At 36.4% G+C, this 71,943-nt stretch overlaps 6 protein-coding genes across 6 annotated transcripts in view; 5 read left to right on the forward strand and 1 right to left on the reverse strand.

Moving 5' to 3' along the window:
• The first annotated feature begins 2,281 nt into the window (after positions 1-2,281).
• Positions 2,282-16,701, forward strand: LOC135686100 (uncharacterized). The gene is made up of 7 exons (XM_065202268.2): positions 2,282-2,479; positions 5,712-6,022; positions 9,633-10,084; positions 11,732-11,962; positions 12,481-12,531; positions 12,900-13,139; positions 14,608-16,701. Exons 1-7 carry the CDS (start codon positions 2,432-2,434, stop codon positions 14,967-14,969), a joined length of 1,695 nt encoding a protein of 564 aa, XP_065058340.2. The 5' UTR covers positions 2,282-2,431; the 3' UTR covers positions 14,970-16,701.
• Positions 16,702-18,214: 1,513 nt separating this feature from the next.
• On the forward strand, positions 18,215-27,262 carry LOC135686101 (cyclin-G1). Its single transcript, XM_065202269.2, has 7 exons — positions 18,215-18,420; positions 19,925-20,059; positions 20,834-20,908; positions 21,630-21,770; positions 24,000-24,131; positions 25,239-25,334; positions 26,520-27,262. Exons 1-7 carry the CDS (start codon positions 18,328-18,330, stop codon positions 26,919-26,921), a joined length of 1,074 nt encoding a protein of 357 aa, XP_065058341.1. The 5' UTR covers positions 18,215-18,327; the 3' UTR covers positions 26,922-27,262.
• Positions 27,263-31,735: 4,473 nt separating this feature from the next.
• On the forward strand, positions 31,736-34,731 carry LOC135686509 (ras-related protein Rab-9A). The gene has a single exon (XM_065202755.2). It carries the CDS (start codon positions 31,784-31,786, stop codon positions 32,414-32,416), a length of 633 nt encoding a protein of 210 aa, XP_065058827.1. The 5' UTR covers positions 31,736-31,783; the 3' UTR covers positions 32,417-34,731.
• Positions 34,732-43,664: 8,933 nt separating this feature from the next.
• LOC135686808 (uncharacterized) lies at positions 43,665-53,290 on the forward strand. Its single transcript, XM_065203153.2, has 2 exons — positions 43,665-45,835; positions 48,720-53,290. The coding sequence occupies exons 1-2, from the start codon at positions 45,533-45,535 to the stop codon at positions 51,087-51,089; spliced, it is 2,673 nt and encodes an 890-aa protein (XP_065059225.1). The 5' UTR covers positions 43,665-45,532; the 3' UTR covers positions 51,090-53,290.
• Positions 53,291-61,445: 8,155 nt separating this feature from the next.
• On the forward strand, positions 61,446-70,640 carry LOC135686811 (G2/mitotic-specific cyclin-A). The gene is made up of 9 exons (XM_065203157.2): positions 61,446-61,909; positions 64,451-64,673; positions 65,037-65,203; positions 65,792-66,015; positions 66,652-66,727; positions 67,192-67,329; positions 67,688-67,801; positions 68,405-68,538; positions 69,847-70,640. The coding sequence occupies exons 1-9, from the start codon at positions 61,718-61,720 to the stop codon at positions 69,893-69,895; spliced, it is 1,317 nt and encodes a 438-aa protein (XP_065059229.2). The 5' UTR covers positions 61,446-61,717; the 3' UTR covers positions 69,896-70,640.
• Positions 70,641-71,747: 1,107 nt separating this feature from the next.
• LOC135686814 (uncharacterized) overlaps positions 71,748-71,943 on the reverse strand; it is a 2,697-nt gene continuing 2,501 nt past the window's right edge. Inside the window, exon 3 of the mRNA XM_065203160.2 lies at positions 71,748-71,943. This exon is cut by the window's right edge and continues 534 nt beyond it. The gene's annotated coding sequence lies outside the window, so the exon portion shown is untranslated.

Consider the following 71,943-nt stretch of genomic DNA (forward strand, 5'->3'; position numbering starts at 1 on the left):
GTATTGTGTCTGTTCAGATTTTGACAAGATATGATATACTGTATAAGGAGATTTTCAAGAACAATAATTGTAGCAAAAATAATTTCATGCTTGGTGAAATACTTTTATGATATGCAGCCAAAGACGGTCAGTTGAGACTCATTTGCGTTTAGAATCAATGAAGAATAGAACCAGGAGACAGCCATAAGCGCATTCTCATTTGATGTGGTGACAGATTACATAGTTACCGTCGAGGGGCAAATCACTCCAAGAAAATCCCGTACCCTTTTTGTGAAAATCCTATTGTTTTATCTGAAAATCCCTGGAAATCCTTTTGTTTTAGGGAAAATCTCGTACGCTATTTGCAAGAGTAAATTGCCTCTCGGTTACCATGGTCGACTGAGATCAAAAACTGCAGAAAGGCATGATAAACTGGCAGAGAAGCTGAGAGGATAAAGAATGAAAGTTAATGTACACTGAAAGCATAAGTGATTGCGCGTGATAAAGGAAGCGTCGTTTAGATGAATAGAAATGCAATAAGTCAAGTGAAGTGCGATAAAGACCTGGGGTCAATTATGGAAACGTAAGGGGGCTGGAGTGACAGGGAAAGTCCAAGCGGCATAGAGAAAGCAGATACATATTATATGCAAAGGTAGAATGCCAAGCCAACAAAGGCCAACAAATAATATTATCAGATGCAGAAAGTATGTTTTGGGGGTAACTAAGTTGAAAACATTGCAGAAATTAGAGAAGCATTGTTACAGATGGCTCATTTGTCACCCTGTGAGTCCAGCTCCTCTTACTTCAACAGCTGGGCTGGTCGTCATTTGAGAACGAGAAACATGTACAATGTAATTGAATTCAATTTTTTAATGACGGTTCGTTGAACGGACCCATGTAGCAATATGATTCGGAAATGAAATTAGTTCCACTGACTCAGTCATTAAAAGCAGAACTCGCGGCTTACAACTAACAAGCCACCCAGGGGGGTCGGTGTTTCCTGAAAATTTTCCTAAAAATTCTTTTAATGTTCCCCAAAAGACTCTCAACATCTTTTCAAATGTTTCCCTTGATCCCAATTAAAAGTACGAAATGTTCCCATGGTTCCTTGAAAAAAGACAGGTTTCCTTGTCTACCCCAATAACCCCAATAACTTAGGAAAGCTGACCTCCATATTTCCTTTTTAACTTTCGAATTTTTCGTTATAAAATTTGAAAATGAATGGATATCTCGTAATGTCTTAGCATAAAAAGCTGTGACAGTAAGAAGGCAGTTGACAATATTTTCTTTTTATAACTGAAACGTAAATATTACACTGCTCGGTAAATATTTTTTGGCATTACCTGATGATAACATGGGTGCTCCTTCTAGATAAAATGATGCCTTCTCGTAGAAAAAGTGTGTGGCCTAAAAATTTTAATTTTGTCATTCCAAACCCCTACCCTCCTCCACCTTCATGTCTGACGCCCCTACTGGTGTCAGTCAAAAGTACTCAGAATTTTGGGGTTTTTTATATTTTTAATATTTTCCCGAATATCACAACTTCCACTCCCCTTCCCCAGACAAAACCACTGAGAAAGGGGGCACAGGGGCAATTGCCCTTGGGCTCGTAAGCAAAGAAGACCCAACTGTCTTTTTTTCAAATATGACCCTTAATAACATGGTAATAATATCATCTATACTTGGCAATGCTTTACGAATCTCGACAATTATATGCATTTTGAATCTATTTTGAGCGCCGCTTTTGTTTATTGCTTTTGGTAGTAAAGGGCACAAACCTTGGGCCTGCCCCTGGACCCGGGGTGGCTTTCAGCGCCTCTGCCCACCAGAGCAATGTTGATGATCGAGAAAAATATCACACAAATCATGGGAAAAAGGCGAGGGGCAAATCACTCTAAGAAAATATCGTACACCTTTTGTGAAAATCCTATTGTTTCATCTGAAAATCCCCGTAATCCTTTTGTTTAGGCAAAATCTCGTACGCTATTTTCAAGAGTGAATCGCCCCTCAGAAAAAGGCACCCTCTAGTTTATTTTGTTGTGAACCATCATTGGTCTAAAGCCCAGTTTCTACTGAAACGAAAGCGGTCGAATCGATCGAAAAAGGGAAAGAGGGGGTTGGCCGAAATAAGTCTTCCAAGACAGGCACTGATGATTTTGATTCCTAGGAAAGCCGCCCTTTCTCTGCCCAGATTATCACTTCATTTTTTTGCTTTGTTGCGGTCCGATGCGATTAGCAAACTTTATTTTGGGTTTATTAAACTTATCCATCTAACAATCGGTTCAGGAGCTTCAGACGTATCTTCGGAAAACAATGCCTTTTGATTGTGTAAGATAGTTCTAAGAAGGACGTTCGGCCTCGTGACCAGAAATCATTCTGCCGTATAACAACCAAAATGAAACTGGGAAAACACTTGTAATGATAGTTGGAAGCACGTCAAGTACATGCTAACATGCATGCTACGGCGAGAATTTTCATCTTTTTGCTTACTTTTTTGCAGGTAACAATCTTTAACATTTTACTCTTTTACAACAAAGATGTTTCTGTTATTTGTTATTATCTTCAACATTCCAATGACTTTCGTTTTCATTACTATATAGTCTATTAGCCCTTTAAAGGTTTCTTTTCTCAACAAATTCTGCTTTAATGATCATTCTGGTTCGTAGTCAGAAAAAGTCATCGCAAGTTCGTAGTCATCACAAATTGTCACTGAAATGCAAACCAAACGACGTTCGATAATGCTTGGTTTGTTTTCAATTAATTAGACCTTTAGTTGATTACTCTCTACGCCAGACATCTTTTGTGTAAGCCTAACTTTTCGCTATGGTTAATGTCACATCCACAGTTTCCAACGCGCAAGACAAAAAGAGATACAAAAATCACTAGGATCAGGAAGGACCAATTGTAACCTGTTCCCAGAACCGACGGAGGAAAGGGAGGGGGGTAAATTCCCTCAAGTGGGGGCAACGCTTGTTGTTTGACACAGGCTAATTTGCCAACTGCATCTAAGAAGCCTGATTACATTCACGCACCACGATTCGTAAAATTATGCATAGAAGTTCTACTTAAAGTTGGGGCTGATGCCCCCTGCCTTCAACTGTGAGAAATCCTGTGTTATTTTCTTATGAGTTACTAGCACACTGCTGAAAATATTTATAATCACTGACATGACCTATAAACAGCTCATATATCGGCTAGAAACCCTAACTAGGACAACGAGCATAACTCAAAATTTCTTCAAGCAAGATGTTCACCAATTCAAGTTACCCTATTCTTGCTTCCCCGATTTCTACAAACTGTTCTCCTTCAAAACCAAAATAAAATAAATGTTCCCTCCCTCTCTCCTTAGCTTCTTCCTTCTTTCCCTTATTTGGGCTTTTTATGATCCTTATGGCCCAACGACTGCCAAGCATATTACACATTCAGTGGACAAAATGTTTAGCGCGCTAAACCTGCTAAAACTAAGAGTAAGGCAATTTTTGTATGGGTTTTAAGTACACTTTAAGTACATTCAAGCTCACACCCTTGCCCCCCCCCCAAAAAAAAAAAAAGTTTAACTAAGATGTTATCAGAATTTTGCCCATTCATCCCGTTTGTTCTTAATAAGATTTCTGAAGACCCCTTGCCCTATATTCCAGCCTCTTTGTTCAATCGACGAAAACGTTCAACCAAAATTTCGAAATTTTTTAACGACCTTAATTTCATTTTCAACAATACTTTCTCTTCAGAAAAATTATCTATAAACAAACCCCCCCGCCCCACCGAATACTTCATTTTATATTTGGCCATTGCCCCTCCTTTTATTTCAACCTTCCATTGATTACCGACCTCATATCTTATTCGCTGCCCCCAGTTTGGTACCTTTGGTCAGCTTGCCGAAGTCCTGGATTTTATAACTAATGGACATTGATCAAAACCATCTTTTCCGTTGTGTTATCTACCCTTCCCCCTTTTTCTTTGGTCAGTATATTCGTAGCAATATCTAAATGCTTTTCACAGTTGGGACTAGATGTCCAACTGGTCATGTCTTTTCACGCTTCAAAAGACATAAGTAGTTGCGCTATTCATTGGGTTTTTTTCTTTCTCTTTAAAGTCCACTATCGCAAGATTTTACGCAAGAACCGCGGGGTATATTACAGATTGAGGGCAGGGGCGCAGTGGGAGTTAACTTTTTGGGGGGGCAAAGCTGAAAATTTTCCGATAAAACTATGATTTTTCCGACAAATTTTTTCTCAATACATTCCTTGAAGATTACCCTTGCTGCATATACTGCAACACTTGATATTACAATATCACGAATGGATCTGGAAATCGTTAACGAATGGATCGTTCGTTATACACCTTCAAGTTCAACAATAGCCTTCATTCTAACAAAACTTACCAAATATAAATCGCTATAAACAAAACTGCAACTAGTTATAAATTTACACCCTACAAGTCTTCTCGCTATACCAGACAATAAACTGTCAAGTTATTGTTTAGAGCTGTGTATAGCAAAAAGTTTTTTTGGCAATTTTTAAATCGCATCATAATTACTTTGCATTTATTTATGCTAAACCTTAAATAGATATAACGCGTCCAAAAGAATAGTTTTCTTTTAACTGAAATTTATATAAACTGTTACTCAAGCAGCATCTCACTCAAAAGAGGTGTGGCAGCATACAAATTGATGATGTCATCATAGTCTATCGACTGTAAAATATCACTTTCGACGTTGATTGTTATCAGAGAGGAAAGGCGGTCTTGTCCCATCGTTGACCGTAGCCGATTTTTTTACAATCCTCAGCTTTGAAAAAGCTCTTTCATACTTTGTTGAACCTATTAGCAAAGTGACGAGAACCTTATAAAGAAGGACCAGCTGTGGATAGGCACTTTGCAGGTTATACTTATCATCAACTGAAGAACTGAATGCAACTGAAAAGTTTTCTCTTTCTCCTGCAGCCGGGAGAGGGTTGCAACTTTCCAAAATTTACGGTAATTATTGACGAAAGAGCTGTACTCATCTCTTAATTTTTCGTCATCCAGGCTGTAATTCTTCGCAACCTTTTTGAATTACACTGCACACAACTGCCTTTCAATTGTTTTTGAAAACATTCAGGGTTGAGCAAAGCAAAATCTGTCAAAATCGCCTTTTGAGACGTGAATCTTGTATTCATTGAGCTGATAGATGTATCTACTATCACGATAATATACGGATTCCCTATTTCCCTCTAATTCATATATGCAATTTTCCCCTGGCATCTTTTTCTTTCTGCGTATTCGTCGCTCGACAAAATTTTCCTCTGCTAAGTCATTGCGAAAATATTAACTTTTTGCGTCTTCTACAACACCAGCGAATCCATTTCGAAATGAACTGAGTTGAATTTTAACTGTCGGAAATGGGAGTTTATAAAAAACTGAGACCAGAGCGTTAATTTCCTTTACAAATTTTAACAATGCGATGATTCCGATAAATACTCTAATAAAAATAAGTAAGAAGGGTTGAGCATGCCCTATTTTACGGCGGCTGCCCCCCCCTGCCCCCCCAGCCACTGCGCCCCTGATTGAGGGAGCTGTGAGGTTTTTTGGGGGGCCAACATGCTAGAAACCAAGAACAGGGCGATTTTTGTATAGTTTTGAGTAGATTTTAGAAATTTTTAGGGAGGCTAAAGCCCCCTTGCCCCCACTCCCGCTTCCGCAGTTCCTGTTTCACAGTATGTATGGCTATAATCTATTCTACCTTAATCTTGTAGGTTTCACCTTATTTTACTCGGAGACATTGCCAATACTTGTACCATTATTCTATAAAGATCAATAACTGTGAGCGATGTAAACCATGCAGGCTTGGGCAAAAGATGACCAAAAATTGTGGATATGACGATAAAGGGAACAAAGTTGACCCTCCTTGTGTATGGTGTCCCACTAGAACCTATGGCAAATATATCGACCAAGATGGCGGATTCTATGCTTGCGAGAATTGTGAAGTTTGCAGCATTCAAAACAGGGAGACAAGAACGCCGTGTACCCCTGAAAGCAATGCCATTTGTGGGAAGTGCTTAGAAGGGTGAGTTCATTTAGTTTTCTTTTCTAAATGATTTTTTGAAACGATTGCTATGGTTTCAATCAGTAGATGCATCTCAGCAGAGTGATTATAGCGGTTATAGCAACGCTACGAACATTTGATACAAAGTTAAATACATAATTTGATAGCTTGCTCTGAGTAGTATTCAATGTTCAGCAATGTTCATGGAAAATGAGCAACATTGCAGCAACATCCCAGCAACGTTGCAGCAACGTTGCAGCAACGTTGCAGCAACGTTGTGTGACGTCATTATGAAAATAACTAGACAAAATATATGAAATGACCCCGAGAAATTTCTGGACAACTAGACATTTTTAACTTGAGGGAGCGGGTTGTCAAATTGCGCTGTTTGCTGTAAATCGACTGGAGACATTTGGTTTGATTTAGTTTGATTTTGTTTGATTTGTTTTGATTTGGTTTGATTAAGTTTAATTTGAATTGATTTGGTTTGATTTGTTTTGAGTTGGTTTGATTTATTTAAGGAGGGTGATATTTCGAGTAATGCTGACTGTCAAGGCCCTCCGTCTAGAATAAAATACACTTTTAATGAAAACATAAGGAACAAATATAGCAATAAGTTGGTGAGAAAAAACTAAAGTTAGCTAATTAAAGCCTAAAGAAACATTTCCTAAGATATATGGACAGAGCAATTTTAAAGGTAAGTGCCAAAGAAAGCTTTGGTTTTAGAAATCTTTAGAAACTAATTATTCATCTTTTGACGTTTCGATTTTATATGCAGCCGATAAATTGCCATGAAAATCTGCATACCCTCCTCCACAGTTTTCTGTCAAACCGTAAGCAGTGAACAGTTTTGAATGGCAAGTCTTCTAGTTGGGGTAATATTTCTGGTGGCGTTTCACAAGGCTCAATCTTGGGACCATTACTGTTCCTTATATAAATATAAATGATTTGACTGAGGGACTGAAATGTACTGTTAAATTATTTGCTGATGATATTTCTCTTTTTCCACTGTAAACAATCCTAAACTGGCAGCTGAGTCTTTCAACCCTGATCCTAGAAAGCAAGCTGTGGAGATAAATTTCTCAACATTGAGCGACAAAATTGATCATCCCCCGATATTTTTTAATAATATCCAAGTAATGAAAGTGGACGAGCATAAGCATCTTGGGCTTACACTGGAATCTAGGCTTTCTTTTCTAAGTCACATAAATGCAGCTATTGCAAAATCAAGAAAAGCAATAGGAATGTTGAAGTTTCTTTCAAAATACCTTCCACGGGAAACCTTGAATATACTTCACAAACTTTATTCAGAACTTACTTAGACTATAGAGATGTGATTTACCACATTCCATGCAAGAAAATCAGTCCAAATAGCAGCAGAAATACCCTGAAGCGAAAACTCGAATCGGTACAATATTCTGCAGCATTAGCAGCAACAGGAACATGGAAGGTCCCCTCGTGAAAAGCTGTATCAAGGGTTAGGGTGGGAATCCCTGTACTCGTGAAGATAGAGTAGATGACCTTTTATGATCTACATAATCATTAACAATCTGATGCCAGATAATACAAGAGATCCTATCCCACTGATGAATCAACCATATTATGCTTTTCGCAACCATCCCGTTGTTGGACAAATTAGAGCAAGAACTGAAAAATACAAGTTAAGCTTTTCCCCAACAGCATGAATGGAGTAAACTCGACCCAGAAATAAGAGAATCGCCATCTATTGATATATTCCAAAATAGATTGCTATCGATCATTATGCCACTTCCTGACTCTGTTTTCAGTATCTATGACCCACGAGGCCTTTCTTTATTAACTCAACTTAGAGTATGGTTGAGCAAACTAAATTTCCACAATCATTCTGTCATTCTGTTTTTCTGTCATTCTGTCAATCGAAATCATTCTGGCATCTACTATCCTGTATATTTCAAGAACGGAACGCTTTGATATGATAATTTTCATTAAATATCCCTAAATCTTATGCCTGGTTCAAAACCCTGTTCTTTTACAGATTCTTTTTTCCGGTGACAAATATTACCATTTAAAGTAAATAAATTCATTCTGGAATCTACTATCCTGTATATTTTAAGAACGGAACGCTTTGATATGATCATTTTCATTAAATATCCCTAAATCTTGTGCCTCACCCACTTATTTGCTATTTAAGTTTTTAAAACGTATTATCATGTACCTGTAATTTTCTTTATATCTATATATATTCTTTTTCTTTTCTGTAACATTTATTCTGTGTACGTGTAGCGTGCAGTATTTGTTGGTCTAGTTGCTTGTAATGGCCATGGGATTTTCATTGTCCTTTGCTCCCTATGGTATCATACCTGTAGTATCGTAGAGTAGTAATTAGCAAGTATATAGAATGTAGTTTGCATTGTAATATTTTTATGAATATCAGGAAAAATTGCCTATTCTTCGAATTCAAGCATTGTTTAAAGGGGGTTCGTCTGGGTCCTCCATCTAAATTGCAGATTCTCGTCACTTCCATTGGTTGTTTAGTTAACAAACTACCTTTCCTGCCACATTTTTATGGATCCACCAGCAATTTACATTTTGCTTTCTCTTTTCTTGGTGCTTTTGCTTTCAGCTCCCTGCCCCCTTCTTACCTCAAGAGAAATGTTGATAGATTTGGCAAATACCAAACAAGTAGCGCAAAACTAAACTTCCTAGTCTTACACTAAGTTTCCCATCAAACTAACGGTTGTGGCTGAATGCCCTTGAAAACTAACGTGTTCCACCTTTCTTGTCAGGAAATCTAGCTCTATCAGCATTTGTTTTTAAGATTATGTTTTAAATTCTTCAAGAAGGTCATAGACCGTGGTCATTTGTAAGTCTAAAATATTGCAACTTTTTAGACCCCGTTTACACTGTCCCGTGCAAGTTTGGAACCGTGACAAAACTGTCTTTGTTCGCCCTTGCGTTTACACTAGCACTGTGGAACCGTGACGATTTTGCTCTGCTATCCGGAACAGTTTTGACCCTGCTTTGAAAGCGAACGAATTTTGTACCGTCACGGTTCCGTTTTTGAACGGGACAGTGTAAACACCTATCCGAGACGATTTTGTCACGGATTCACAAAGAGGCCTTTTGTATGGCTGTTTCAGGTAATCGAGGCTTTGATTGTGGCGTAACTACGTTCTCAAATTCTGAAGAAAAGGAAATTCTGAAGAAAAGACGACCACAGAAAAGGCTTGTAGTGTTTCCCAGTCCAAGCCTTGATTGGACTTTGCAGTTTTGTAGTCTAAAATAACACTGAAAATTAAAGCCACCTTGTCTTTCGTCCAAGTAAAGTTTTAATCGGCCTTCCGCTCCATTTTAACTCACAATAAAAATTCGATTGTTGACTTCAGCGGCAAAATAAAAGCCTTGGTTGACTAAATACAGCTTCTTCTAAACAATGTTCTACCATTAAATTAAGGTCGTACCGGTACAGTGTAAACGGAACGGCTAAACGGAACAATTTGGAACCGCGAAAGTGTAAACACTTGCGAACCGTAACGGTACAAAATTGTCCCGGGACAGTGTAAACGGGGTCTTAGCCATCAGTTTATCGTCCAATGCCGTCTGAAAATTCATACAACTTTGATGTCTAAATGAAAATCTATTTACAATCAAGGTATCGAGAAGCAAAGGACGGTTGCGAGAGGATTGTGTCAACATCCCAGAAGATCCAGACGCCAAACGCTGGACCAGCAATTCGGACTAAACTGCCAACAACTTTTACTAGATTAACAGGCGTGTTGACTGCGAAAGCAAGTGGCATTCTACCACTTTCAAAGGCAACAAAAATAGATACTGCAGTCACAAAAGCAAAAACAACTAGCACAACAGTGCCAGTAACATACAGAAAAGGGACAACAACTTTGAAGAAAGCTCTTACTTCTGCAAAAGCAGTCATCTCTACCCAAAGAGCCTCAACAAAAGCGCAAAACAAAACCAGCGTTTCACAACCTACTCAGAGGTCGACAACACCCTTCCATGTATCCGTTTCTACTTCGTTTCGCCAATCGCACCAGACGGATTCCCGGGTTCATGAGAATTCTCCTCAGCTTGATCATAAAGACAAAAGTAAGTATGCTTTAAGCTACAAGAAATGAATTCATCAAACCTACCAATATAAATACATACAATCAACAACGTTATAAATGCAAAAGCAACAGCAACAGCAGCAACAACGACAACAACAACAACAACAATATACTGCATTTTGCAAATTACTGTTATTCATTCCATCATGTATTTCATACGCCCATGCTGAGCAGGGGGGGGCATTTGAGGGGTAACGCGGTACAACGCCGTTAAGCTCCTTAAACCTGCAAGGTTTCTACGTTATGCTACCTACTCGAACGAACAGTGCATTTTAGCTTCTTAGGTATTAGCATACACGTATTTTTATAAGAAACTAAGGTCCGGTGCTGGTAGGTAGTTTCTTAAATTGTTTGACCATTTCGCTATCAAAAGTTTCTTACATGTTTTTTTGGTAATAAATTTTCCGTAAACATGCTTTCAAGGTAAAGTAAATAGTTCACTCACATTCAGAGATAAACTAGCAAAGTGATCAAGGAATTTTGTTTTCCTAGAACGACTAACTCTGTTGAGATCTGTAAACAGTTAAGCTTATTGAACTTTATCAATGTCAAGTTGAAGTCAAAAAAAAATTTAAAGGAAAGCTTCTTGAGTGTGAAATTTACTGAGAATGATTGCAAACTCCGAGTGTCAACTCAGAAAATTAAAACTGCAAGTTATAAAAGTTTCTTAGCTTTTTTCGATTTGGGAAGGGTTGTTTCTTTACTTTCGAAAAATTGAGCCTACCGTTTCTTATCATCTGTTACTCATAAAAAAATGCGTATAATTCTATAGATATTGCTACTTAGCTTCATTAGACTTCTAATACTTGTCTCACCCAAAGTTTGAATGTGGTCTAGAACGGATATTCCTACCCTTACTCCTACGAAATTTCTTGCTTTTTGGAATATATTAGAGGTCATTATTTTCAGTGTAAAGTTATTTTCAGGTCAGTATAAAGTGGGATCCGGTCCCCTATTCTCCCAATTCCATACAACTTTGATGAGAATCAATTTCCTTAATGAAAAGAAAAACCCTAGCTGATAAAATTTTTATTGAAAATGAATACAGTTTCATTGTATTTTACCAATTTCCATATAGTACCAGGAGCAGCCCTACCCTGCCCATTCTCAGTTTCTAAAACGTCACCTCCTTTTGCATGCTGGTTGACTGACTAAACCATGGAACGATCTACCCCTAGATATCTGAGAAGGATGCCCGAGAGGTTTTAGAGGCCTTGGGGCAAAACTAAAGGACGAGGCCCCCTGCGAGCCAATAGTAAATATGTGCAACCACCCTTTTCACATTAGCTATGCATTTCAGACTATTCATCGCTGTTATTTCTTGCAATCCATTTTCAGGCATAATTTGCTACGCTTTACCGTTCGATAAACTTAGCAACAATTCATAACATTAAACTAACAAAAACTAGCATTGCTTTTTAGTTTATGGTTCTGACAAACGGCAGGGGTGGGGGATGGGGGCTCTCGTCTCGTTGTTTTGCCTACTTTGAGAGCTGCTTCTTAGGAATTATATTACATCTAGGTTTATTGCGTTGTTTTCTTTATGCTAATAATAATTGTTGTAGTAGAACTTGAATATTAATTCACAGTCAAACTAAAAACCATTTAACATCATTCATCTTTGTAGAGCGAGAAATGAGAGAACATTTTCTGCTGGTAGCTGTCATTGGATTTTCGCTTATCGTCTTTTTTATTGTACTGATTGTCATATACATTAAGTTGAGATATTCAAAGAAGAAAAAACAGAACACTGAGGTTGAAAGTAGAAAGAGCCAAGAACTCACAGCGTTCAAAAGTGACATTGGAGCACCAGAGCTGGAACAATTTTGTGAAGGACAATCCGAGTATTTTCCTCGAGGTACAAATCTGGTTTCTACTGATATATTTTGCCTAAAAATTTAATGATGAAACTTTGCAAAAAGTACCCAAGATATAAAAGCTAAAATCGTGAATGGATTTTAAGGCATAAACCTTTAAGGAGCCTGGAAAAGATTGAAGTGCGATTCTTTTCAATTCAATTTTTGACTTTAAGAAGAAGAAAATAAGAAGATAAATAAAGCAAAATCTTGGCATCATTCAATTACTAATGACTACTAAAAAGTCTATTTACCAATTCAATGCGAAATTCACCAAAAGACAAAAAGTATTTGGGGATGACAAACTCCCATAACTTTCCGGTGAGTCCATCCCTGGGCAAGAGTCAAAGTTTTGCTCGGATAAACAGCTCCATTTCAATCGAAACACTATTCGTTTTTCAATTTTTTTTGCATTTCTATATTTATGCCCATGCATAGACCGAACTAGACAAGTAAATGTGAAATAATGTACTTTCACTCGGTGATACCTATTAACATCGTTCTTCTCTTACAAATGCAGAGCCATGTAACAAAGCTGTGCCAATGGACCAAGACGATGGCTGTACAATGGGTGAGAAGTTGTCTTTACTAATTTGTTTAAAACTTTAGAAAAAGAAAGCTTAGAAGATTTTTCTATATAACATTTTTCGTGATTGTACAATCATTCTCTGCCAAAGGCCTCTATATAATTCCAAGAAAAAGAAAGGGAAATGTGATGATATGCCTTTGCGCAGCTCTTTTCAATGTTCCAAGTATCAACTGAACTAGAGATATGGTTCTAGAGCGGTATAATTTTCGATATTCTGTGTCTTATAGAGAGGACGTGATGAATGGGCTGCAAACTGAATGATGTCTGTTATTTTAAACTAGTTTGCAATTTAAATAAAGCGTATTTGACATTGTATATATAATTACAAAAAGAACTAATTTTTTTACTAGGGCTAATTGATGGTAAAAAAAGCGAACATTCTACCAGTCAAGTCAAAGTGTTCCAACAAAATGCAACAGAAAATAGTTGGAACGGGTCGATGGTAAAAAAATTGTCTTCCGATGCGATGAGAGTGGAACATACAAAAGCAGATTCGTCAAAGTTTAAGCTGAATGCGGAAGGACCTAAAAGAAAATGTTTTATATGCAGGCAAACATCAACCAAGCTGCCCATAGATAGAAGAGAATGCGGTGAGTTAGTTAGTGTTACATATATTAGAATTATAATGCCATGCAATGCAAGATGTTTTACATTTTAAGCAATAAGCAAGCAGTCATAAGAAATTTGTTAATGCCAACAATAGAACCAGAGAGGATGAAAAAGAATCCAATATACGGGCGAATGATTTTTGACAAAGAAATATTAAATTGGATAATAAATAAACTAATATTTAGTTACCAGAGCTTGCTCGTATTTATTCTGTAATAACATGTTCTGACAACGTAGCAAAGATAAATCATTTTAAAACAGTTAACACTTGCATACCCTACAAAACTAACTGCCATGTTTTGGGAGTGCCATTCACCGGTCCATAAAAAACGACTGGATCAAGCTTTTATTGTGACCAGAGTGTCGCCATCCGAGAAGAGGGCCCTAGAACAACTTATGCGGGGAAAGGGCCTTCACTTCTAGTAATGTTTTCAACTGCTCTGGCCTTGTTCTTTTTCAGCACCCATACACACAGCATTGCAGCTCTCGAAATCCATATCATTCAATTATTGGTTTTTAGGAATGGCTTCCAGCATTTGTTTGGGGCCCTCTTTGTTTGAAATGGAGTGGGTTTCAAAATTTGGTGTTTCAAGACAACAGGAAGCTCGGTCCAGTCTTTTTTATAGATCACGGGGGTTATTACAAAACTTGATGCTAGAGAGAGGCTTTATCAAAAGGGGGGCTTAGGGAGGGAAAGGGAGGCGCATTTGAAATGCAAAAAACAACAGATTCGTGAACTGAAAACTGATAAATAAATAAAATGGGTGAAAAATTTTTTCAATTGAATTATACATTGCTACATATTTGTGCTCTAATACAAGATTGTAAAGAAGTTGTAATCAATTGGCTGTTAATTTTCAAAACTTGACAGTACCATAAGTGGACTTATTCAAAGGTGTGCGTATTCGAGAAGGGGCTCGTTAAGGGGGTCTATTCGAAACATTACAGCATTTAAGTTTTGTGATTGCATTATAGAAGCCAGACAGAAGTAGCCTTTAGAACAGAAACAATAAATCCAGTTTAGAGCCATTGTATATACTAGCATTGATACCTGAAGGAAATGTATTTCAAAAAGTTAGTGGCTCGCGAATATTTTTCATGACTTAATGCTAGATAGGGAGGCCGTCGCCTTTCTTTTTACGAAAAATATAGTTGATGATGGCGTGAGATGGCGAATCATGCAAGGGTGGCGGATACGGGCGGGGGTGATGACGGGGCTTAGCTCCTCCAAATGATTTCCAAAGTGTACTTAAACCAGTTCAAGAGATCACATTGTTCTTTGTTTTTAGCATGTTTAGCCCATCCCCGGATCGTAGACCCCCCCCCCCAACCCGTAATTTGCTCCACGTTCTTCGAATCAAGAGGCTGAGAAACCTTGCTTTATTAAAGCTATTTTGATAAGAACACTATCGTGCTTTACATTATATATAAAAAATTTGACTTTCTTAGATATTATTGAGTCAGGCCTGCTGTTCGTCGAAAAGAAAATTGAGGAGCTTGGTGAGTGTCAGAGGACTTTATTGCGAGAAAAACTTGATATGCAGCGCAGTGGAATTCGAAACTGGAAAGAGGCTGCCCAATACTTTTATGTGCCTAGAAACTATGTTGATGATTGGAAAAGCAAGATTAAAGCTGGTGAAAGTCCTTCCGAGTCTTTGATTGTCTATTTGGTAACAAAAAATACTACCGTTCTTGATATGCTGTTATGCCTTCGGACTTTAGGTAGAGACGATGCCTATGTGGCACTCTGTGAACACTTGAAATATAAGTGTAAGCTTTGTGAAAGAGAAGAGAGAATAACAACAATCTGATTGACTTCAAAGATATCATCAATGAGACGTCAATTGAAAATGTGTACATAGGTATTATATGTATTTGTATTTGTAATTGTATTATTAATTGTATCTCTATTTTGTACAACTGTCGTTACGTGTAATAATATAATTTTCCAGTGGATTGCCTCGATATCAGCATCCAGCCTCGATATCAGCTACCTTCGGTAACGCCGCCTAGAACATTTGAAGGGAGGAGGGGATACACTGCCCTTATATTCCTTTTCTAATTTCTTGGCTCAGGTACCTATAGGTAGGCATAGGTAAGTAGGCTGCCTAATTAAACTTTTGATAATACACCATTCCTCAAATGCAGTAAACTGGAAGATGTCAATTTCTATGGAATACGACGCGTAAAAGAGCCATACAAACTATACACAAGATAGAGCTAAAAGATACACAACAAATTCACGCTTCTTCAAGTTCATGGAATGTTCGTGGAAGTGGAAGACGGAGCTTCATATTCCTGAACAATATGTTTATTGTAACAACGATTAGTGTTTAACCCTTATCGTTAAGTAATTTGTTAGTCTTACTTTTTACGTTTATCATTTTATTTATCTGTTGTGAAGTTTTATCAATTTTACCCATCATTAGAAGGTTATATTACGGTTTAGATGCTTAATCGAGCCTAGATAATTAAATAGTTTTTGGAACCTTTACAATCATGTGCTCGCGTTTCTGATTGGCCCATTTTCGACCCACAATTTGGTTTAGATATTTCCCAACTTTGTGTTTTGGTTGCTTTGGTCTATATTCTGGTGCTTTATACCCTGAAGACTGTCAGACGAAAATCTTCAGTAAGTTTGAAATTTAGCTTAAATTAAAGTCATTTATCATCATTAATTTTTTTCATCATAAAATTTTCTATTATTAACTTCATTATCATCAAAAAATTCTTTTAGACAGTTTTCACGTACGAGCTGGTATAGATTCGGGTTAATAGGAATTTCTGGGTTAATGCTTTTATAATTTCACATTCGTTAATATTTCGATTTTGCTAGCTGCCAGATTGACCCTTCCAGAAGATCTTTCTCATTTTACCCTGCTAAATAAAACAAGATATAGCCAAATTAGCCTTGGTTACTTGTTTTTGACCAATCAATCTATCACTCATCATCTCACGCGTTACATTCAATCCATAAATTTCTCCTTTTTTTTATCTATTGTCAGACGTTTACACTCTGGTATGTGAGAAACAACAGCCGTAATTTTGTGGGTGGAGGGCTAGTCTGGAGGCAAAAATTTTGCGATGAAAATTGTCCAAAAACGGACTTTCAGCCAATCCACTGTTACTTTCATTAAATATTCTCCGGCAAAAAGACAGCCATTTTGCTGGGTCAAGTACCATGTAGAAAACAATGAGGCCTTATAGCAAATTTCTTATAAAACAATAGCAAAAGTAGAAAGAATGTACAATACGCCTCAGTTTATCTTTGCCCCCTTGCTCTAAAAGTGCGCCTGACATTTGCCTTATGTATTATTATTCTCTAATAAAAATAGCATTGTAATTATAATCTGGATTTTCCGATAACTCTCATATTTTCAGACTAATTCCACAAAATTCCAAAGATTGGGGTGTGATACCCCTCCCCACATACCCCTTGTATTTACGTGCCTGAAATCAGCACTCGGAGCTGGATTTATTTTGTACTTTGCAGGTCATCGTTACAACAGATGTAGCCTTATAAATAACATTTTGCTGTGTTTTTGTGAATTCTCTTTATCATCTTCCTTACAAAACTGAAGGCGGCGTGATCAAGATCCGTAGGTACTTTATATTAAACAACTTACAGCAAATTAGCAATCATGAGACCCTTATATATTGTAATCAACATCATATACTGAATTATACTTTGAGTCTGAGGCCCCGTCTACAAGAACATGTTTTCAAAAATTGCGTTTCAATTTTGATATAAACGGATAAAAGGTTTTCCGTCTACACACACGTCTACACACATGTTTTTGCTGAGTTTTGTGGAATTATTTCAAAAACTTGCGTTTTTGACCGTCTTTACGGAAACGATGCGTTTTCAAAAAGTTGCGTTTTCAAATATTTCCACTCTGGAAAGCGTTTCGAAAAGTTGCGCTTTCATTCACAGATTTTCCGTTTTCATGAGACACTAAGCTAAAACACAAGAATAAAGTTGCGTTTTCATTTGAGAACGTACTCGTGTAGACGGGGCCTGAGCTTATTCAAGGGTTCCTCACAGAGTCCTTTCCTGTCAATCAAATGATTGAGCTTTTAACAGAGAGTAGTTAAGGAACGTTTATAGAGTTTGCTTGGGCGTACACAGATGAAATTAGAGCAGAGGTGCTGGGACAGCTACGCCGGTGCCGCGAGCCGTGATTTTTCTCTTGTATGACTACTACATCAGCTCCACAAAATTTTGTCAGATAAATCTTCGGCGGATAAACTTCCTTAAGAAAACTTAGGACAACTTTTCCAGATTTCATCGTGACGAAATTTCGTCGGGGATTTTCAACACTGCAGAAATAGCAACATACTACCAACATTGTTAGAACCAATACCAAACAGTTTGCTTAGCATTTAGACTCTGAAGAGACTTTATGACTTGAGCACCCACTGGGTAGCCCCCTAAACCCCTCCCCTTAAGTAGCTTTTTCACACAGAACAGTAGATTTCATGAGAAGCAAAAACAAGACGGCATGTTTACTCAATTTATTTGAAGGCAAATCAACATAGATGTTTTTAGTACTTTAAGTGTCTCTTAGTCTATAAACAGAGTAAAATCAAAAGTATAAGGATTAATATAGGTATAAAACTCAGAAACTACCTATAGATTGCAGAATTTATTTTAAAAAGCTATAATATCTAAAGGAAATAGTACAGTTGAATTATAACAAGACAGTGGCGGAATCTTTTGAAATCAGTGACAAATTACAGCGAGGCCTAGAAACATTTTCTTAGAAATTAAGCTTTTGAAGAACCGACAATGATGATTATGACGAAATTTACGATGACGATTGCATTAACCATCGACTTGATCTTTTGACACCACGCAATAGTTTTTATTTGCGAATTCTCAAGATTTTTTAATACATTCTTTAATACTTTTGATACAACGTCTCATTCAAAATCTAGTCGAAGAAAATTTCGTCAAAAAAATTTGTCCGAAATTTTTTGGGGCATTTAGATTTCGCGGATTTTTCTGGAAGATATGGTAACGAGGCTGTTGCCATTTCGAGTCCTGACGCAAACACTGAAATATCCTTTTCAAACTCGACAACTGTACGTACCGAACACCGAGAATTGAGTGGGGTGAAAAATTCCTCCCAACTCGGTATTAACAAGGGATGAATCGAACCAAACACCATGCTATCTCAACCTTCAACATGTGGTAGGCTCTTGTCTAGCTTGAACGGACTTTTGGAAAGGGAAGACGCTGTATTTGAAGAGAAAATTAAGGTAGGTTTCTGTTCACGTTTGACCGAACAGCACCATTGCGAAATCGATCTTATAAACACCTGCCTCAACCTGATGAGGAAACTTAAACGATTAAATTCTATTTTGAGTTTTTAATAATTATTCATCTATTTTCCTTGTTTATTTAATATGTTATATTTTGGAAGAGCCACAAACTAAAGCCAAAAGCATACATGGATAGACCTACAAGGAATTTATATAACCAGTGATACCTGGACTTTCAAGGTGTTTGAATAGCAAATGAGCTGCACAATAAAAAATGATCATTTCACCATCGTTTACTCTAGAATTTAAATAACTGTCTGGATGTTTAAAGATAAAGGTTTTTTAAAAAGGAGATACAATTTTTATTCTAGCAATATTGAAAATTGGGAAATAAGACCAAGTAAACATTTGGCAGACAAAAATTGTCATTTAAGATTGGTAGTCAGTAGAAGCAGTTTCTTTTGCTTTGTATGGTTTCTACAATGTCAGGGCTACAATTATCAAAGCTTTGTTAATTGAGACTAACAAGAAAATTGATGTTACAAGTTATTTTCAACAAAGACATAGACTGCTGTTATTAATTTACTACAATATCTGATACATTGAGATTTCGGAAAATGCAGCTAATGGGACTTGTTGTAATGGAATTGCCTAAATTAGAACTGTCTTAATGAAATGGTCTTAATTGATTTATCTTAATTGGAATTGTCTACGAAGTAGCAAGAAGTTGATGAATACATGATGTCTTTTTTCTTTGTCGTTGTACTGGTTATTATTATCTGATACATACAAATCTCAAGCACTGACAGTTCTCAAAACACACATGTACCTATACCTCATACTGCAATACATGAATTGCCTAAAAACAGCAAGACAAATGCTTTCAAAAGCCAATTGCTAATATATTATACTTAAATAACAAAACCTATGCTTAAAAATAAACACTATTAAGCCCCATCCGTGCCAATCTTGCAAACTCTATCCCACAACTCATTGTGCCTCCCAATTACTTGTAAATTGTGGAATGCTCCTGCTTTCAGATTCTTAACCTATCTTAACCAAAATTTGTCATGATGAAATTTGTTGTATATATTGAAGAATCTTGAGAATTCTTAAAGAAAAACTATTGCGTGGTGTCAGAAATCAAGTTGATGCTCCCTTTAAATCTAATCTTTCAAGGATGAAAATCAACAAACTCGATCTCACCTATCTCTTGTCTTAGCCTTAATTCCCTTGCTAGGGTTTTCTCAATAGCCAGCCATTCATCCCCTTTAAATTACCACTTCAAAAAATCATGAAAGGAGCAATGTTATTTTATCAATGAAAATAAATGCAGACTGCAAAAAGCATGTTTCTTTGGCACTTATTTTGTCTTTTGCTTATGTTCACTTTTTGTATTCATGCTTACTTGTCACCAATGAGCACCCTCTTCTTTATATCCTATATCAATTTTCAGCCATCCTAAAACATTATCTTTAACTACAAACTTTATCTTTAAAAGAATGCTTGTAATGGATGGAAAGAGCGTTGCCAAGCTGTATCCTGGTTATGGTGGATTAGCAAAAAACTTGACCATGATGTACAAGTACTTGCCCAAGCTGTTGAAGTGATTGATAGATTTCTAGGAATTGTGAAGGTAAAACATTTTGCTTTTTATTCATCAAATCTATATTTTTAAATGATTATTAAATAACTACAATTACATTATCACAAATAACAACAAAGATATCAACAACATAATCACAATTTCCTTGGTATGTATTCTTGGAAGAATTTTTCTTTGTATGTATTCTTGGAAGAACTTTGTCACAAGATAAAGCCATTTTCTAAATTTAAAGCTTGTCCCCATAAAGTATAAAAAATTTCTAGCTTGCTGGTATTTTCTGCAGCCCTACCCATTTGTGTACACTTTGGCTTTGTCTAGTGCTTTTTAAGGAATAGCAAAATAGAAACTTGTCTCCTGTTTTTGATCAAAAATAATTTATTTTCTTGCCTTTACTGATGATTTATCTTTGCTATTAAAAATCTTTACCTTGTTGCAAAGAGGCATGATGAATGGACTTCACATCTGCCAGTTTTGAGATGAAAAGAGACTTTGCATCTGTCACCCTTTAGATCTATTATGACAACTCCTGTTGAAATCAAGGATCTTTTTTGTTATTATATCATTTTGACTTTCTCAAACATACATATTTGTTGGGAGACAAGCTAGTGTCCTGGTCAATTAGTCTTCCCCAGTTTTTGGATTATAGAGCATCTGCAATGAATTATTAAGCTCAATCCACTTTCCTTTTAATCATTCCAAGAAGATGGGCTACATCACTCATGAGAAGACTTTCCTAGCCAGCAATTTTTTATATATGTGTTAGGAACTTTCAGTTGCTTATGACTTTACTTCTCCATCAAACAGGTACAATGGAGGTACATGAAATGTGTTGCTGTTGCTTCATACCATGTGGCATTGAAATTGCTCATGCCAGACAAGGTATATGTTCAAATTGTATTATGCCTTTTTGATATGTTAGAAAATGTCTCATAGCAGTTTTATCATTTTGAAATTTGACAGTATTTTCGAAGCTGTTTTGCTGATTAAAATTTAGACCTGTTGTTTTTTCATTGTCAACCACCTGTATGGTAGTTCGATTGTAATGACTAAGAGTTCATATTCATCATTTTTGGTCAAAAATTTCCTGTCTTCTAAATTAAGTCAAAGGGGTAATGCACACTCTTGAGTTTTAAAAAACATCCTTCCATAGCTTACTAATTTTTTGAAAAAATTTATTGATGACTCCCTTTTTCCGATTCCCTGTTGGTTATTGTTTAGCCTTGTTACTTTCACAATGAAGTGTATAGAAGTGCATCAAAATAAAAAACAGAGTGAAAAAAATATTAGGAGTAGAAATTTTTTATACCTTTGTGTAATGAATAGATATTATCTAAGGTAAGAAACCAGGGTCTTCCTTCTGCCTCTCCCATTTCCAATTTAAAGTGACTGCTAGCCATTCACCCCATTTATTATTATTTGGGAAATTTTCTACTCAGCCCATTTATCCTAGAACATGTTTTATTAGAAGGTTGGGATTTTTTACCCACCCCATTTATTATAGACCCCACATCTAATCTGGACTCAAGTTTATATTAATTTTTGGACCTAAGGACTCTCCGAATTTTGTTTGTCAAACTTTGCTATGCTTGCTCATTTTTAGGATGTGCCAAGCATTGAGCTTCTGATTGAGAGAGGAAACTGTAGTTTCAGCAGTAAAGATGCAAATAGAATGGAGAACATAATACTGACAAAACTTGGATCTGACAACAAATCACCAACTACATATGACTTCCTGGATATTGTAAGTACTGTCTTATATAGACCCTTGCGACAAAGTCACTTCATCTTGTGCACTTACTTTTCATTTTAACTTTTTAGTCTATGATGATCCACCCATTGCTTGTATGCTGGATTATTCACAGTGACAAATGCTGAAATGAAATATATAAATATATAAAGGATCCTAACCATAATATAATTATAAAGCACATTTAGCAAAATATTTTTCAGTTTGGATTAACAATTTGCAGATAGGCAGCAGCTCCACTTGAGTTTAATGAGCTGTCACAAAACTAGAAAGGGCATGATTGATGACAAGCAGCCAATTAGTTATAAATTTTCTTGCTAATTTGTTGTAATCTTCACAAAAAACGAAATAACTTTTCAGTATCACAAAATTTGAAGATGGCATAAAATAGTAGAAGCATTGCATACTGATGCTTTTGTCTGACACTCTTCAGAGTATAAATATCAAATAATGGCCAAAAATAAGCAGGGAATTTATATCCAAGTGTGGATCAAACAAAATGTGAAAAAAGAAAGAACCTTTTGGTTTTGTTTTTGTTTTTTCCAATCAGCAGCTGCTAGTCCAAGAGAGAAAACAACTCTTTCTGTCTACACAAAGTTGGGTCCCTTTGTTTTGATGTAAACTGATTCCAAAACTCCTAAATGAAAAAGCGACCTTGCTTGCCCGATAATTTTGAAATTGTTGTCACTATACATGTTGGCACACTTTAATGTATGATTGAGATGAATTCACATTTGTGCTTTAAATTTTTTTCAAAATGTGTAAAAGTATGAAGAAGGTTTGACACCACTATCTAGGTCACTCCAGGCCCTAGCCCCTCCGTAAGCAAAAATATTTCCAGTTGCTCTCACTAGTAGTATTCTTGGGTCTTTTACAATTTCCAAAGAGTTGACATGTAGTAGCTTTCAGATAAACTTTGAAAAATGTGTCTTTTTGGCACAATGGTACTAATGTTGCTGGTAATTTTTATCCCAAGATTTCATAGTATCCCACCTAACATAGAGCCTCTTAAAATATGTTCTAGGAGCAAATGAAGGTCTAAGTATCCTTGGGATGAAATCAAATCAATTTGATTTCATCTAAGCTAGATTTGAGTGATACAGACAAAAACACCTACTACATATTGAAATTTTTATAGTAAGAAACTCTTGAACTGTGCTAATGATTTCTTTTTTAAAAAATCTACCAGGTATATATATTTCAAACTAGCATTTGAATATTTTAACTCAGTGTTTCTCATTGAACCTTCAGAATGTTTGTTTGTTTCAAAACCCTTGGCATTAGTTAACAGTTACTGGCAAAATGAAATTGGGTCACTTAATGATTTATTGGCACAGAAAGCGTCTCTCTTACAGAAAAGTGGGGCTGGCTAAAAAGTATCCAATACTACAAGCCTGTACCTTTCAGTGAGCCCCGTCCCCCTCAAAAAAGTATCCTTCAAAAATTTTATTTTGAAAAAAGCCCTATCCTTAAAAACCCTTCACCCTTGAATTAGCCCCCACCCTTTTTGAAAAAGCCCTGATGTGGGTTCAATCAAATTTAACAATGAGGCTTATTATCAGTATTTTAAACCATGCACAAGCTTTTCCATCAAATATGATGCATCCCAATTTATTTTTTGTTTAACAATACCTAAGCATACTTAAGTTTAAAAAACAAAACTCGTCTAGGACATATTCTTTGTTTTTCTCAAAATACCCCCCCCCCCTCTGAAATGTCTTTTGCAAAATTATTCCACTCCCTCCCTGGAATAGGCTCCTGTACTTTGCAGTAATACAGCGTAAGTTACTCTAAAAAAAGGCTAGCCCAAAATTATTTCAAAAACACATTATCCCTTTCCCTTCTGTGGTTGGAAATAAAAAAACCCAGTCCACCTTAGCAGAATTTCTGTAGCATAACTGGGCCTTAACTGCATTTTGCATTTCTAGTACTGCATTTTAGATTTAATATACATAGCTCACAAAATCTAGTTATTTCTATCCAGAGCTAATTGTTGAAAACTCCGAGTTTCATGCTTTAGAGCTAATTGAGAATAGGGATTTTTGCTTTTTATCCGTTTATATTCTGAAGAGTGTCAGACGACGGAAAGTGCTCAAGTATGCGATGTTTCCGCTATTTCGTGCCATCTTCTAATTTATGTTTTTTCTTCGTTAATTTTTCAGGTCAGTTAAGTATGAGTATTGGTGCCAATCAATTTCATTTTTTTATTTTCTTCCTCATTAGGTCATTGATATCTTCTCCCTGGAACACAAAGGAATGCCATATCTTAAGGAAGTTCAATCTGATGCCTTTTTTGAAGAACTCTGCAATCTGTTGCAGCTTTGTATTTGTGCTGGCAAATTCTCAAGATATAAGGTATGCTCATATTGAGCTCATATTTGTAAACTTTCTTAGGTTGGTCAAAATTCTTCATTGCTTATATTACTCTCCCAAACAGTGTCTATTTTCTGTGGTCTTATTATCGAGAGTGGTTATATAACTCACGCTCCTATCCATGAATAAGCTCCTTTTTAGATAAGCTTCGCCCTTTTTGCCATCGACTTTTGAATAAGCCCCCCTCTCTAATGACCACTCTTTCTTAAAAATGGCAGCCAATTGTTTGGAACTTTTATTCAAAGGACGCAGTGTAAGTTCCTGTAAGTTAATCGAAAAGTTATGGTTTTTGAATGCTATTCTGCATGCCAAATAAGCCTCCTCTTAAGAAATTTAAGCTTTGAAAAACGGTGTGTCTCAAATAAGCCCCCCCCCTCCCCCCTATTGATTCCACTCGCCTCTCTAACAACTATTTTTGAATGGTAAATAGTTATTCGAACGGTTTTTTGAATTATCGCGATATGTTTGGCATCATAACCTGTTAAGTAAATTATTTTTTAGACTTCATTCAAAAAGCAAAATTTTTTTGCCATATCTTTGTTGAATTCTACCACACGTTTGCCTTTAAATCACACTCACAGAAATACCTATATTTGAACTTTTGTCTTTTACCAAAGCAATCTAAACTGTTTTTCGTCTAAAGAAATACGAATTAAATTTCAATTTGTCAGTTAGTCCACTAAGCGTTTTATTATCAAAACTGTACCTATTAACAAAACCGTAGAAAAGCTAAATTGTACCAGAAAGTATCGGAAATGCAACAATGCTAGGAAGTGTCAGGGGCTGTCAGGGACTGCCAGGGACTGCCAGGGCTGTCAGGGCTATAGATCAGAAGATCAGATCAGAACTATAATTTTTTCTTGAAAGAAGAATAATCCGATCACAAATTACATACTACAAGGAGGGCTACATTTGTATTGTGAGGATTTACAATGAAAGACGTTTAAAAACTTGGCAAAATCATTGTTTTTTTCAGCTTGACTTTGTAGTGACTTCTGCAACCATTGAACAAATCGGGTATCGTTAGCAAGGAAGACATATTTTTATCATTTTTATTTGATTTATGTGTTTAATTTTTAACCATTGTAGAACTCAACTTTGGCTGTCTCGGTATTGAGTGTGGTCGTGGCACGCATCGTTCCTGATTGGTTCACTGTCAATGCACCGATCATACAGATTGTAAAGGTATGTTTCTTAAATTAAAACCGATGCATATTTGAGCTTTTTATAAAGCGATCTCAGACATTTTAGTCAATGCAGTCAAAAACTGGCTATTATCCTGTTGTATTCAGCTTTTCATTTTAATTTATGCCGCGACCAGAAAACATGGTAGGTAGTCCAACGATTATCGACAGTGCAAGAGGGCAGGGATGATAAAAAAATTAAGTGCCACACTTAAAGCTTTCAGAGCGCAAGGTTATTTTTCAGAGGGAAGACTAGCAATTTTTCTGAGATCTGAGTTACTGTTCTGATTACGTTTAATTATGTAGCGATATCCACAATCAAAATAATTTATCACAACTCCCATTGCTGTTAGTACAATTGTGACAAATGCCAGTGCACTTGTATCGTTAAAAGAAACCCGTAATAAGGAATGCTGGGCGATTGTTGAAAATTAAGAAATTCGTGAGAAGCCTACCAGTAAGATTGGCATGAAGATTTATTGATCTTCTCATCCCCCATCTAGAACACTGGGGTATCAAAAGTATTGCACCACCTTGTTCAAAGTGGCGGCTTTTTTGCAAACTTTTTGGCAGTACAAAACATTTTAATGCAAGAACTGGGTGAAATAGGCGTATTTTGTAGCAAATTTCGGCGGGAAAAATTTGAAACTGTTAAAGGACGTTTGCTACTGTCATTTTTCAAATAAATGCTCTAAATAGATTGAAGTTTTGATTGGTGGTTTGTTTTGCTTTTGACCAATTGCCATTGGCCCTCTAAAAACAGAATTAATTTGCAAAACAATAGCTTTCGATCATTCATGCGCCATTTCTCCTCATTCATGCGCAATACTTTTGATACCCTAGTGTATATTCAGCATTAGAAAGGGTGCGAATCTCTTGAAAACAGTAGAATCATCGACAATTGTCTTTGTTTGCAGTTGCAAAAACCCTACCCAACAAGTGCTGTTGGAAATTTTCCTAGCTATGATGAAATATAGGACCCCCGACGTTAAGAATGGTTGCATCAAAATTGAGAAGCTCTTAAAAAACTGTAAGTGTTGGAATTTCTGAAAGAAACTGGAGTATGCAACGTCTTCAAAATAAATGAGTTTTCCTTCTGATTTTTGCGTGTCATTTTAAGTCTATTCAATCTTAATTATTATAGATTTTGATAATTGTGAATTTTATCTATTAAATTTGTTTTTAGACAACGACTATCGACTTCCTACAATGCCGAGAGCTTGTTAAGAATGCTGCACTTATAAAGAAACATCCTAGATCAAGAAGGCGACAAAATGTTTCAAAATGTCCAACGTTGTCACCTATCATAGAAAACCCATTTGAGCGTGAGTACTCGCAGTATTGTGAAAGAGAAGCACTGCGAAGTGTGAAAAATACCATCAACAACCAGTCTGTTTTATTGACCCCTTCAAAAGACGTCCGGAACAAGTCCAAAAGCGACATCCATACTCCACGTTGCTATGACGATGCTGATGACATCTTACCAGCTGCAAAGCGACCTCGTGTCCGTGACAGTGGTGCTTCGCAGTGCTTGGAAGATGGAAAAAGTATGGTGCGCAGTAAAATAGTCAAAAGTTTACGCATTTGAAGAAATTCACGGCCAGTTTTGCGAAATTTACCCGCGTGATTGGACACATCTGATTTGCACACATTAGGTTGTATGCAGATACCACTGATCTTGTTGTTGTTGTTGTTCGTTTGATTCAAGCAAAGAAGAAAACACAAAAAAATGGACGTGTCGTAAATAAACATAAAAAATTCAAAAGAATAAAATTTTTGAAAAAAAAACTTCTATGTCATAGATAATGCAAAAAAGAATATTATCATTTTAATTTAAGTTGGTGTAGCTAAAATAAAACCGCTAATAGGGGTTTGGGGTTTATTTCGCACTATTTCTTTCGTGAATTTGAAAAAATGTCGAAGAAGGAATTCTCTGTGTATTATTCTTTTACTCCTGAAATGCTGTTTTGTCCGAGGTTTGGTACTTAGCTATCTTAAGTCCTCGTAAACTTCCGCAATTAATACCCATTTTAAGCTGTAATCAATTTCCGATCTACTATCCTTGCTTTAGAAAATTTTCAGTAGTTAAGATATTGCCCAGTGCGCTTTCCAACCAATGCTGAGGGAAAGGTGTGTTTGTGTCCCATAATTGCTACTTGAAAAGGCTTCATTGTCAAATAAAATGTAGCTTTGGAATCCACCATGCTTGGCGTTGATAATAAGAGTCATTGGTAAACTTAGTAATTGCACAATCGGTTCTCAAACTTAACTTTTGCGAAGGGTGAGGATAAGGATAATTTGACGTCATATTGACGTCATAGTGTTAAATTTGACAGGTTTTCAAAATTCATTTCTGCAAACTGTGTTGCAGATGGCAAGATATTAAATGATTAGGTATAGTAGTGTTTTTTATGTGGTTTTTAAGTAATTTAGAGTAAAATACCGTGGAACATTAGGCAAAATGTCACTGCAAAAGGTTACGCAGGTTAATATACCCATGTTTGTATTGGTGTGAGGATGGCTCAGTGGTTAGCAAAGCGGGCTGCAGGTCAAAGGAATTGGGGCTTCGAGTCCCTTACATTATCAAAATTTAACTCAGTTGTCAGCAGTTCCAGGGGTAGGGAATCGCGAGTGGTGGTCAGATCGAGAGGAAGAACAATGGTGCTGCTCGCGGAGCATAGTTCTTCAGTGTCTTAAAATCTACATTCAGATCCTAGGTAGCAGATACAAATACCAAGGCACAACTCAGTTGGCGTTGATGAGTACTGTTCATTATTTTGAGATATTTGCTTGCAACTTTAACAAATCTGCTTTTACGCGTAGACCTTCCTTGCCTGACAAGATTCAGAAATTAAAATGTTAGAGGAATTGTGAGGAATAGCCAGCAGTAGAATGGAAAGAGCAAGTCACAAAAAGCTACATCTGCCTGTCACTTTATTAGATTAACCAATCATTGCCACGTACAAACGATATATTATTTTTCAAAGACATTTACAAGATGGGGTGTTTTCCCAAAGTCCCAAGGGTGTAGTCTGCAAAAATTTCCCCGATTTTAACCCCTGAACCCCCTGCTATCAGACTCGCAATTGCCCCTCCTATCTCACCACCATTGCTACGAGACGATTCAGAAGGTAGATAGAAACAGAAATGCTACCAGAGCAGGACTTGAATGACATTTGCCTGTTCCATTTTTTCGAATTTGGTTTTTTAGATCAGAATTTCCTTTCGGCTTTATTGAATCTAAAGCGAGTGTCGATACGTTAGTCAACTTTGATTGGCAGCCTCTAACTGAGGTTTTGTTCATTTTCATTTTGCAGCAAAATACTTTTTAAAGATGTAATTTTCCGGTATTTCACATTAATATATGCTCAACAGCTGTAAAAATCGCATTTCAAATACACCAATTCGACTTTCGGCCTCATTTTGAAAAATTCTTCAGATTCTTTTGTACAAAATTTTTGACCTCAGATTCGGATTGACAGCAATGATTTTAGTTTACTTGTAAGTTTTCATTATGATATTGCTCACGATATTGATTTTATGACGACATGAAGATAAAAACTTTATAAGGGATTTGACTGTGATTGGCGACTAGGGGGGTAAAGTTTCCCCTGGAATGATTTTTGCGGTCAAATCCCTTACAAGTTTTCAAACTTCTGTCTCGGTAAAATCTAAAATACAAGCTCAAACAATATGAAAAATGGTATCCCGCCTAAAATTATGACGATAAAACCAAATCTGAGCTTAAAAAAGTCGTATAATTAAGTTTGGAGAAATTTCCAAAACGAGGTCGTAAGTCGAATTGGTGTATTGAGGCAATTTAGGTTCAACCACTGGCTAGCAGCCACTGGCTAGCAGCTGCAAGGTGTTGCAATCCGTCATAACCAAACCTCCAAAATTGGTCAGCTATTTCATTTTCAAAATGATGAATATGCTATATGCTATATGAATATGCTATAAAAAGGTCCTCTAGTTACACAACCCTCTTTGATCTGAAACTTCAAAGGCTTGATATTTGAGAATTGACAAAGCACGTTCAAAAGAGGGCGGCGCTTTTCCAAATGATTGGCTGCAGGTAGGCGTTCAATAGAGGGCGGCATTCATTAGAGGAAATATGGTTTGGGTAAGAACAAGAACAGTATTTATAATTCCTGTGTCAGGTTGATTGTAGCACACAAAGTGAGAGCAAAAATTGGCTATCCCTTCCCTGAGTTGCAGGTTAGAATACCGAAAGAGTTCTAAATGCAGGGGCGGACTGGCTGGTCGGGCTATTCGGGCGATCGCCCGAAGGGCCGGTCGGTTTGAGGGCCGGCTGATAAAAGTGCAAAAAAAATAAACTAGCTTAAAAAGTGAATGCGAGGCAAAAAAGTATACCCACGCGTTGATCTATTTGCCTTGAATTTTCAGAGACTTTGTGGGAAAGAATAAATATACACGCGAGTACTCGAGAACCATTAAAATTACGAATTCATTATGTCCAGACACACTTCTTCAGGAAACATGTTATTGTTATATTTCTCTTGACGGTATTTCCTTTTTGACGACATTCTATACTGTAACACCCCTGTTTCAATGCGATACATAGGATTTTAACCTGCCCTGATGTCTTTTTACTTATCTTTTGCTTAAAGCTGGTCATGTTTTTGCCTAAGCACAAGCTATTGCTTAATGTAATAAATTTGAAAGTCCAAAAATTAGAGTTCACTAAGCGATTTGCTCTGTGATTTGAAGCAATGAAAAAGACATACGTAGAACGAGGGAAGAGCAAGAAGACTTCAATCAAAGGTGATGCACAGAAATTTCGTGAGGATTCAGCTACGATACAAAGCTTTTTATCAAGCAAAAGCCACAAACATCACAAAAAAGCATGGTATTGCTCTTGCTTCTTTCAATAACTCATACAAGTTATGGAAAGTTTATTAGGCCTACACTATCATAAGTCAAATGCACCCCCTGCCCAACAGGGGTATGGTGCTACACGATAAAATTCCAACAGGGGTGCCCATGTTTTCCTTTTTGGGGTCAGAAATTGACAAATTGATATTTTTGGGTTGCTGAAAATCATTGTGGTTTTCCGGAGGGTTAGAAAATTATTTGTCACAAGTGGAGTGTGATAGAAGCTTTTCCACTTTAAATATATAAAGAACAGGTTACGTAGTAATTTTTCGCAGCCACATCTGGAGTCTTTCATGTTAATGTTCTTAGAAAAACACCTGTTAGATGACATCCAGAACCGAGGGGCAAATCGCTTCATTAAAATCTCGTACAACTTTTGGTGGAAATTCTATTGTTTTATGAGAAAATTCCTGGAAATCATTTTGATTTTGTGAAAATCTCGGACACTTTTTGCAAGAGTGAGCTACCCCTCGTCCAGAACGATCACATTATCAACATATAAGTTACTGTATTAAGAAACAGAGTCAAACCAATGAGTGAGATGACCAGCATTATTTACTGTTTAGTCAGCAAATGACATATTTAACATGTTCTGTTAACCATATTCTGTTGACCAGCATTCATCCATGCACTAAATTACTAAATTCAAAAACTTGTTTTCCTTACAGACTAACATTCACTTGTATTTTCCGAGGAGTTTTTTATTTGCTATTATTATGGGCCGGTTTGATCAAAATTTGCCCGGGCCTAAAAAATTAGCCAGTCCGCCCCTGTAAATGAATAAAAGACTCAATGTTCAATGTCTGCTGAAAGCTAACATGAAGTAGTCAAGTCGAATAAGACAAGAGGACTGTAGAAAGATCAAAGGGTATGAATTTAATACCGAGTTAATACGTAGCGTAATGCGTAACGACGAGGGCTCGAATGGATTCTTAAAACAAGGTCACTTGAGTGCCACCAGAGCTGTATTTCCTAAGCTATTATTGAGTATTTTTCCCAGCGTAGAGATTTTTATTCCAGATCCAATTTTTAAGCCTTAATAATTGAATATCATAAGAATATTCCTCAGATTGCATATTTGTGTCTCATTTTTCAATAGCTGCCTGTTTTGGGTTGTGCGTAACAGGGAATTGCAGAACTATCATATCTCGATCTTCAGAAAAACGTGTTTTTAATTCAACAGCGGGTACTGTACCCTAAAACCATATCAAATTAAAAAAATAAGAATGCTTCAGGCTCAAAAAGGAAATTTTCTTAAAAATATGTTGAAGTTTTTACTTTTTTTCATTTCTTTATAGGTTAAATTTAGGTTATTTTTTACTTTTGATTTCTGAACAAAACCAAAAGCAATTTTTCAAACTTGGCTTGTAATTCACGTTAAATATTATAATGCATGCATTTTAATTTCTATCGTCAATGTTGCGCTTCTTGAATTCAAGAAGTAACCTTTGTTTTCAAGGGGGAGGTGTCACCACCCCCTTACTTTTGAGAAGGAGGCTAGTTTACTTCGTCACGAGCATTTTCAAAGAACTTCGGGCCTAGAAAGAAGGTGCGATGGCTGGTAAACCAAACTTCTTAAAAGTCGTCATTCTTGGAGATGGCGCAGTTGGGAAAAGTGCTCTTATGAATAGGTTTGTTAACAACAAATTTGACAGTCAGTCGTTCCATACCATTGGCGTAGAGTTTCTGAACAAGGACGTTAAAGTCGGAGGTGAAATTTTCACTTTGCAAATCTGGGATACGGCAGGGCAAGAACGTTTCAAGAGCTTGAGAACTCCTTTTTACCGAGGATCAGATATTTGCATTCTTGTTTATTCTGTAGATGACTCCCAAAGCTTCATTAATTTGGAAACTTGGAAGAATGAGTTCCTGTACTATGCTGATGTTAAAGATGCAGATAATTTTCCTTTCATAGTTCTGGGAAACAAAATCGACTTGCCAAATAGGGCATTAGAACGAGGGGAGGCAGAGAAATGGTGCGGTTCGAACTCTTTTCCTTACTACGAAACGAGCGCGAAAGATGCAACTAATGTCGATTTAGCTTTTGTTGCATCTGTAGAGAGACTTATGAAAATTGAGCAACAATTAGACAAGCAAATGAAAGGGAACGGTTTCAGCAGTGTGAATTTGAATAAACATCGCAGAGACGAGCCCCCAGTGGAAGGGAAACGCTCTGGATGCTGCTAATGCTTAGCGTCCAATCAACACCATAACGACTTTGGTAATTATCGAGTTATCTTAAAATGATATTCATTAAATTGTAAATTTTAATGTCGAATAGTCCAGGGTTATATGCTACTCAATTGTTAATTTAACCCTTGATCAAATTTTTTCAATATTTTTCTTGAAGTTCGTAGTGTTGGTTCCAAGTGTCAAGGTTTAGGGCCACAATTTAATCTTTCACGCAACACACTTTTTTCTATCAAAGCAAGGCATTTTACCAATTCATGAGTAATTCACCAAAATAGAAAAATTACAAAATTGATCCTACCAAAAAGTGGAAGGCATTGATGCACTAGCATGCCTCTAATACCAGGCCCATCAATAGGCACTGCATTCAAAGGGGGTTTCCACATCCCATTTATGACAAAGTGGATGAGCCATTTTTTGTTTGGCAAAAAGTCTGAAAATTTGCCAACTTAGCACTCTTGAATGGCAGGAAACTCCTTGTTTTTGCAATGTAATGTTTTGTCTGAGGGTTTGTCATTTAGCACTTTGCAACGGCCATGTCTAGTAAACTGATCCTGACCCAAACCCTACAACATGAATGGTATGGAAGGGGGACACCCTGCAGAGAGTTATGCTACTGCATTTGTGCCAAGCTGGGGGATGTGTCCCCAGCCTCCTATGATATTTGCATTAATATTTCATGAATATACTCTGTTTTGACTAAGCCATGAGCTGTAACAAAACAGCAGCTTCATTTTTGTCAATTTCTTTTTAAAGATCATTTTTTTCAAAAATTTCTGGTAGACACTACACATCAAATGATTACAAATAATAACACATGTTGCAGAGAAAATAAAGGACAGTTACAAAATTCTAAGATATTTTTTTTTAAATATGTAGTGGAACCATTTAGGCTCATTCCAAAACAAATGCAGGTAGGCATTCTATCTCAATGGACTTTCTTGATCCAATATGGATCTGCTATCCATACCATTTTGGGATCGCTCTTTCTGGTGTAGTTGTTGGGATCTGTCTCATTTGAGGTACAATGTAAACATCTGGTACAAATGGGAACAGATCAGAAACAAGAAAATTATGGTCATTGGCTAGTTACAGTGTTTTGTAACCTTTATTACCTGGGAAAAGCAAACAATATGCATAAACATTGTATCCTTAAAACATTTTTATCTAACTATGAAAAACAATTCATCAAACAGGGTGAGCACAAATCCCCAGGCCTATAATTTCGATTATGGCTTTGCTTCAAGCTATCCAGCAATGTTCCACTGTAAACATGGAGTACTTGGACCCATTCTAACTAAAAACACCAATAATAATTGGATTGGATCAAAAGTAGATCTGTAGCCATTGGGGTCTGTTAGTATAAATGTGGTTTAAGTTTGAGGCTGACTAAATTACAGGGTAGGATAATTCTAGTACTGTGGCACATGGCTGTGCATTTAATGTGGATTTTCCTAAATGGTATACTTTGTTCAGACTGCTGTACTGTTTGCACAGGAAAATGTGCATTGACACATATAGTAAAAGCCCATTTTTCTTCAATTTTAGTGGATACTCCACTCACCTTAACCAGGCCAAATTTGAAAAGGCCTTTTCAACATTAAAAAGGTGTGTGTACTCTAAACATATACAAAGGCCAACAGTCTGAGCTAGACCTGTACATTTTCATCCTGAATTTATTTATCATGGTTGTTCTTTTTAAGAAACCTCTCAATCATTGGAATGTTGTTTTGACAAAAAATTAAAATTTTTTGATTGAATTTTTGAATTCAAAGTGCCATTTAACTCTCTTTTTCACTGGTCTTATTTTTGTGTTTTTTAATTATATATGTTTTCAACTTTTTCTATGCCATCCACATATCGGCTCTACCATGGTATTTTGAATAGCACAACCATGTTCCAAACAGTATTAGGATCATCACTGCACTCTCTGTTGAAATAATATTGATTTTTCACACTAAATGAAATTTTCTTGTTTAAAATATTATCCATTATCTTATTTTTTAATTCAACTGTGTGGCGTTTTTGTTGGTTTTTGCATTAGATTTCCTATAATTTAGTTCTTGTAGTTTTTAGCTTGGTTTCAATGTTTTTTATTTGCCAAATTTTCCTATCCAATCAAATTTATTTAAAAATTGTTTTAATACTCATATGTAATCAAGAACACAAGCTTTTATTGTGACTTTGAGATGATAAACCTCCATGCGGCCCTCTTCCTGCCCCACCTTTGATAGGGGTCCCCCAAAAAAGTTAAATTTCAGAGCTATTGAGCATGACCCAGAAATTAACTCATGCAAAGCAAAGATCATTGCTTACACTGCAAAAATATCTATGCCCCCAAATCCCGGGCTTAAGCAAAATTCTTGAGGCAGAAATACTAAGAAGGAAGTTCACAACCAGACATCACAAAGTTTTTCAGTACATCTACATAACTTTTACCCTATCACAGATAATTTTTTAATATATTCCATGGCAAGTTAATGATATTTTCATTTATAATCATTTGAGATATCATATAGCACACATTAACTAAACTGGTCTCTGTTTTGCTTAACAAAATCATCATTTTGTGAAATCAATCAACCTTTCTTCTGTATACACACACCTCTGTTTCTTCATTTTCGTTTGTTAATAATACATCTGCTGATTTTCAAACGCTGGATGTTCTCTTGATTTCCCATGCTGTTTCTCTTGAATTTGATTTTTCTTTTGAATCGGATGTTTCACTTGATTTTTGTATTTTTAAATTCTTGTCAAGTTGAAAAATATATATATCTTAAAAGTGATAAAAATGTTTCCTCAGAATAACTTAATGAACTTCATTTGTGTTAGTACCACCATATTGTCTTTAGATTTTTAATTAAAATATCATAGAATTGTTTTTTTAGTGCACGAAATTGACCATATATATAAATTTTGGGAATTTATAGAAATTCCTGACCAAATTTTTAATGTGTTCCCTTCTTCTCTGATAACACTGAATGTTTTGTGATGTTGAAATATGCAATCTTTGTCATGTGATTGTGGCATTTGAATGCAGTTTTATTTAGCCTTTCGTGCATGCATTGTGAGGAAGTTTTGTGAAATCTATTTTGTGCTTATGTCCTTTAAAACAAATCTTAATTCATCAGATTAATAACTAGTTTGATTTCAAAAATCTTTTGCGAACTTTTGGACTAACTTGAAATGTGTATATGCCGTGATTTGGTGATATCTATAATGTTACCGTCAAATACATGCAAAATGTTTTAGTATGCATATTTCTTGTCCTGTTCGTAGAACAATTGACCAGGTTCGAGTAGAAGGATTTTTGTTTTATCAGGGTTTTCCACGTGTAATAGAAGGTTTATGTGGGCTAGTAATCTAGTCCCTCTCATTTGAAGAGCTTCGCTAGTTAGTCTCCACAGCAAATTCTGTATTCTGTCAAGTAAAGGAGCACTTAGACTGACTTGGACGTCATTTATATGAACACGACTTGCAGACAAGGGTCATTCTCCTCCTTGGTCTGCATCTCTGGAACAGCCCTGAACCCAACATTGTGCTAGCACCCAACATTTTGCTAGCACCCTCTTGATAATCCACAATAGAATTGTCATTGTAAATCAATTTTGTAAGACAGCCTTAACGAACAGGGTTACCGTGCCTAAAAATTTAAAATGATTTTTAAATGGAAACTTATCGAAGGGGCGATAGATGGGGCTTAGGGGCGAATTCTCCAGAAAATTTGTTTGCAGACCTTCCTCTCTGAACGGTGTCCGAATGCTTCACTTTACAGTGATTTTTAAATGTTTTCATATATTATCTCTTAAAATAGTATCCATATTATCTATATTGTTTGGAAAATATACATTACAAGTTAGTTGTCACGGCTGCGGCCCTAAGCCCCCAATCCGCAGCGCCCCTGAAGGCCAAGTGCTTTTTGACACAAGTCACTTCAGGTCCTGTTTACCGCTTATGAAGTCATGTAACCAATTGTAGTTTGGCATCAAATGGCAATTTTGAATAAACTATTTCCACTATAACCAATGTAACCGGGAACATTTTGCTAACTTTTGTGAACATTTTTAATTCGGACACACTTTTGGAGAATGAAATGTCGGTAAATAATACAGGGGTGTTGGGCTTGGGGCACGCGGGTGTTATTGGCCACAAATAGTTATATGCGGTTTTATTTTGTCAGTCGATATGCCTAGGATGGCCTTGCGATATCCACTATGCCAAAAACAATAGGAAATTTTCCAAAGAAGACAGATTCCATCACGGGACCTACTTATGATAGATTCTGTGGGTTCTTTAGTTAACATTACAAAATTACAACTGGCACCCAAAATGAAAAAATTGGTAGTACTGTTTGGAACAATATTCATAAAGAAAGGGAAGGGCAGGTCGAGAGAAGAGCGGACGATCGAAGATTCCTCCATTCAATACTATGTAATGAAGGTAGTAAAAACTGATCGAAGATATTTTTGGGAGAGGGGCTACAGTTTCATTTGTAGCAGCAGTACTTGAAATTTTGTGGTGTGTTTGCTTGGCCTTAGCGCCTTTTTGGTAGAATGATTGGCAATGTGTTACGTATGGCAAATTTTGAGGGGGGGGGGGGGAGGGTTGGCTGAGGGCCTTAACATAGCTCCCCAGTATAGCAAGAAACTAATGTGAACCAAAATGTGCGCTGAACCTTAGTGAATAGTTCGATGCATAATGATTTGTTGAAATTTGTCTGTTTGGTACGCAAATGTTTTAACTTCGACATCCAATCTTGAGACAAGCCGTGAATTTTTAATTCAACTAAACACGAAGGTAGAAAGTAGGGAAAACTTGACCCTCATTTTATGGATGATCTGCAAACATGAATTTCATTTTGCATATTATATTTTTCGAGTCATTTCCCCATTTTTTTACTTCTTCTTGCACTCTTACTGTCTAAAAGATTGTAGATGAGGGAAAACTTTGGATTTATTCAAGACATTAATTAGAATTCAAGTTTAAAAGATAAAAACAATAAAAAGTTGAAAATGTACACAGTTTATTTCAATTTACCGACCTAAAAATCATCGCAGATACTATAGGGAAAGTACAGAGAACATATGACATCAGATCAGAAGGCATTACCAAATAAGATTAGGTTTTGACGAAGTATATTCAAAGTTTACTTTTTCGCAAGCAATTTCGAAAGCATTTTCTAATTCCATGATCTTTGGGACTGCGGCCTATTTTGCTTTCCAGGCTGAAGAATTCAAGCACAATGTAACTATTTTAAGAATACAGATACTTATAAAGCAGAGTGTAAAATACCAAAAGATATTTATTCAGGGATGTAGGAGCAGTTGAATAAACAATTTAGTTACTCAAGACTCTTGTCTTGTTCTACTTTTGTTCCTTGGAATGAGAGACATTTAAAGACAGAGACATGTATGCAAATTCTGACTGGATACATGCAACAGAAACTTATAGTAAACTGAACTAAAAGTTGCGAAGAGCAAGAGAAAGTCTTTCTCTTCGCAACATCTCAGTACCATTGAGAAAATTCTCCAGATTCGCCGAATATACTCTGATGATGACATAATGGCAAGAATCTGATGGAACAGCAAACATCTAACATATTGGAGAAAATGTTGATATCGTTCATTTACTTCTAGGATCGAGGTGATTATCTATTCTTGATTCCAGCCAATCTTATTTCAAAATTAGGTGCTTCACAAGGCTGTGCTTCAACCCCTATTCTACTAACCTATAACCCCCGTCAAACGTCCTCCGAACACCCTATTGCTTAAGTGTTGTTTCGAAATATTTCACTGATTTCGGCAGAAATGAGAGTTTAACTCCTCCTTTCAAGCGGAACGGCCAAAAGGAAAGATTGCACAAAAAAGGGGTCCAATGGCACAAATCGTACAGACATTTTGAACATATTGGCAACAATACCAGATCACCTTGTTATACTATTTCCAATCAAAACTGAGACGGCTAAATGTGTTTTGTTGATCACCCTGTGGAAATATTTGCACCTTTGTGGAGATTGACTCGGATGTTTTTTACAGAGCCTGCTTAGTTGTGACTTGCCGATGTCACGGACAAACGATCAACATGTGACTTATTTCACTGTTTCATACCCTTGGTCCCAGAGCATCAAGTTGGGGATAGGGAAATGAGGCGTAGGTTAATGGGGCCTTGCGGGAGAGTGTGGAGAAGGAGAGAAAGAGAAAAGAGATCAAAAACAATTGCTACTGGAAAACTAAGATTGTGCCGACATTTGCTGAAAAATCCCGATTGTGTTGAAAACTATAATTGATACGTGTTTTGGATTATTGGTAGTGCTTGGTCATCGTCTAATCCAACGGTTTTAGAATGCATAAAAAATAATTGTGTAGATAGAAGAAATTCGTTCTCATTTTAGAACTTTATTGGTAATCTTTTCAATAGGCAAGCCGCACTGATTGGGCAGCCTTTACAGTTATTTGCTTGTATTTCTGATTGGCCTGTTTAGATGCACAGGTTGATATGTATACATACTTTCAAGCCAAGATTTTTTGATTCATGTTCTGACGATTTGTATTGTGAAGAGTGTCAAACGAAAGCTTTTGCATTTTTCAAAATGTTTGCTGAAGGGTCTTGCCTGAGACATATGTTGTTTGAGGTTTGTTGATTCGAAATTCATTAGCATCAACGTTGGTGTGCTTGAAAATGTCTGATGCTGAACTATTGAAAGTTGACGTCGATTTACCCCAAGGATCTTATCTTGGCTCTTTGCTGCTGGTCAACTCTAATCTTTTAAAAGTTGATGCTGGTAACCTGGGCTTCTTGGTGCTTGTCAATTTTGATAGTTGACGTCCGTGTGCTAAATTCTGTTTGTCGATTTCATAAAGTTTTGAGCATTAGCGTTGGCTTGCTTGAAGGAGCTTGCCTTAAATTTTTACCGATGGTCGACTCTCAACTTTTTAAAGTTGATATCGATGTATCTCAAAGATGGTTTCTGAGACCTTTGATGCTTGGCTAGGGGCCTTGCTGTTGATCGATTTGCAAGTTGATGTTGATGCACTCCAAGGATCGTCTCTGGGCCCTCTGATGTTAATTGATCCCAAACTTTTATACGCTCAAACCAAGAATCTTGCCTGGATCCTTTGCCGTTTCTGAGTTATATCAATGATCTATGGTAAAGCATTCTAAATTTACTGTGTATCCTGAGGACACATTCAGTTACACAAGTTTCAATCTAATGCTATATTTCAGCTGTTTAAGGTTCCAAATAAGGATCTTGAATACGTTTCAAATGATGTACCGAAGAATAAGGTATCGTTGAATGTGGCGAGAACAAAGGATATTTCAATTGTTACCAATATTGGAAAAATCATGAAATGGTTTTGACTCCTGAGCCAAAAATCAAAATTTGTAACTATTTCATCGATAACATATGAAGTACCATCACGAATGAAGGCTTATTTCTTCTGAACCGAGCAGCAAATTTTTAAAAAATTATCGATTGAAGAAGGAACCCTACTTTGCTTTGCGTAAATGGGATTTTATTTCTCTGACCTGATGCCATCCTTTGATAACGTTCAAAATACTAAATATCTGGGGACTAAGCCAGATCAAGAAGAGCAAATGAAAATACTTTTTCTCGCAAATTTAGCTTCTTGATGTATGTCAATTGCCAAATGTCCAAACCCCCACCCTAAATTGAAACGTTAAGGGTATTTTATAATTAGAAATAGATACAGAATTATATATAAATCTAGATCTATCAAAATATGAACTTGACAGTTTTTTGACTAAACAAGTATCATAATTGACTTTGTCATCTACCTTTGCTAAATTAAGGCAGTAACTAAGAAACATAAATTCCAAAACCCTTACCATATTAAAAAAAGTATTGAACCTTTTGGATATTGAAATAGCAGTATATTATCATCAATCTCACAATCAAACGTGCAAAAGCTAAACGTTTATTTACAATTATAATGTCCCATCAAATGAAATGTTGAATTTGCTTCGGTGGATTGCGCCCAGCCCCTTCACTAAAATTGCCACTTGAATATGAAGACACTGATTTTCTTAATTTGAAGTACGAATTACTTTGCCGGTTTTTAAGCAACTTGTGCTGTGTTGGGATAAAGCCATTTATCTAAAACAATAGGTTGATCAAAGCTTATCCTCAGTAGCCTGTGTTCCAGACCCCTAACTTGAACCAGACCTCTACTTTCAAGTTAGGGGTCTGGAACACAGGCTAATCCTCAGAGCCCGTGCCACAGGGGGCCAGGAGTCCATGGTCTCCCCATTTTTTCGCTAAACGAAAGGACTAAATCATACACAGTAGATATCAACCAGATCAGCTCAAATTATTTATATTCACAAGCATTTAGATTACAAAAAATACATCGAATCAAAGTCCTCGAGTAAACCAGTGTCCACAAAATGTTTGCCGCAATTGTGGCTCAAGGGGGGGAAGGAAACTTCCTTTACATTGCTTGCCAGCTTTCTTTACAAAGCAGGTCCCCATAAATTGAAGATGAGTTAACTCTCTAGTTCAAACGTAGAAAAGACTTTTTTTGCAAAATTGAAGTACAAGTACACTCATCTTTTATAAGTCTCAACGATCGCATTGAGTTGTTGAGCACTCAAGCCGGCGTGTCCACTCTCATTCTGAGGAGTACCCAAGCTCGGAAGACCTCTTAACTGAGGACTGGGTTGTTTTTTCTCTCAAACCTAGGACAGTGAAACTTAGAAAAAGGGTTACCTTTTGGAATTTGGAAATGATCACTGAATTAGGGTGTTTTTTAAAGTCAGTCTAGGCCAATATTCCTCTTGTTGACAATATCACAGAATCTTATACAAAAATACAAATATGTGCATTGCAACTTGCCCAGTCATCTAATTATGAAATCCAAAGATTCTTTAGAAGAGAACCACCACACATTTTTTTCGATACAACATTTCGAATTTAACAAGAGTTTTGAATGTATAAAGGTTATTTTCAGCTTGCAATAGAAATGTTGGCAGTTTTGATTTACAATGTGTTACTGTGAAGGGGAGAGGGCCTTAGGTGGGCTCAGCCTTCTTGTTCAAATTAAGAGGGATTTTTCAAGGAGGGCTCAGCGCTTCCCTTTAACAAGCCAGTATATGTTTGGTTAGGCGAAATTCTTTGCTACATTTATGTGAAGTAACCCTTTATTTTAAGCACTTTCAATGGACCATTAAGATTGGGTGAGTATTTTGAATGATTTCATATGCATAAAAGAGAATTTTTAACAAAGATGCAAGTATAGGGGAGAGGGTGTGGATGTGACCTTTAGACGTTCCTTACTGCACAGCCTTCTTCCTATTTTTTCATGACGACACGTCACTATAAACCCATATAAAAAAACCACATATACACTCTTCTTTTTTTAGAAGAACAATCTTATGAGAACACGAGCCTCAAAACTGGTCAAAAGTTAAGAACAAATTAAGAACAAGCTGAGGCTGAGCTTCTGCGAAATGCAATTTTGAACAACGTTTTTTCTCAAAATCGAGGATTTTTAGCGATGTGTGGGTGCTTTTTCGGTGAATGTTCAAATTTGTCAGCAAATTAAGGCTGTCTCACTCACTTTGTTGGCAAATGAGGCCTGAACACCTCTTTAGAGCGAAAAAGCTAGCAATAGCACGCTTACACCCTCTTAATTTAAGAACAAATTAAGAACAATCCAGCCTCAGATTTTTGAAAAAATTAAGAATAGTCAGCCTGAACTTAAAGTTACTGGTTCTTATAAAAAAAGAGTGTAACTGGCATTTCAGCATTTTCCAATACAGTGCAGGTCTGGACAAAAAAGTGTGACAGAATCATTGTGTAGCAGAGAAGAGCAGCAACTTCTGTTCACTTTGTCTTCATTTAGAAATTACTTTTATTTGGTACTTTATATCAGTGAAAAGGACAGGGGTGGATTTGGCAGGGATGGGGTGTAAGGGGTATGACACTCCTCAATATTTCAGAGTTCTTCGGTAAATATTACCTCCATTAGGTAAAAGTCATTTTTGGTAGTCAGTAGGAACAAATTGACGCCAAGATTTTACATTATTTATCTTCTTATCTTCTTTACAGTACAGTTAAAAACTGAATTTTGAGAATGGGCGTTGCCATCATTCTCCATCAAGGGTGTGGTATCAAAATCCAATTGGCATCTACACTTTTTTTATAAGAACCAGCAAATTTCAGTTCAGGCTGACTGTTATTAATTTTTTCGAAAATCTGAGGCTGGATTGTTCTTAATTTGTTCTTAAATTTAGAGGGCATAAGCAGTGCTATTGCTAGCTTTTCGCTCCAAGGAGGTGTTCAGGCCTCATTTGCCAACAAAGTGAATGAGACAGCCTTAATTTGCTGACAAATTTGAATATTCACCGAAAAAGCACCCACACATCGCTAAAATCCTCGATTTTTAGAAAAAACGTTGTTCAAAATTGCATTTTGCAGAAGCTCAGCCTCAGCTTGTTCTTAATTTATTCTTAACTTTTGACCAGTTTTGAGGCTCGTGTTCTTATAAAATTGTTCTAATAAAAAAAGAGTGTAACACCCCCCCCCCCCACCTCCCGAATCATTGTTGCTTTAAATCTATCCCTGGAAATAGGTTTCATGTAAGTCAGAGGAAAGGGGTCTCTCTCGGATGAGCTGGGGCAGAGAACACGCCGGACACTCAACTTTTTGAACGGTTTAAAAAGTTTGGTAGCTGCAAACAATAACCATTGTCGGATGTTTCTTTTGTTTTCAAATGCTCGTGACATTTCTGTCAAGAAATTAGCTTCCGCTCTAAGCATATATATATTTTTATGCCAACCACCCAAACTAAATTTCTAAGTTCTTGAAAATTTCAAAATTCAATTGAGTTTAAAATTTTTTTGCTTCGACTATTTAATGTACTCGTTCCTTAAAGCGAGATTCTTATAAAAAATGTTCATTGTTGATTTGATTCAAACGGCGTGTAAATTTGAGGAATTAGAAATGGTTTATAAACGGTGAAGATATATAAGAAATTTCTTTCCATCGTACGAAAATTTTAACATATCCTTCTACCGCATGCTACCCTTCCGTTCCCACCCCCGCGTCTCTTGCGACACTGGGGGCATTCCTCATCAGTCGACGTTTCACTATCGGAAGTCAGTCAAACGACTTCCAGTTGGTGAAGTCCCCACTGTCATGGCAACACAGCCACATTACGATTTAATTTGTTTTCTTTTTCATCAGGGTCATCCCCTTTATACCAGTCGGCCAGCAGGTTCATATCAATTGAGATGAAACATGTTAGCATGTGGTCAAGCATGCGAGAGGGCAAAGCGAATATTTCATGTTCAAGAATTTGTACTCAAGAGCTGATTGCCTTACTTTTGTGCATCTTTCATGCCATGATATGCGAACAAATTGCTACTGAAAACGTTCCCTTAAATGAAGAGGCTTTCAAAATATCTATCACGATGCTTGTATTGTGTAAACATTTACTACAATCAATGATTGAAGCATCTTAACAAGTACTTGGTCCGTGTTTTATGGTCGGACAATGCTCAACTCAATATTAACAATGCCTGACAGGAAATTCAGCAGAATTTGCAAAGTTCAGGTGTTTCAAACTCCGCAAGCAGAGAAAAAGTCGCAGTAAACATGTTGCATTCTAGATCTATTAAAATACTGTATGAATAAGACATAGAATGGTTGTCGACTAAACGCTCTTCACGCTTTTGCGTCGGTAATTTTTATAGATGCGAAAGCCTATTGTTTCGTGGAAACTTTCAGGATGTGGTTAACATTGTTACATGGCATGCAGTTGTGACAAATGTAGTTTAATCGTAATTTTATCAAGTTTTTTTAAAATGAAGTGTATCAAAAGGCAAGGTCCATTAAAGGGTACAAAATCTGGCTTTCTTAACCGCATAAAACATATTTTATTGATTGTTTAAAGCGTTTTGTAGATGGCAGAGGAAATGCAAGTTCCTCTACTTATTGTGTGAAGGAAACCTTTGTCATGCTCCCGGGGGCCGCTTGCAAGATAAATGTATTATTGTGAAATGTCGATAGTAAGGGATCTAAATCTAGTTGGGGGTAATTGCCCAATATGAATAGAGTATGATTTTAGATGTATCGAGAATCTTGTGAAAATGCGAGACAACGTGTTCCGCTGCCTGGAAATTTTGATTGTCAGAACCCAACCAGAACCACTGAAACCTTCCAAGTGGCGAAATTTTCTTTATAAAGGGGATAACCACTAACTAAAAACCGGTCTCTCAAAGGCTTCTGAAGTAACACCAGAAGAACCCAGGCATATCGTACCAAATTTGACAAAGAATCTAACACTTCCATTAAACTCTATTGCAAAAGTCAAGTAAGTCACCTAGAATTATTTCTTTTGGCTAGATTTGAATTTTGTACATCTGATTTGCTGAACAAAGTATTTTTTCTTGAGCAAATAAAAAAATTCTGCTAAGAATATCAACTTCAGCCTATCGTAAACTGGCTGGAAACAAACGTTTATAATGATTGCCGAAAGCTCTGACTTCTTTGGTAGCTCAAAATATTCAATACACCTTCTTAAAGATACGTAGATAATTTGACTGCCTAAAAACTGGACACGAATCTGAACCTAAGAACATAAAGAAATCCGGTTGCGATGAAAGATATATCTTATTTTATCTATAAACACTTTTATCTATGTATTCATATCAACTCGTGCAGGCGATCGACTGGATGAAGTTTTTCACTATCTGGGGCTTCATTGCAATAAGGAAAATAGACTGGAGAATTCCTTTGGAGCATATTAAATAGATGGTTCTAAAATCTAGATAAAAGTTAGCCAAGAAAATTCCTGAATCAAAATCCAAACCAGTGCTAATTTCCCTGCAAAATATTATAAAGATTCACCTTTCAAAGTTTTAGAACTTGTTGTATACATCGAGGCCCGGCGACCCCCGGATTTCGATAGAGCGCTCACAGACACTTTCCGCAAAGAAGCTGGAACAATAATACCGTCGCATCGGTTGTAGCACTTAGTGATTGGAAATTACTCCATTAGAATTACAAGAACAGGTAAATAGGTAAAATGAAAACGTAATGTGAAATATCTATGCAGCGCAAAGTTCGTAATTTTCCGATCGGGTTTCTTCATGGTCGCTGGCTGCAGAATGGATGCTGACAACAAAGAGCAACGTAGGCAGGATGTGATGGAAAGGCTTCGTATACGGTTCTCTCAGTACCAGAAGCGGCAGAATGAATATTTGACTCGCTTTATGACTAATGGTCCTGTCAAAGAAGAACGAGAAAGACAGGATACTCAGATGTACCAGCAAAGGATTCTTAATACTAGAGCCAACACAAAACCCAGGCCAAAACAAGACCAAGCGGGAAAGAACTCTACCATCGACCAGGCTTACCCACCTAATGCAATGGGCGATACTTTGATTCTACAGGTCAGTGTAAACCCTTTCAGTAAATATCTTCCAAATATCTTATCAAATAATGCAGCTCTTTTTTGGACTTTTGTAAGTGTCCATATGAATCAGTGGCATATGAAGTCGCTTGTAACTTTAGCTAAACGATTGTAGTGTTTCCCATATGCCAGTAGGCCATAAAAACAATGCTATAACTGAGTAGATACTATATCATGCCACTGCTTCATTAAGCTTGTTGTCCTGTGGTGCAGACTATCGTTAGATTTGCAGCTCTACTAATACATCGTTTATGTTTGTGTCATTTCTTCTTATCTGCAGTTATTCGGAGAGCATGAGCGACCACAGCTAGTGCGTAATCCGAACACAGCTTTGTGGCCTAGCCTCTAAAACGACTTGTACTGTTTGACTATGTTGTACTAAATTGACAGTACAAATAACTTGTTTATAAAAGATCTGGGAAAAGATACTTAGAATTACGCAAGTCAGTCGTAGCATTTTAGCCGGTCTCCTTTCTTCCATTTGTTGTCAAAAGGTTAAGTTTTCAACGAACACAGTCCATTTAGTGAATTACGATGCATTGCAGTATGCACAACATACACAAAGGTCCTTTACTAAAAGCAACTTGCCACAAGCAACTAGTTTTAGAAGGCTAGGAAATTCAATGAATCTAGCTCCTGAAATGTACAGATGAAAATTAAAAGCAAAGAATGAATTCAGACATCTTTAGCAAGTAGCATTTACTAAAATTAGGTTTTCAGACTTTAACATTTAAATTTAAAAGCAAGATCAAACTCTGAATAATACAGGAAAGGTGGTTGGAGTGAACAGATCTATTAAAAGTTATCACATTTTCATCTAGATGTTTTTTACTCTAGATTCTTAAATACATTAAAATTAATTTATTTTGCTTGCTGTGTTTTTTTAACATAGTTTTCTATGTGCTAGTTATGCAAGTAGTATTTCTAAGTGTCAAAATTGGGAGGCTAGCAAATTTATTTCCAAAACCTTTTCTGAGAATAACTTTTTTCATTTATTGTCAAGTTTGATGATGGTTTTCACTGTTTTAACAACTCTAGAGGAAGGCCTCAGCCCCTGCTTGATGTTTATGCTGACAAATGTTGTTGATGGGTATCACTATTTTGTTAGTTCTTCCGTAGAATTTAATACCTTCTTCCATTAAAAATTGCATTTACCCATGCCTGGCCATTTGAGAAGAGCTCTTGTTACCTCTAGGCTGGAGAGGAGCTACAGATTGCTCTCCTAAATTACTCTAAAAAACAAATAGCTCCCCTTGAAATCAATTTTTACTTTGTTTCTATTCTTATTTATCAACAAAGAGCTCACCTGGAAATTACGAGGAAAGCTGTTTACTTCTCCTGAGCTAAAATTCTTATGGCCAGGCCTGATAGACCCTGAAATTATTAAAAAGTTCAATTTTTCAATGTCAATTTTCTTAATTTGAATTAAAAAATTATATAACTATTTATATTCATTGCTTTAGATGATCAACTTCATGTAGTGATATTTTAATTATTTATTTGATGGGTACAATAAACATACATAGAAACCTTCTAAGTTGCTAGTATATAGTTTGGCAAAGCCCTAAAGAAGATACTTGTGATGCAGACCCTTTTTCCTTCGATAAAATAAATGGCTAATTGTCCACTTCTTCCTTATAAAAATTTTACTGACCTAAGATTTAATGGATATTAATCAAATCACTGTAGTTTCAAATTTTATTACTTGATACCACAAACAGTAGCATCCATAGACAGATGCACAAGTCTAACTCAATACTCATCTCATCTTAAATTACAACCTACAGTATCATTCGCAAAATTGCCATTAAATCCAAACATTATATATCTAGAAATCAGTGCCTGAGTTGCAAATAACCAGTTGCAGACTTGTCAATCTAAAATTTTAAAAACCTTAAGATTTTTTATTTTTGTTAAGAAAATCAGTGTGATTTTGCCAAACTCAAAGAGATCCCTAGAGTTCAGTTTATCAATCAGTTCATTTTCATTTTAAAATTTTTTGGTGAATTGTATAAACAATGTACCTGTAAAGCCTTGTGCCAGGCAAACAGTCAGTGACAAAAATTATGATGACAAGTCATATTTAGGTAACTTGGTACTTTTATTGAGTTTAAAACCGTAATTAAAACAACACATCCAGGATCATATTTTGTCCTCAGAATTTTTGCTGCTCTTTGGCAGCCTCCTCAGTAAGAATTAAGTGAGATGATTGCGTTCTTCTGATGTGTGTTAGAGTAAAGGTTTGATAGATTCATTGCAACAAACTTGATATGATTGGCATGTAGAGGATTTGAATTTCCCTACAGTATTTAGTTCTGGGTCCAGTTCTTTAATGAATAGGGCCTCTGTTAACCTAAAGACTTTGAAGACAGGGGACCTACCAAAACATCCAGAGCAGAAGTGACCGAGAACATGACGAGAAGATTTTTCATAATGAATTTTTGTGTTAATTTGTTAATTTTGTTATTTCCAAGTGATAGATTTGTAAACACTCACAAGATATCTTGTCATGAAGATTGTCTTTAAAATCATTTTTATTATAAGAATTCCTCTGCTCAAAGAAAATGTTGGAACACAGGGAGAAATTTTAAAGGACAGGAGCACAGGAAAAAGCAAAGCAAAACCTGGAGTTTCCTAGTGTAACCGGGAAAGTTGACAGGTTTGAAATTGCAGTTCTATTTGTTGAAATGGTAAGGTATAGATAAATAACAAACTAATAGGTAAGGGACCTTATATGTAAGTGGGCATAAGACACTTCAGTCCAAAAACTCTTGTAGTCTGTACTATAGTTCAGCAGGTCTGTACTATAGTTATGATTTCTCCATGTTATGCACCACATAATTCAATGTTATTTGGCCTTTTAGCAACTAAAGCGAAGGTTTGATGAAACTTTCAACCAAGCTCAAGAGGGTGAAGACTTTGAAGACAGGGGCCCTACCAAAACATCCAGAGCAGAAGAAGACCAAAGAAATGAACTTGCTCAGTACCAGCAAGGTAATGTTATGAATAGTTTGCCTAGGACTATGCAATTAAAAAATGATCAAAATGATCTCACATTAGTTCAAAATGCAGCCAAGAAGAACTCTGCAGAGGAAAATGTCTCAAGTATTCCTAATCACAACAAAGAATCTGGTGGTGATGTTCTTGATGGCTCCAAAGGAAATGAAAACTTAGGGAATGACAATTCTAATTCTATGAGTGATAGTTCTAAAATTGTTAGCTCCAACTGCCACATAACTGCAAAGGCTGGCGTCACGGTTTCGTCAGTTTCAAAAACAGAACCTAATGTTGTGAATGCAAATGTTGGATCAGCATCCCGAGAAAAAGGCAATAACATTTTGCAAAATGGTGTTTCACACATAGCAAACGATGGAAATTTGACAGACATGTTTCTCAAGGGATTAGAAAACGATTTTGAGGATATGTTGCAAAATATTTCTGATACAGCATCATCAGCCATCACCCAGACAACTACAAGTAGTACAATCAAGACAGCTTCTGGGCAGGCAAAGACAAGAGAAAAGAAGGAAAATAAGAATGTTAACAATAATGTGATTACTAATTCTATGTCACATGTCAATGATTTTCCTCCAAACACCAATGTACCACATGTTAACAACCTTGGAAATGCACCCCCATATCCTAATAGTGTAGGGGGAATGCAGATGAGGCCACAGGCACCTACTCCAATGGGTCTAAGACCTCAGACCCTGAGACACCTGGTTGATCATATTCAGGGAAGAGGAAGACAGCAGGTAGGACCTGGGCCTTATAGACCAATGACTGGTGTGCCTGTTAGGGAGAACTTAGTGACTGGGACTCAAACCAAAAACCCAGAAACAATGGCGAAAGTTCAAGAGCATTTATTGTTCAAAAAACAAATGCAGCAAAGACAAATGGAGATGGAAATGCGACAGCAGATGCAACAACAAATGCAACAGTCCTACCAGCAGCCAACATATCAGCAACAGCTCATGCAAATGGCACAAGCTGCTCAGCAGCAGCAGCAACAGCACAGTCCATCACCGATGTCACCAATGATACAATCAATGTCACCTCACATGCAACAGCAAGCATTTATGCAACAGAATATGAACTCACCTGTTCCATCACCAATGTCAACCACACCTCTTATGAATCGCAATCCTTTCCAGTTTCCTCAAGATTACAGCACCTATATGAATCAGCAAAAGCAAATGCAGGGTTTTGATGGAATGAATAACATGCAGTCCCAACATGATGGTGGTGTTCAAATGCCAATGAGCTATTATCAGACACCACAACAAGAGCCTGCCCATTATCAGATGCGACAACCAGTGCCTAACCAAGGAACATTGCGGCCAGCAGGCATGCAGTCTGCTGCCATACGTGCCATGATGACAAGGGAAAGAATGCTTTCTCCAGATTCAATGCCCCCAGGACAAATGATGCAGGGCCAAGTTGGCCCCCCTGGATCATTTCAGCCCCAGGTCCCAAAACCACCACCACCTCAATACACACAAAATAATTTCTCTCCACCAAACATTCCATTGGAAAGACCGCAGCTACAAAGATCAATGTCACACCCTAGAAATAGGTTATCTCACTTTTCTCATCCTGATGAAGTGCAGTCAGGAAATGCACCAACCTCTGCACCCCTGAAATCGCCAGGAACATTGCCAATGTATCCAAATGTTGATAATATGTATCAAATGGGACAAACTGGTACAACAATGACAAATGGAGGCCAGCAAAACTCAAATTCAGTAGCGGCCAGAATGTCTGAAAATAATTTTTCAAACTTCCAAAATTATGGACCTCCAAACATGAGTTTGGCTAATGCAATGAGTTCAAGGACAAGAATGAGTCCAAATAATTGGACACCAGATAGTCAGTTACAAAAACAACAAACGTTGCATCAAATGCATATGAACATGAGTTCTGAATACAGAATGGCAATGCCTAAAGGACCCTCTGTGAACTTAACGAGTCGAGCAAATATGTTAGGGCAAACTAGGCGGACCCCAGCTCATTACAATTCAGGAATCGAAAAACACCCTGATGTGCCAAATTTGGCACCAAATTCTATGATGTCTTCACAACAAGGACTTAAGTTGCCAGGTGGGTCTTTGAAGCAAGAACCACCAGCAACAGACATTCCACAAGTCACTCAAGGAAACAACCCTTCTGATGATTTGGAATCGATACTCAGTGATCCGCCTGAGAATTTTGACTTAGTAAAATTGTTAGGTTGATTAAGTATGTGCTTTGTTACTGTAGATGCGAAATGAAGTTCATGTCAGAATTGTCTCTCTGGTATTTTAGAAGTTTTTTAAAAACCTATTTTCAGAAGTATTTACATAGCATTAATCAGTGCTTTCTTGTAAATAAACTTCATAGGGTTATGGCAAATTGATCAAGGGGAGTCTCATAGGTCAATAAAATTGTCTTTTTCATTTGGGGGATGCAGTGCAACCACAGTATTGTGTTATTGCTAATTTGTAAATGGGACTAAGAGTACCCTGAAAACTTTTAACTCAGTATTATTCCTTTCTCCCGTTATACATAAGGCACTGCAAAATGGAGAATTTTTAAACCTTTGTATATTATCTTGTTCTATTTCAAAACGATTGCAAATTTGCTTTCCGTAGAGAAAAGTTTTGCTATTTGCAGGCACTGCATTGTGCATAGCCACTTTTGTCAGCTATTAAGTTTTATAAACGTCTGAATGAAATTTTCTGGAGAAATAATTACCGTGGAAATTTTGTGTTAATGACATTGAAATGATATTGCATGTTTGAGTTTTTACTGTTGCTAAGTTATTAGGCTTCTTGCGTTTTAATTTTCCTTTGTTTTATGTAGTAAACGCGTTTTTACGTATACAGTGTTCATCTAAATTTGCACCAGTTTGTACGACAAAAATGTCCCAGATTGATCATCCATGCTAATTTAGCTTCTTTATGAGTAATATATTTGTTGTCCCTTCCTAATAACTTGATATGCAGATAATTCAATAGAAATGTTTCTCGAGGACTCCCTAGTTTATTCATTCAAAGTCTCATGTACCCCCTGATTGTACGGTAAGGATTACACCATATTCCCTAACCGATATCTTTCAATGTATGCATATAATGGTACATTGTGTCCAACAAGATCGTTTTTCCAGGGGGCATTGTTGGAAAGTTGACGAGTACGCACCCCAATCCAGATCTATTGTTCAGATGTAATGTCATCGATGCATTATTTTTTCCGAACAATTGTTTCATTACGATTATGTTGCAGAATAAATTTCGTCTTTCAAACATACAGTCAACGTCAACTGTCTTAAAGCTACGATCTGGAGATACCCAGTAGGCCCACACTATTGCTTCACCCATTATTATTTGCAAGATTTGTCGGCTTTATTTATCGAACATTTGCTTATTCACGGTGTGAGATTTCCAAATTTGCATATCAAGTTACAGTTTGTTTAACTTTGTTGTGACAGGCCTTGTCCTTCGTAAAATTGTTCCTCCAAGAATTTTAGCGTCAGGCATATTGGCGATTTCAATTCTTTTTTATTTCTATCAAAATTAAATGCTGATGATGTTATAATCTACACGCATAGAAACAGTTAGAAACAAACTTAGTTACTTTCGTATTGGTTGGAAGAACGTTGTGTCAAATAGTAGTAAAATGAGGATGAAGTACTGTTTACAACCTAATCTGCAGGGTTAGTTGCGAACAAAAGATTTATTTGGTATTTTGAATGTGTGCCCCTATGGGCTTAGGGAGATGTGTGCTTAGATACCCTTAGATTTTTCACACCGAGCTTGTGGCAAAATGGCTACGTCGATCCCTTTAACCGGTAGCGCTATTATTTGACCTTGTTTGTTGATTATCTGCGTCTACAAGAAGCTTATCTTTATAAGAAACAAGAAGAATTCTGGGTAGACGAAACTGTCACAAGATATTGTTATTCCTTGAGATTTGTAAGGAGATTCAGGTATCGTATTACAAGGGAAGTCCAGATGTTGATTTGGTAAACAATGCAGAGGAAATTTGATAAAGAAATATTTGACAAAAATTGTTTTGCTGAGTTTCTTATAAAGATGAGCTTGATACTTCACCATGTAAACACTAGGAAACGTACTTTTGACATGAACTTCATCTCGTATCGTATTTTGAATGTCTTTTTCAGTCTGGTTTGTGATTGGTAAGTAACAAGAACGTACCGGTGATCTTTTAGAGGTCATGTGTTATAAATAAAAAAGATTTAGCTTTCTCTTTTAATGGTGTTTTTATCATATTATTTGAATTTTAGAAAACTAACGTCCTATTTCGTAGATCTCTTCTCATTGCTTACGTAATTTCTCGTTAATTTTAAGCTGCACAGTTTGAATGTATATATTCTAAACATAATTTATACTTGTTAATAACTATATATCATATTGGATAAACAAGTTTTCATAGGTAAGGCCTGTCTTGTTCTTGGAATCTCTTGCCAATTGGTTTGATTTTTGGGCAATTTTCCTCAAACATTTTATTTACGAAGCAAAATTCACAGTATAAAATTTGCTAAATGAACATTTCATGGGAGAAATTATAAATGCTAACATATTAAATTGTTGTATCAATTTAAGAGATCCACGATACATGTGAAGTGAAACAAGTTATTCCCTGCCAAGTATAGTCTTTACAGTGCCGAATTAAGTCCAAATTGTGCCTGATGCCTGACGCAACAGCAAAATGTGCCAATAATAGGACCTGTCTAGCTTCAGAAAAATTCTCGCATTTCAGTGTTTTGTAGACAATTGTGTACAAAAATGGTCAATGTTGGTATCCCCAACCCTAAATTCAGTTTAAATGTCTATAATTGTCTTTAAAGCAAGATGATTTGTTTTTGGTTGTTTTTTTATTTGAAAAGCTACTTAGATAATTTTCACAACCCAGCGAAGAAAGTTTCAAACGGGCACCTTCCAGTAACGATTACGGATACTTCCAAACAACAGAAGAAACATTTTTTGTAACTTTCTGTTCTGTTATCGTTTCCTTGTAAAAATTCAACGTATTTTTTTCAATAATTAAATAATTTTTCTTTAATTAATTAATTCATTAATCCATTCATTCATTAATCCATTCATTAATCCATTCATTCATTCATTAATCCATTCACTCGTTCATTCATTAATCCATTAATTAATTAATTCATTCATTCATTTATTCATTAAACTATTCATTCACTCATTCATCCTCATTAATTCATTCATTATCTCATTCATTTATTCATTCATTTTTCATCATTTATAAATGACAGCCCTATGACTTAAGGAGGCTGGTCTATATTGTTCGTGTTAAACTTTACAGTAAATTGTGAACTAAAATGACGTTGATTAAAGCTCAGATAATGTTTATAATATACGATTTCAAAACTAAATAATGCTAGGCTGAGAATGGCGAATTGCTCTTCAGCCTACTAATAAGCATGGTCAAAGGGGGAACTGTTTTGACACTCAAGGCAAGTCATTCCAAGTCTTTGCATAAAAGAAGGCTGTACCTTTCCTCTGCGAATGCTGTTGTCCCCTGGGTTGCCAGATTGGCCTTTTTCAGGCCAAATTTTCCAATTTTGGCCTTTTCCAGATTTAAATTGCCTGGAAAGTTTATTGTTGGCCTACTACTTAAACTTGGCCTTTTGGCCTTTTCAGCCGAGATTTCACGGACATGACATTATTTAATATACAGTTAGCGATACCAAACAGTGCAGATCCAAACTTTAAAATGTTATCACCAAATTTAACGATACAAAGGAAGTTTTTGAAGGAGAAAACTGATTTGAGTTTGGAAAATAATTTGAAAGGCGCATGCTTGGAAATATTTACTACGCTTGCGCAGTGTCTTTATGGAGATTTTTTATTGGCCCGTTTTATGCGCTATTTGGCTTGACGCTGTCTGGTCTTATTCTGTAAACCTTATATGGTAACCCATCTTCAAGACTGTACTGTATACGCAATGGTAATTGACCCATCAAATTATTGTGCAATTATCAAAGTTACTGTTAAATTTGTATTGAGAAGTTTGAGAAATGCTGGCTGCATAATTTCATTTTGTGAAGTCAGTGTCCAGAAAACAATACAGTTCCACGACTGTGAAACGGAGGAAGGTTGTCCAGGGATGCAATAGTTCTGAGGTAGGCCAATGCATTTCTTGACAGGAGCGAGAGAAATTGACCTTTTTGTTTGAGTTTTTTTCCTGACAAGGCTTAATGACCCAACCATTGAGGCTTTTACTTAATTTCCAGTTCTAAAAACATACATTCAAAAGACAAATAAGGGTTTTGAGGAAGGCAAACAGGGCAGATTTCATTCGGAGAAAGACTGTGACATCTTCTGATTTTGCGCTAGGTTATGAAACTGTTGTTATATGGTATTATGCAACTGCCATTTTGTAATCTTGCACAAGGCTACCAATTTCGCCTTTCTCACTGGGTTATTCTAATATTTTGCAGCCATAAAGACCAAAATCAGCGAACTCTGGTTTAAATGTTTTCTTTATATTTTAAAGAATCCATGCCACGAGGGCCAGAAACCAAATTAAAACATTTATATGCTTAATTTTACTGAACGAAAGAATAGTTTTGAATGGAAGAAACTCAAACATTAATACACTAAATTGCGCAGAGCAAATAACTATTTAAGGTAAATCTCAAATAGTTCCATAGCTATTCTGCATTTACTTTTAATCATTTTCTTCTTAAAATATGGGATCAATACATTCTATATACCCTTTTTTATAAGAACCAGTAAATTAATTTGCGAAAAGGCTTATAAGAGTATGATTATAAGCTCATGTCTTTAAGTCTTTAAGCTCATGTCAATAAACACGATGGTAGTAAAATCCATTTAGATGACAACTTTGTTTTCTTCGCGACAGTTGGCCTACCTGATGGTAGTTTACCAGATAACCTATTTTCCAGGCTTTTCTGAATGTTAAAGTACCCCAAGTACAGGATCCTGGTTGATGGGGCATTATCTGATGTTAGCAACGTTGTCTTCGGTTGAGCCTCTCCTAGCTGAGCGGTTAATGGACCAACCTTTCTTAGTTTTGTCATGGAATGGCATCTATCAAGTGGTAGTTAAACCTTTCTGTCATCTTCATTGAACTTGTTTGTGCTATAAAAACTCGATACCTACCCAACAAAACATTAGTTAACATTAAAACAATACATACATTCCTATAAAATTGCCATTAAAGAGTTATCAAATTTTTATCCTATCAAGGAGTCTTTTTAATTATTTGGGAATATGTAACCAAGAAACATGATAAATATAAATAACTTAACAAACAAGATTAACGTCCCGTAAAAAGGGATGCGACCAAAGCTTTCTGAACTTGGAAACATATTGTCATGAATGTCAGCTGGCTGCTCTAGAGAATCAAAAGGATTTAGAAGCTACTGGAGCGGTGACGAATGTGAAGAACAGGTCGCCAAAGATGAATAATACAGGAATGCGAGGCTTGACCTTTCAACGGGAAGGGGGAGAGGGACTAAATATCTTACTCATCCCACCCAGGCTTACTTATCAAAAATTGAATTTTTGATCTTCCAACAGCGGGCTGGCATGCTCGGACGGGGGGATAGCCCATCAAACCTTTCCTTGGCGCTACCTCTGATCATATGCTCTGATCTTCATACATTAGACACACCAATAATCGGAGGCTAATGCATCCAGTGGGAGTACAAGAAACACGTGTGCACTAGGCATTGTTCTTCGATCTTACCACCTTGCATTTTCAAAAGTAGCATTATCAGTATTGTCTCCATAGCGACAAGCCATAGCCAAAAGTATTTTTTGGCTTCAACAAGTGATCTTCTCATCTTTAAGGTACATGCAAAGCAAGCATGTTAGTAATAGAATTGAGACAAAAAACATCAGATTGTGTAGATTGTGAAGCTCAAAATCTCAAGCGACGTTTTACATCGAACCAAATTCCTGCTACATCACAGCGATATAATTCACAGGGGAGGGAGCAACAAGGATAATCAGAACTTTCTTCACTTTATATGCGCTATAATGAAACAGTGTAGTAACAAAGCTTCCCACATATGTTCAAGATACATCTGACACTCTCAGAATCAACTTCTATTTCACCGGTGAACATCTTTACCTATTTATACTGGGTATCTAATCACACTTTACTGCCATGTCATGCATAACACCAACAGCCTTACTGCTCTCAAAAAATCCTGAATCCACCTCCCACAAGCAGTCCTCTTACCAGGCACCGCGGATTGTTGAGAAAAATGGGGGGGGGGTCTAAAAAGGTGCGGGGGCTATAACCGAATAAAAAGAGGATTTACTGGTGACTCGCTTCTAAGTATTTTGCATTTTTCGCAAAAATGTGCGGGGCGGGGGCTATAGCTCCCCCTGCCCTGCGGTGCCTGATTACGGCTTGCTGAGCTTGTTCTTACCAACCACAAATGGTTTCTCATTTGATGATCACTACTTTGCTAAGTTACTGAAGTAAGTAGCCACACGGTTACCCATGAGCAAAGTTCCCCCCAGAACAATTTTTGCGGTCAAATCCCTTACAAGTTTTCAAACTTTATTTTTCCATAAAAAGACTCATTGCTAACAATGGGCCTTTGCGAGCGTGGCGATGATCCAAACAATGGCAGTAAACTCCTACGGATTAACCAAAATTGATTTCAGACTGCCTAAAAATGCATTTTGGGATGCTTGCGTAGCACAGTGGCTCATTGCTAGCAATAAGTCTTTAAATCTAAAACACAAGCAGAAACAATATGAAAAATTGTAGCCGGCCTAGAATCATGGTCATAAAACCAAATCAGAGTTTAAAAAAGTTGTATAATGAAGTTTGGAGAATTTTCCAAAACGAGGCCGTAAGTCGAATTTGTGTATTGAGACAGAACTGCTTGATTAAAGCCTGAAATGCGATTAATGTCTAATTAGGGTGGAGTGGGGGGGGGGGGGGTGCAACACTCCCAGCCTCTATGTTTCCTACGCCTGTAAGATTAGCAAAATTAGACCAAATTATGCTCGCAACTTTGTTGGCTACGACGAGCATCTAATCAGCCAGCAGTATGACCCTCTACATCTCTTAAAACGTTACATCGATGACACTCATTGTTGTATCCTGCTTATAATATGCCACTGGAAATTACAGGCTTGACTAGATACCACTCCTGGACATTCTACTATCCATCACTGATGAATCAATTTCCACATTGATATATTACAAAGCCACCGACACTCAGTCACTCACAGGTGTCTCGTCTCATCTTCATCACACTCAAATAAAACGTTTTCTCCATTTTCTGAGCTCCTTCATCTTCGGAAACTTTGCTTGAGTGATTTGCAAACCTTGCTTTCGTCGTGTTAGAGTTCTGACAAAAAATTCTCTAAACTTCTGATTTGATTTTGTAATTTATAAAACACAAACTGATTACATGCTAATTTTTGACACTTTACTTTGGTACTCAAAACTACACCCTCTTCTCCTCCTCAACTTCTCCGACTCCCTTCCTTCTCACAACCCTGTTTTTTCTCATTAGGGACCGGGGGCGAAGTCTCTACCAAATAATACTAATCTCTTTTTATAAACAATGGCTATCCCTTGAAGGTTGTCAATAATGCTTTGGAAAAGGTAACTATGGTTTCCTGCCAAGAGCCATGAAGCCTCGAAAGAAAAAGCAAGACATGGAGAGCATGCAATAAATGCCCATATGCATATCAGTAGCTAGTTTCAATATACCCAAAACTCCAAAAATCCACCCACAAAATATAAAGCTTATGCAGGACCCTCTTTCTAACAAAATTCTTTGAAAATTTCATCATATCTAGCTGACTTTCCACTCTGACATTTGACCCTATTAGAGCCTTCTTGATGGATACAACTCGTATTTTCCCCTTAGTGCTTTCAAGGCTTGATCAATTCAATTCAATTCAGTGCAATTCAAGCTTAGTAGTTTTCACGACTGTGAAATAGTTTTGTTTATACAGTTTCTCTAAATTTGTTTATAATAGCATATTTTTGCCCTAGATGAGGGATCATGTTGAAGCCCAGTGTAGCCTGTGCCTCCAGACCCCTAACTTGAAAGCTAGGGGCCTGGAACACAGGCTAGCCCAGGGGTGTGGTGCTAGGAGGGGGGGGGGGCGTAAGAAAAGATAATCCCTCAACAAAAATTGTAACTCTCAACTGCTCACATTTTTATAGTCTAGGTACCAGAGCCCCATGATTCTAACTATATTTCTGAAGCTAATGATGGAGCCTCTGGCACCCAGGGCAATATTTTTGAATCTCCCATCTTATCTTTATACAATACTCAAATTACGCCGTACAAAAAGTTAATATTTTGACTGTGCCACCTTCGCCCTATCCTCCAATTTTTAACCTGAAACCATCCATCTGACGTGCCTGACATTGATTCCTGCAATTGAAGTTTCAACAACTTTTGTTATGCAATCCCCAAAAATGTTAGTAATAATTCAGTACTACTGATAAATCCACTTAAGGATGAATATAAGTTTAAAAACAAATGTACGGAAATTGAAATATATTCCTGATAAATGTAACAAAGTTCCATTCTAAAATTAAATCATATAGAACATTCAAGCAGTTATGTGATATTTTATATAATTTTGAAAGCTAAATCAAATACAAAATTATTGTAAAGTTCGATGGACTAAAGATCAATTGGAAATAAAGCCTTTTAAAGTAGATTTAGCTTTATGCCTATAATCAATAATCCTTTATCTTCTACTGTGCTTTGCAGTGACTGTGCCAATGTGATCTAGCTATAGGAAAAGGACCACATGGATATGCCCAAGCATAATCGGGTGGATTTTATTTAGACTGGACAGAGGAAAGATTTTCTTCAAAGAAAAAAGCGCTTTCTTAGCGTCATGTTCAAGTCATTGATACTCTTTGTAAAAGAAGAGATGCGATTGTGTCATTAACTTGCTTGTTTACCTGACAGCTCTCTAGCCCAAATGGAATCGTTGATACAAATAATGAAAAGAAGAGAACTAAGACAAGATCCTTGTGGAACAAGAAAATGTAATTCTTCCATTCATGACGTAACACTATTTGGTGAAGCAAAATTTGGGCTTTGAGAAATAAGAATGAGCTAAACCAACCCATATTTATTTCTATTTTTACACTAGAAATAGATTTGGGATTTGAGAAAGAAGGAAAACTTTCTTTAGACAGTTTTTAAGGCCATTTTCTTAATAATTGTACCACCACATTTTTTTGCAAATGTATAAGAGACTAAATACAGAAGACTTACTACGCGCAAGGTTCAATCTCACAAGAATCAAAAGGAAAATCAGAAAACACGAACTGAAGATCTAAATTGGCAACATACAAGGCACCCTAAATGAAAAAATTATATAGGATTGATTTAATAATCACTATTACTAATCACTATACAAGATACTAATCAGAATCATCTAATCAGAACTCACATAAGCTAAACTGCAAACATTTAGATGAGCATATAGGGACACTTTTGGGATGTTTCGATTTCTTTGGACATTTTCGAACTCTTGTGGAACGGCAGTTTCGGACAGGGTTGGCTTCACGAGGCCCCCCCCCCCCCCATAGTGATTGTGATTCACGCTTTCACGCACAATTTTTTTATTTTTCACGCATTCACGAACTGCAAAATTGGATTTTCACGCACACGCAAACAATAAATGTAATATAAGCTATTGCTTATCAGAGCTCTGTTTGAATGACTACAACACTACTTTCAAACTTCGAATACTTATTTGAGATTTAACTACTATTGGTTTATTACGCACCAAATTGAGGCAATTCTTCTAAATTATCATTCGAAATTTCATTCACGAATTCACGGATGGTTAAAGCCTTTTCACAGCATAACGCAAGGAAAACTGATGATTCATGTTTCACGTAGTAATTTTAATTCACGAAATCACGCATAGAATATCGAGATTTCACGATTTCACGCACGAGAATATGGCATATAACGCATCACACAAAAATATGGGGCTCCCCTTCACGGGTGAAGTCAACACGACTCTCGTATTCTTAAGGGTATCCAGAATGCTTTCCTTAGTTCGTAATAGGCATATGTAGAATGAGCTGGGGCCGGGGGGGGGGGGGAGGGGGGTTGGGTTAGGGTATCTTTTACAATTTCTCCATTTTCATACAGCATGAAGTAACAGTCCCCTAATCACGATATCGGTGCCGTTTAAAGGACAGTTTTGCCCTGGTATGAAGGAACGGGATTTTTGTTCTTGTTTTAAACAGGTACGTCGGAAGCACTTCAAAGGTGGAGGGGCACCGGAGGGGTACCATGTCGCAGAAAAGACTACCTTTTACAAGAGGTTACTTCTTTAAGAAATGGGTATTCTCCCGAAATTTGGGAGGTATGCGCCCCTTGTGCATCCCCGGTACTGATGAAATATTTCAGTCACCCACGGTCCCATGAAATTTCTGTACAATGCAGCCATAGAAACAAATGCATGTATGAAAAATAAAATCATTGGGTTTTGTTTTTCTGACGCCCTGTTGACTGCGCCTCCATCTGATAATGCAAGCGTCAGTGATTGGTTGAAAAGCAACCAATCTGAACTTTTGGTTCTTTTTTTGATCATGCAGAATTTCAGTTGATCATTTTCTTCCAATGCACCATATTGGCTTGAGTGCTCAGGGAGACTTCTAAAAGCCTCTAGCAGCCAACTCCTACTTATGAAACACAGAATAAGTCAAAACAGCTTTGCAATGTGGTAAGAAGTCTGCACTGGTTCATTCAGAGAAAGCCAAATTCCATTGAGCACCTCGAAGTCGAAGGCTCTCGTTCTGTCAGTTTACAATCAATCGTTCTGATTCCAAAAACAAAATACTACATAAAATGTCTACAATAACGTTGCGGCAGAGCAGCCTAACAGCAATTACCAATAACAGAAATGAAAGGCATAGTGGGAAGAAGTCAAAGCTTCAGGATACGAAAAACAACATGGTGAAACCGAACAAGCGAGCAGCTCTCGGAAATATCACAAATGTTGCAGGCACTCGAAAGCAACCGTCTCGAGCTGCAAAACAGGTATAAAATAATTAGCAATTAAGTTCCAAATTCATCATATAAATCATGTAGAAAACGAATTGTTTTTCAAGATGAAAGTTTAAGCCTTGAATTCTATTCAATGGTAACGGTTTTTGGCTGTTGAACAAAAGTCATAAATAGCGCCAAAGAAAAGTGCGCCTAAAACATAAAGGTGTCAAGAATGCAAAAAGCTCACACCAAAGAGGAGCTTTATAAGAAATTTATAAAACTTAAGACAACTGAAACATCCCTCTTTTACACGGAATTTAGCTATATTATATGCACATTCTAAAAAGTATGAGTTCTATTCATTAAGTTGGAGCTGTGAAAGGGCCTAGCCAACTTGGCACTCTGGTCGAAGGGTGCCATCTTTAGTAACGGTGCAACGCATAGTTTCACTTTTCAACGTCTACAGCTCCTTAATGCAAGGACTATGTAATCGAAATAAAACGTTCATATTGTTAAATCATGTGTTGACACGAACGGTGAAATTAATATTTTATTTGTAAATGAAACTGGGTTGTGGCAGTAGACCACAAGCAGCCAGTTACTGCTTGTCCACACTGTACATTTTATTGCAAAATTTTCCAATATTTCAAACAACTTTCCGCATTTAATTGTCAAGGTTCCAAACGTAAATGATTGCAGGGTTTAATAAGTTTATTTAAACATTTTCAAGCAACTTTCTAAAATAAAAAAATAAATTTAGCACCATTTTTTCATGACACGAGAGCAACTTTGAACAGCTTCTTTTCTGCAAATGATATGTCTTTTATTTCTATCAAACATGAAAAGTTAAACAACTTTCAGGTGAAATATTTTGTTTCTACTCTAGTACTGTAGGTATATAACTCATATGTGTAAATGAAGGCCATACCAGGAATAAATTTGCAGGCATGCAGTCAGTAGCACTCCTTGGCAAATTAAGGAGGGCAACGGGGAGCTATTTCTAATTTAGCATAATGAAGTTTTTATGAACTTTTATTGGAAGTACAAAATTTAAAATCTTTGCCCATTTTAAAATTATTTATTTGCACAGGGGTATACATTTTCTTTTTTCAAAGTTATTTTGCAAATGGAATATAAAAATTTTATTAGAAAGCACAAAAGACATAAAGAGAGGGGTTTCTGAAATGCTATCATTTTTTTTCTCAACAATCTAGAATTTTTTTGTATATATCTCCAGTTTTCTGGTGATCAAATTTTGTTCCAGCAAAAGACTTAACAAGAGCACAAATTCCTTGCAGATGAAAGGACAGCAGGCTAAAACATTAAATTAATCATCAAAATCCATCTCAACTTCTTGAAAATGTTTGTTGAAACCATCCTGACTTTTGTTTCCTGCCTCTGAATGGCACCAAACTCATTTTTCTTCAATTTTTTGCAGAAATTTAATCCCCCCTGACTGAGTCTACCTGCTCAGGGGCAACAAGAGGGGGGGAGGGGGGTTGAAGTAGGGGCTAAAGGTCTGAGGCCCGTAAAAAGTAACAAAATCTTTTTACGGTGCAAAAAAGCTACCATTTCAGCTGATTTATACGGAATCAACATCTGTAAGTTTATCGCAGAGAAATGTCCACATGCCCTTGAATCATCTAAAATGTTTTTGCACATTCTTGTAAAAATCCTAAAAAAAAATTTAAAAAAATTGTACCTAAAAAGGGTGTTTCTCTTGTTCTCCGGGAGACTAAAGGGCATGGCCACAGGAGATTTTCTTAAAGGACAAGTGACACACTTTTCACCCTATCTTTTCTTTTCATTAACTTATAGATCATCGTTTAGAAGTAAGTTTTTCCTGGTTTAGAACAAAAAATTCTAATCAGGGGGCGCAGAGGGCGCGATTTTGCTTTTTATCACGTGACCCTATGACGTACATTGTGATAACTCGGAATTTTCCTGTCATTATTAGAGAGTCTACAAAACACGACGCGACAGGTCCAAACGAACTAAATTCGTTTAGAAGCGTGTTGTAAACATTAATATTGCACTGTATACCAGTAGCAGCAATAACAGATTATCACAATCTACGTCACGGTGTCACGTGATTCATTTCCCGCCATAATTTTGAAAGGGTTTTTAAGTAGGAAAATGAATTCAGAAAGGAAAAATATTTCAACAACACTCTCATACAGCATTTTACTTTAAGTTAAAAGAAGAAGAAAAATTGGCGCCAAAAGCGTGTCACTTGTCCTTTAAGGGGATCCAGTTTTATTTAATTACCCCTGGGCCCAAACTGCCTCTCCACAGCCATGCCCTGCTATATTTAAACACTGGCAGTTAATTAACCTGCCTTGCTGGGAAACCTCGCTAGTCAGGATACTCGCCTCCATGTAAACAGGCCCTAAATATGATATGAAATGAAATAATTTTCATGTAAACAGGGACTAAGAATGTTTCCTATAAATGATGCGGGTGCCAAGATGTGCATGTGTGATTGCATGCCTTTCAAAGGATGGCCTGACATGTGTGTCTTATCTGAGAAAATTAGGATTTTGTAGGTTTTTTTGCAAGATGTTTTTTTAAAATAATCTTTTTAACATCCAGAATGTGCAAATTAATCCGCTAGTCACAAACGAAATCTACCAAGATGAAAATCAACCACAATTTTCGAGTAGCAATGCTTTTAGCATTTTTGTTGATGAACAGAAGCAGCCTGGATTTAACAAACCAGATGTTGATGTCGTACTACAATCATCATTATCTGAAACTGCCAAAGCAATTTCAAGACCCCCACTTGCTGATGTACTGCCTGATAATCTATTGTCAGGTTAGATTCATTATGACATTACTAAATTGTTTAGCACTGGTTGTTTGTATTTTGGAAGTTTAGTTGTGAATCATCCCCTCTTTTCCCTGTAAGTTTAGTTCTGGAGAGAGATTCACAACTCCCCACAGTGTGCAAGGAGAGTGTGCAGGGGAGCTCGAGCAATTACTTCCATCAAATTTTGAGCATTTTTGATTGTGAATAGTTTAACAATAAATTTAACAATCTACTATTCTATTGCAAGTGTCAAAGCTACATAATTGCTTGTATATCTGATTGCTTGTATGCCATCTTTTGCACTTTTTTGCTATCTTCAAATTTTTGTTGTAACTGGTTTTCACCAATTTCTGTTTTCTTTTTAAATAGAATCTCCTATGGTAATATCATCGCCCTGCAATACAGACTGTGTTGTAATTGGGTCAGATGAAGTGGTAAATTCGTCTGAAATAACTAACATTGACCAAGACTCTGACAAGCTTCTTGGTGTGTCTGAGTATGCTGAAGATATTTACAAATACCTACGGCAGGCAGAGGTATCTTTCTTCTTTTTTAGACTCCCCTGACCTTCTTTCTTTCAATATTCCTGTAGTTTGAATCAGTGGCGGACACCCCCAAATATTATGGGGCAAGCCATTGTTTGTTTAGCAATTATTTTACCATTGTCTTTTAACAACGATCATTGCCTTCCAAAATATTGGGGGGAGCTGACTGCCACTGGTTTGAACCCTGAGTGACCATTTAATATCATTTAAAGTCCCTGCATTATCAATTTCCTTTCATGGCTAAAAGGGGCTGTAAAAGTTAAACTTCAGAAAATCCAAAAGGCAATTAGCAGCAGATGCAATGAAGATGTTCTCTACATGTTTAGCTTTTAACACAAGTAAGGTAGGCTAAAAATGGTAGACCACTTGTAAGTAAGAGAGGAATTTCTCATTAGATTTGGTGATATATGCCAGTTGATCTTTATCTTTGCTTACAAAAATCTTATGCTGCCTCTTTTATTCCCACTAGGTAGGTTTGCCTGTGCGGACAATCATCTCTTCCACTCCATCTAATCCTGGGTATCTTCTTCCCATTTCTCTTCCAACTTGCCTGTTTTATTACTATTTCCTTTATTTTAGCTGAAATGTAGACCAAAGCCAGGCTACATGAAGAAACAAACTGATATAAATTGTAGCATGAGAGCAATTCTTGTTGACTGGCTAGTAGAGGTGGCAGAAGAATACAAGTTAATGGAACAGACTCTTTATCTAACAGTCAATTACATTGATCGTTTCCTGTCCTGTATGTCTGTCTTAAGAGGAAAATTACAACTTGTTGGGACAGCATGCATGCTGATTGCTTCGTAAGTTTCTCTATTAAGCAATGGTGTCTGTGATTTTGTTTCTCAATAATTCTGCCAACGTGCTAGTAACTCTAATAGGTTTTGGGAATTCTAATGAAAATATTCCACCCTTTTATAATGGTAATCTTGATTTTGACAGGCACCTCTCTAGCTATTAAAGGCAATATGTCCCAACACATTTTACTAGCCATTTAAATTCCCATTAGACAATACAATAGACTTATTGTTAAGGGCAAATCGGTTACCCTTCAATGTTTTCTCAATTTTAAACACGCTGCAGAGTCAAGGAACGGTTGACTGATGGGACATAGAGCCTTTAAGTCAACAGATATATCAGCTCTTATCATTGTGTAGATACAGTTATGAAAACTATTGTTTCAGGTCTGTCATAAAGTGCTTGATGCCATTCAGGCAGGGCTCTACATTCAGGAAAAGTTGCCTGATGATGGAATCAAGCATGAAACTGATGAGTTGCAACTTAGAACCATTCAGTTTGTTAGAACAATAGATTAATTTTCTTGTGAACTTTTGTAGATGCACCTTCTATTGTCATGTGTTTTGCTATGGTGTGAAAGACAATGCTCTAAGTATGTTAGAATTATCGCTTTCAATCTCATGCTGAATCTCTTTATCTAGAAAATTTGAAGAGATTTACCCTCCAGAAGTCTCAGAGTTTGTCTATATCACTGATGATACTTATACAGCAAAACAGGTAAAATGATTCTCATTAGATCTAGTTGTTCTGTTATGTAAAAAAATTATACAACTGAAGATTACCTCAGGCCTTGCCTTAAGACTTTTAGCTGGGGAGTAGTAAACAGCTCTCCTAGTACATTTTAAGGTGAGCTTCTCTTAGATATGAAAAAGTTGTGATAAAAAAATTCCTTTTCAAGGAAAAGAACTTGCTTTTTTGAGCAAACAGTATTTTAGAAAAACCAGCCTTTCAACTCAAATTGTTCACTTCAAGTCTTTAAAAAACAGTTCCAGACACAAGTGTCACTGTCCTTATAAGGTTAATCATATAATTTGTCATCTAGTTTAGTGGACTGAGCTTTACAGCTGAAAGTCTTTCATCAGAATATTGTCATCAGAGATTGTCATGTCACTAAAAAGTTCGTCAAAAAACATGTCAAGAAACACTACCAGCTCATTATCATAATTATTTTGTTTTTCAAGGTTTTACGAATGGAGAATCTCATTCTGAAGACCCTAAAATTTGATTTATCCGCACCAACAGCACTAAATTTCTTAGAGAGATACATTGCTGCTGCAAAGGCTCCAGCTGGAGGAAGTAAGCTTGAGTCTCTTGCTAGGGTAAGGACACCATATCAGTCTTTAATTGATTAAAACATATACATACATATATTTCATTTGTCCACTGAAGTAAGCCTTGATGGTTCTAATCTCATTCTAAAGATTTAAACTGTTTTGAAGTTTGTAGGACTCATGTTCAGGTCTTGCAAGTAGAGGTGCTCGAGCTTGATCAAGTGTACTAGATTTGCCATTTCAATATATCCTAGTAGAGAAATCCCTTTTTATTTTACAGGTTTTTGATTTTATATAGGACATTCTTCTAGCATTTCACACACACCTACTGTTTTTGTGCCCCAAATGAATTTTCCAGAATAGTAATTTAAAATATTACTTAATATGTCATTCTGCTTTGTTCTAGTTCCTGTGTGAGCTAACTCTTCAAGACTACGACCCTTTTCTGAAATATCTACCATCAACAATAGCTGCTTCCTGTGTGTGTATGGCCTCTAGTACTCTTGGTCTACCAATCTGGGTGAGTACAAAATAGTTTATTCACTATATAAAATTACTCTTATTTCTACTATGCCTGCGAGGTTTGGTCCCCGCACACAGCTGAATTGAAGCATAGAATTGAAATGGTACAAAAAAATGGAGCCCGTTTTGTAATGGGTGATTATCGTCAGCGGTCAAGTGTAACAGAATTATTGTTACATTTAAAATGGGACTCACTCAAATTGCGCAGATTATTATTTCAGTTAAAATACGTTCATAAAATGTTTACGAACCAGGTTGCTTTGAAACCCCTTGACTTTTTTTCATTAGCAGCTTTTAGAATGACAAGAGGGTCACACTCAAAAAAGATTATGCCAAAATTTGGAAGAGTTGATGCTGCTAAATTGTCATTCTTCTTTTCCATTATACCCATTTGGAATAGCTTGCCTGATAACATAGTTAATCAGTGTAACTCAGAATCCTTTTACAGTCTATGTAGAAACCATTTCAGCAAACGATAGATGCGTAGACATTTGTATCGACCCGCAATAGGTCGTTAAATGTAATTTTGATGATGATGATGATGATGATGTGTTAAAAATGTCTTCTTTTAAAGGGATCAATGTGTAATTTTTTGTTCTAGACACCAACATTGAGTTATTACACTGGATATAAGTTAGAGGAACTACAAAGTTGTGTTATAGATGTACACAAAACATTTGTTGATGCAGCATCTCATCAACAGCAAGCAATTCGGGATAAATACAAACTTGTTCGGTAAGCATGTTTTCTCTTTTCTTTGTATTTTTTCCCTTTTTTATAATTAATTAATTGTTGAAAGATCCTGGCAGGAAAAGCTTATACTTGTGCATCTGATAGAAGTCTTTTGATCTTTCAAAAATTGATTGATGGATTTCTGAAAACTATTTTAAAATGAATCCACAAATAAATTTTCTATGGCTGTTAAATCTTTGTCCACAAATGGGGTTAATCATTTGATAGCTTATAATATTTGGTGATAATGAAAAATTGTATCACTTTAAAGGATGAAGTTTGTTACTTTAAACATGCAATGATTAGCTACCTTCCAGGAAAAATGTTCTGGCGATAATTTTTTTGGTTGTTGATGTTGATTCTGTAAAAGTGTACCGTAAAAGCTTTATTAAGCCCCCAGTGCTTATTTATTTTTTTGTCCTAGAGGTGGGCTTATAAGAGAGAGGGGGCTTATTAAAAATTTGAAACAAGAAAGTTTTAAAAATACCCTTGGCCATTTTTTGTTGTAAATGTTCTGTGTTATAACTATCATACAATGTTCTCTAAAAACTGCTTACAGCTTCAAAGGTTTAATCAACCAATTATAAGGTCATCTTTATCAACATCATGGATAAATTGATGACCCCTGGACATCTTCAAAACAAATTTCGACTGGCTACTAAGTTGCACAAGTTAGTCTTTACATAGGCTGTATTTAATGCACACAATATTTTCATCATCACACCCGTCAAGAGACCCACTAAATACGCATGATTTCTATGTTTGACATCAAAGGCTAAAGAGGAGGGGAGGGTTTAATAGAGAGGGGGGGTTTAATGGAGCTTTTACGGTATTCCACAAATATATACTTTTGAAGTTGGCTAGTTGCAAAGCTTCTTCCTTAAGTTTTTGTCTTAAGATTCCCTCTAATAAATTTAAAATCTGCCCCTTTTTATAGAAGCTCTCCTTGCAACGCTAGTAAATATTTCTTATGCATATATTTCCTCTGCAAATAATTCCTTGCTTTCTTGTATCTAACAAAATGTATACAAGATAATTAGATAATGTATATATACAAGACAAGACAAGATAATACAATACAATCTTCTGTATAATTGGAGAAGCATTGTATTTATCTTGTCCTTGCAAATGATTCACACTACAGAATAATTACCAATATTATGAACAAACTATTTCATATTGTTGCTGAGAAATATTCCTATTTGATGAGGAATACTAATAAAGCTTGTTTGCTGCCATAAACTCAAAAAAGCAAGTTTTTTAAACTATCGTTTTTCAGTTAATGAATTGAAATTTCTTTTACTGCTTTAGGCATCACCAAGTGTCCTTAATACAACCTCCGGAACATCCTCCAGTATAACAACACCGAGATGGAGCACTTTTTGTACAGAATTTTGCAATGTCAGCCTTTGGCTTTGTTTGCTTGCATTCAATCACCATGGGATGACATGGGCCAATGAAATTAAAAGGAGCCAAATTTTGGACAACATCATGTTCTAGATAGCACCAGTGTGGTTTTACTGTAAATAAGTATCTTTTAATTCTCCACAAAATTTGCAGAAGGACAGGTTTATAAGAGAGATACATTCTGTACAAAGTAACTAAGTCTTGCCAATGATCTTCTCCTTTATTTTCATACATTACTAATAAAGCTGTCATTCTTATGCTTTGCAAATGTTTACAGAGGGTTACAATGCTTGCTTTTCATTTCCATTTCCTTTTCCATTTCCAAAATGAACTTTAACCCTTGACACAAGGAAACAAAACCAAGTAAAATTTGTCTTGGATTTTGTTCAAGTTTCACATTTGAAAGTGACAACAGAAGCAAAAGCAATTTTAGGCAACTCTCTCGTCAAATAAAGCACAGGTTTTTAGCAAGAAAATCCTCTGCAACCATTTAAAGTTCTTGCATTTGTCTTAAACTGGCAAATTTTTGCCATTTGTAGCCTTGTCGTATAACTGTGCTTATCAAAAGTACATAAAATTAGATGAGCTTTTATTTGTCTTGACAAAGTGTTCATAGCTTATAAAGAGCTTGTAAACTTATATCATAACATGTCCATTATATTTTGCTCTTAACTAAATCAAGAACGATTTATTTATAATCTTTGTGTATTTTCTTGATTGAATTCTGCCATAGTTCAAGATTTCATATACCAGTACAAAGACTACTGAGGTATTTTCAATCTTGCTTTAAAAAATGGCAGAATCAATTTCTGATATTTGGTAGCATTCATTAGTGGGGCTATTGTTCCATAATGTCCCATAAATGTTCCATAAATATACTAAAATGCGTGTGGAACAATATGATGAATTTAAATAACGATCAATGCAAATAAATTGTACCAGGAAAATTTTTTTCTAAAATAATCAACGACATTTCTAGCAAAGCCTGTTATCAAGTAAGATTGAAAAGCGATGATAGAACTAAAAAACATCAAAGGAATATGGAATTCGACAAATGGAATGGGAAGACGGATATAAGAGCTGGAAAAGAAATATATGGAAAAAGCTAATAAAAATAAATATATATATACATATACTCAAATACAGAATCTATGTATATGTATAAATATATGCACACTAATATGAAGAAAAGAAAAAAAGGGGGGGGGGGGGGGGTGGGTTCATTGAAGATAGGTAAACTGTTTATCAAGTCCAGAAGGATATAAAGTTCCAAGTTTAAAAATTATCCGTTTTTCCAGTGACTTTCTCTTTGCACTGTCCGTTGGGGCAAACAAGAGGCCAAGAACTACCACATCATCTTCTGTGTGATTCGCCAGGTTAAAATGTTTGGAAATGTTGCTATCAGGATCACTGTCAGGTTTGTTGTTGAGGTGGATTTTGTTCCTGACATTACGTAAATGCTCGCCAAACCTGTTGTTAATCTGGTGCGATGTTTCACCAAAATACAAAACATTACATTTGGTGCAAGAGATGCAGTAGATGACACATGAGGAAGAACAGGTGAAGCTTGATTTAACAGTAAATGACTTGTTACCATTAGAGATGTCTACAAAAATGTTGTTGACAGGGGCAGACATTCAGAAAGTCCTTTGAGAGTTAAATAAACATAACAACCCCCCTCTGGTGGTGCTTCATTGAAAATGGAGGTTTCCCAAAAATATTTAAGATAAAAATACTTATTATGTGTTGTACAACAAATTATGAATAAATACAGGTTTGAAGAAAATAAATGAAGAAACTAAGGCTTATGTAATTTCAAGCACAGCTTTTCATCAGGTGAAATTAATCTCTGAAGGTTATTAATGACATAGATGTGTCCGAGTGTGGCTTCTCTTCAATATTTTAGGACTTTTCAAGTCTATCTACTTGTTAATTTATTTGCTTCACTAAATGGTTGACTAGTGCTTGTTCACCTCTGGCAATACAATAGATTAGAACTCA

Source organism: Rhopilema esculentum, chromosome 6 (assembly GCF_057945365.1).
Source record: "Rhopilema esculentum isolate cy_ngs chromosome 6, ASM5794536v1, whole genome shotgun sequence".
Taxonomy (NCBI): domain Eukaryota; kingdom Metazoa; phylum Cnidaria; class Scyphozoa; order Rhizostomeae; family Rhizostomatidae; genus Rhopilema; species Rhopilema esculentum.

Coding starts and splice junctions, on each gene's coding strand:
- LOC135686509 (XM_065202755.2), top strand. CDS start 31,784: ATGGCTGGTAAACCAAACTTCTTAAAAGTCGTCATTCTTGGAGATGGC.
- LOC135686811 (XM_065203157.2), top strand. CDS start 61,718: ATGTCTACAATAACGTTGCGGCAGAGCAGCCTAACAGCAATTACCAAT. Junction 61,910..64,450: donor CGTCTCGAGCTGCAAAACAG/GTATAAAATAAT, acceptor TTTAACATCCAG/AATGTGCAAATTAATCCGCT. Junction 67,330..67,687: donor AGCTTGAGTCTCTTGCTAGG/GTAAGGACACCA, acceptor GCTTTGTTCTAG/TTCCTGTGTGAGCTAACTCT.
- LOC135686101 (XM_065202269.2), top strand. CDS start 18,328: ATGCTATCTCAACCTTCAACATGTGGTAGGCTCTTGTCTAGCTTGAAC. Junction 20,909..21,629: donor AATTGCTCATGCCAGACAAG/GTATATGTTCAA, acceptor GCTCATTTTTAG/GATGTGCCAAGCATTGAGCT. Junction 25,335..26,519: donor CGATCATACAGATTGTAAAG/GTATGTTTCTTA, acceptor ATTTGTTTTTAG/ACAACGACTATCGACTTCCT.
- LOC135686808 (XM_065203153.2), top strand. CDS start 45,533: ATGGTCGCTGGCTGCAGAATGGATGCTGACAACAAAGAGCAACGTAGG. Junction 45,836..48,719: donor GCGATACTTTGATTCTACAG/GTCAGTGTAAAC, acceptor TTGGCCTTTTAG/CAACTAAAGCGAAGGTTTGA.
- LOC135686100 (XM_065202268.2), top strand. CDS start 2,432: ATGCATGCTACGGCGAGAATTTTCATCTTTTTGCTTACTTTTTTGCAG. Junction 6,023..9,632: donor TGTGGGAAGTGCTTAGAAGG/GTGAGTTCATTT, acceptor TTTACAATCAAG/GTATCGAGAAGCAAAGGACG. Junction 10,085..11,731: donor GCTTGATCATAAAGACAAAA/GTAAGTATGCTT, acceptor TCATCTTTGTAG/AGCGAGAAATGAGAGAACAT.